General features: G+C 39.8%; 3 protein-coding genes across 5 annotated transcripts in view; 2 read left to right on the top strand and 1 right to left on the bottom strand.

Moving 5' to 3' along the window:
* The window catches only part of LOC108673858 (leucine-rich repeat extensin-like protein 3), a 2,621-nt gene extending 182 nt beyond the window's left edge, over positions 1–2,439 (bottom strand). Inside the window, exons 1-2 of the mRNA XM_018161737.1 lie at positions 2,149–2,439; positions 1–139 (exon numbers count right to left, since the gene is read on the bottom strand). The exon at positions 1–139 is cut by the window's left edge and continues 182 nt beyond it. Of these exons, the coding sequence (XP_018017226.1) occupies positions 1–139; positions 2,149–2,439 (430 nt within the window). The remainder of the gene's footprint in view (positions 140–2,148) is intronic.
* Positions 2,440–26,224: 23,785 nt separating this feature from the next.
* Positions 26,225–37,492, top strand: LOC108673867. Its single transcript, XM_018161749.2, has 10 exons — positions 26,225–26,806; positions 31,223–31,377; positions 32,971–33,215; positions 33,598–33,817; positions 33,968–34,289; positions 34,583–34,748; positions 35,191–35,354; positions 35,688–35,891; positions 36,325–36,492; positions 37,031–37,492. Exons 1-10 carry the CDS (start codon positions 26,401–26,403, stop codon positions 37,345–37,347), a joined length of 2,367 nt encoding a protein of 788 aa, XP_018017238.1. The 5' UTR covers positions 26,225–26,400; the 3' UTR covers positions 37,348–37,492.
* Positions 37,493–43,933: 6,441 nt separating this feature from the next.
* On the top strand, positions 43,934–68,558 carry LOC108673863 (dmX-like protein 2). Of its 3 annotated transcripts, XM_018161741.2 has the most exons (22): positions 43,934–44,070; positions 44,443–44,640; positions 45,218–45,374; positions 45,598–46,746; positions 47,066–47,706; positions 47,954–48,325; positions 48,766–52,211; positions 52,571–54,675; positions 55,386–55,587; positions 56,118–56,266; positions 56,865–57,085; positions 57,852–57,976; positions 58,708–58,787; positions 59,528–59,598; positions 61,173–61,265; positions 62,453–62,513; positions 63,308–63,429; positions 63,970–64,056; positions 64,375–64,519; positions 65,118–65,251; positions 65,659–65,742; positions 66,334–68,558. In XM_018161741.2, exons 1-22 carry the CDS (start codon positions 43,984–43,986, stop codon positions 66,529–66,531), a joined length of 9,927 nt encoding a protein of 3,308 aa, XP_018017230.1. In that variant the 5' UTR covers positions 43,934–43,983; the 3' UTR covers positions 66,532–68,558. The 3 variants fall into 3 exon arrangements, with proteins under 3 accessions (XP_018017230.1, XP_018017231.1, XP_047740883.1); XM_018161742.2 differs by lacking the exon at positions 61,173–61,265; XM_047884927.1 differs by lacking the exons at positions 65,118–65,251; positions 65,659–65,742; positions 66,334–68,558 and adding an exon at positions 65,011–65,103.
* The last annotated feature ends 3,531 nt before the right edge of the window (positions 68,559–72,089 follow it).

Below are 72,089 nucleotides of genomic sequence, written 5' to 3'. Positions count from 1 at the left end.
GTGTCTGTGGTCTGACATAACCGTGGTAGACTGTGCCTGTCGTCTGACACAACCGTGGTGGACTGTGTCTGTGGTCTGACACAACCGTGGTGGACTGTGTCTGTGGTCTGACACAACCGTGGTGGACTGTGTCTGTGGTCTGACACAAAGCAAACCAAAATTATATACTATATTACAAACAAACACAACCAAAAAAAGAAGGCCTCTCGAGTCAACCTCGCAATCAGGCCGCAAAGAGCTACAGGTCAAAATGGCGCTTCATAACCGTTAGCGACCTGCACCCACTGCCGGTCATTTTATGCATTACTTCGTATATGCTGAAGACAACAAGTTTTTGCGCCCACGCCCCGTCATATATATTTATTACTTAGAATACTAAGAAAAGTTTGACAATGACGTAAGTAATTTTTTACTAAAATATTTCGTCCAATAACGTTTCTTCGAACAATATTTAGAGAAATCTGCTGTGAAATTGTATTTTTCGAGCTTACAAGTCCATGACAGGGTTTAGAGAAAGCGAAGAACCTGCGAAGAAGCGTGTAGCGAAGAACCTGCGAATAATGAACATAATAACTCATTATCCAAATGAGGAATGTTTATATTATGATGAAGAACTAATGAATTTTAGGTGAACCTGTTGAATATTACGGGAGAGGGATTCACACACGCTTTGGCTAGCGTTCACTGCAATATCGTGTAACCAATGTCGTTCACCCAGGAAACATATAGAATAAAAATACATACTTTTTACAATTAAACGCATGAAAAATGTTAAAATATTACAGAAATTAGCCATTGCAGCTTCTAATTACGGAAAATGGTTAGAAAAGGCAAATAACGTAGTATAATTAATGAAATGAAATTGATGTTTTCATAACGAATTCAATTTAGCAAATCATTATAACTTTAATAATGAGAGCTCAATATATTATACACTAGACTAATCTATAAAATTACCATTAATTCACGTTTCAGAACAGACCAAAAGTTCGAATGACTAGACTACCTGCCTAACTAACCAGTTTATTGTGAATTGAAGAGGTTAGAGGGTACGGAAGGGGAGGGGTAAGAAAAAATAACTGCCAGTGCCAGGCATTCAGGCCACGGGGAGAATAGGCCACAACAGCGCTTCATAGCTGCCACGGACCTAAAGCGAGTATCTCGAATGAGAGAACGGATTAGTTTCCTGTACGTAACATATAGATATAATATAATGTATTTGTTCATAGAATATAATCGTTAATAGTGAATAAATATTATCTTAGCACCCCACATCCACGAATAAACATGATAGTTATCCCTCTTGTATATAAAATTTATTAGAAAAAGTATTTATTAGGATGGACTGACGTATAATTTAGGAATGATCCATGCTAACTAAAGGCTAAAATATGTAGATATCACTATGATAACCAAGTGATGACATCATGCGTACGGTTATAACAGTAGGTTATAAAATAGGATTATATTGCTTTTTCTTGATTAAAATCTGGATATTTAATATTGATAAAAAGTTATCGGTAAATACGAGAACACACACCCTCTAGTCCTCAATGGGAGTTTGGAACGGCACCAAGTGCATCAGAAATCGTCGGCCTCAACGAATAATAAAGTCATGGGTAAAGAATACAGCAAAGAAATCGCTCCAATAAATTATATGTTTAGGTATTATTGTAAATAAATCGCTGTCCAAGCCGGGAATCTAATTCTACATTCATTTCTGTCAGTCGATGTTTGCTGGTCCTAGCTATGCAGCGCTGTTCCCACTCGTGTTCTATGTGACCGACTGACGGATCGGCGCGCTCAAATTCCCTGCCAGGCTGCCACCTCTTACTTTCCATAACGTTAGGGATAAAATAACAACGTTTTTGGATCATTCGACATTTGTCGTAAATCCGGAGTGATGTTTATGAAATTAAATTCAACAAGAAGTATTATAAAACAATTAAAAACAATGTAGAAATTCAGTTTAAACGTACGTTCTAAAATGAAGTTTTCCTGAATTTCAGGAGCGGCTGCCACATGAGTGGGCATGCCGCAGATTATGAGACGCTGTTGCTCCGCTCCGACAACAAAGCCTGTCTTGGTTTGGGACCATCAATGTTTTTTTTCTGCTTGTCGTCGTCATGGAATTAATTGTTTAAAAACCACAATGAAAGTAGGTAGCATGGTTGATGATGATGGTGGGGCATGGTGGATGATGGTGGTGGGGCATGGTGGATGATGATGGTAGGGCTTGGTGGATGATGGTGGGGCATGGTGGATGATGGTGGTAGGGCATGGTGGATGATGGTGGTAGGGCATGGTGGATGATGGTGGGGCATGGTGGATGATGGTGGTAGGGCATGGTGGATGATGGTGGTAGGCCATGGTGGATGATGGTGGTAGGGCATGGTGGATGATGGTGGTGGGGCATGGTGGATGATGGTGATAGGGCATGGTGGATGATGGTGGGGCATGGTGGATGATGGTGGGGATGATAAAGTAATTATTTATTTGGATGTATGCGTATATTTTGATCGCTTTATGTTTTTCAATCGTTTTTAAATATGTTACAGGAATTTGTGATGAAAACTATCTATATCTTCGAAGGATAGCGCGCCCATTTATAGGCAAATAAAGTTTTCGATGTTGATGCAATTAAATTTGATCCAAAATTAAAAAAAACATGGTTCAGAACGATAGCTGTATTTGATTGCACCGTTTTAACTAGGATGATTGGACGTTATCTACTCAAGTTAAGAATGGAAGTAAGTGAAGAAGCTGTAGGAGAAAACTTCAACTTTTCATACCCATAAACTTCTTTTTCAACAACAGGAACCATCGTTGTGGCATTGATATGTTTGATTGCATGTCTTTAGGCTGCACTAAATTTCTGTTTTGTACTTGAATATTCATATTCCTTTACATTGAAATGCCTTTATTCCTGGGTCTCAGTTCCTCACTGATCTCCAGTGAAATCTCATGCACTAATAGTCAGAATTGTTGCAATTAAACGTTATAAGACTGAGTTACACACACGAGACTAAATTACAGATGTTGTGTGCTCCACACACCACCAGCAAACTTAATTTAAAGTTGAAGATGCCAAAGTATTGACAGTGCGTTCTTACTTTTACGTTGATTGTGTTAAGAAGTCAAACACAAAGAAGTATGCGCAGATTTAGCGCCTAAATTTAAGTATTTTGTCTCGAAATTGGTCGCTTCATCCATCGCACAATTATTTTTGCTGGTCGGTCAGCTCGTAAACTATAGGATTTTTTATTTCTTCAGCGCTGCTAAATCGTCTCTGTGAGTCAATCGAAACATGTTCCGAGAGGGAGGTGAGTTTTTACATTGGTTTCTAAGTCGGGAAAACTTCATAGCAACGAGTTAATTACTTATCATTCATGTAATTAACACAGAGTGTCGATTGTACTTTGTTGAACCAAGAAAATTTTGTTAGTGTGAATCAATCCTTGTCAGAAATAAAGCACGACTTTGGCAGGATGTGCAACCTAACGCGCCGCATGCCTGGTGCCGGCTGTTATGTGGCGCTGTTGTCACTGTAGCACAAGCGGCAGACTAGATCCGTCACCTGGTCGCGTCGTCGTTCTACCAACAAACTCAGAGCTACTCGTGCCCCCCCCCCTCTGATCAGGATGCGGCAGCACAATTAGCCCCCCCCCCATCTAATTATTAACATTAACGCTAAACAATTGTGAGTAGCGTCTATAAACCTACCTGCATGAAAAGCGATCGTGTGTCGATATCGACCGGTTACCGGGAGTTGCGTCAATAAACCTGCATGAACAGCGATCGATCGTGTGGCGATATCGACCAGTTATCGTGAGTTGCTTCAATAAACCTGCATGAACAGTGATCGTGTGCCGATATGAACCAGCAGTTTTGAACCAGAGATCTTGAACAGAGTATGTATGGTTCAAGGCATGGTTGAACACGTGCATAAGCATAGTATTTCTCTCACCTGAAATGCGCGATAAAACGGAACACCGCAGTCGGTATCATTATGCTTGTGCAGTAAACGGATCACCGGATAGGAGAGCAGTGGCAGTAGTATCATGGTTGCTACTGCCACATCGTTACTGTGACAGACATCATTACGAAAGAACAAGGCTTTGCTGCCGCACTGAGCAACAGCAACGCATAACACGACCGATCTTGTGCCCACCCGCTCACGTTCTTCTGGAGGAAGGGCGCTCTAGTTTGCTATTGAAACTAAACATTACAACTTTGTTATTATGTTGCTCTACAATTTCACATTGTAGGGAGCATTCACGAAGAACAATATCATTGCCAAATTTGCAATGAACTGTGAAATTACAGCACAAATAAATTCAGTAAAAAAATTTGCAGGCTCGTCATTGAGGAGAAATAGAGATTTTTCACCAGCAGAACGGATCACATAAAACACCACTGGCAACAGCACGTCATACTTGCTACCAGCCAACGACGCCAGACAAAATACAGTGTAGAATTATATCCTAGTTAAATTAGTGATTGATTCTAAACTTCATCAATAAACAATAAGTGGCTAACATTTTCTATTTATCAATGACTTCTAAATTAATTTATTCCTTGAGAAGGGAGGTTTTTGGTGAACTTGAATTTACTTGAGCCAGCCTGCCAGGCAGACCCGCCAGCCTTCTAGGCTTCTACCTTCATGTTGTCGTTCCGTTCGCTGCATGCGTGTTCTTATTAACCGAACGGCGTTCTTTCCGATCGTTCCTTAGAAAATGCGCTAATTATAATGATCTAATTTCGATATATCACATACCTCTAAAATTACTCGAGGCATGAGATCAAACCTGATTTATTGTTAGATAACTGAGGGGCAGATGTGATCATATTACGTAAATATCTCGTATAATTGAATTTACCTTCAAATCTTTTTCGATTTATTGGATAAGTAGGATGACTATATTATTCAAACTATATTATTTATTGTAATTTATGGAGGTAAAGCGTAAAGGCAACATTGCTCTCTTCCCTTCCGTATAGTCCTAAAATGCTTATTATTTATTTGTTATTATATATCTTTCAAATTATCACATTTCTCGGATAGATATATTTCATATATGACATAGAGCAAATAATTTAAAACTCATTCTCATTTTAGAATGAGTTTTAAATGATGTGTGCCACAGCGTCAATGATAAATAACATAGTTATCCCGTTATACTGAACATTCGAACGTAAAAAACCATTCGAGGAATAACTAAAAATTATTCATAATTCATCCGAACGATAATTTTGTCTCTTTCGCATATTAGTCTCAAGATGTCATTACCAATAGTCAAGTTGATTGCCATTGGATGACTCAAAATCTCATGCATATTAATTGCAGTAGATATTACAATTGAACCTAGTTAGTTAAGTTAGTATAAATCTATCGTTATAAGAACTGAGGCAAATCGTATGGCAAAACGTGCGGTCTATGATCGGTAATAATGATCCTGCCTGACGCAGTTATGCAGCGCTGTTGGCACCTGGTCGTAAGCGGCGTACTAAACCTGGCACAAGTTCCCCTCTGAAATGAACCATGTGGCACTCACCGGTCGGTTGAAAGGAATTTTCTGAATAATTTCTCCGTACTACAATAGTGAACGGTGAATCATTATGTTAAGCGTGGTTCATGATTATGAGTGATTATGGGATGAAATAGTCCGTGATATGAACAACTGTTGAGGCACGAGGTACGGTAATGAACGGGGATGATTGTTTCTAGAGATTCCGATTCTGAAACCACCACCCGGCTGCCTCGCCGATTTCGACCGGTATTTTTACATCCAGGTTCGAACCTCCAACTCAATGTTCTTCTTACCTTTTCCCACTCGGCCACCCGGCGGTCTAGTCAATATATTCTCAGCCATTATACGCGCCTTTTTAGCTTTTACGCCGCAGTCAACAATGAACAATGAAAATGAGCGTTTTCCGCTCGCCAAAATTAATGAAAATAACGTCATATAGCACAGATGCAACATAGAACCAGAAAAAATGATAGAATATGTCCAAATAACGCTGCATAACAAAATATAATATTTCCCAGCTAATGATTTCACTAAACTAGAAAAAATTTGTTTTCTATTTTCAACAGGCGAGCTCGATAATATCAAACTGAGGTGGAGGACCTTTCAAAAAATGAGGTGGTTAGTATATTTGTTGGTTAATTAATGAATATTATACTTTGAATTCAATATTCAGAACAAGAAGAATGAATGGAATATACCAACCAACAAACGAAACAAAAACCACCCGCGACCGCCGCCGACGAACGACGACGGCCGCCTCAAAAGCTGTCGGCATTTCAGATCACAAGAGGCTGTGCTCTTCAACAGCAACGCATAACTGCGCCTGACCTGCAGCGCCTCTCGCATCCTACAACATTGACTGCTCTTAGTTGTCTTAACTATTGATTGATTTCAATAGAACCTACTTTTCTAATATTGCACTGAGCTTCAAAAATAATAAAATTCGTGAGCAAATCCACTGGTTTCACAAGTGATGTGAACGGCTACTCATGAACTTTAAAAAATATATGAGTACATTCATTCCAATTTCCACATTACATGTGGGGAAATTTTCATTGCTTCCCAGCCACCAATGTCTAGATATTTATAAACCTCACCAAGCAATATTTCTTGACAGAAAGTGCAATATCTAAAGCACTAACATTAAGCACAATTAATAATTTAAAGTATCATCTACATATAAAATACCTCATAGCGCACGAGAACCTTGCAAATACTTGAGTCCCCAAAGAAATATTTTCTCTTCACTCCAATTTCTGGCTGCGTCATGATCTGATGTAATTAAATTTGTCATTAATTTATAATATCAGTGCAGCTGAAAGCACGTTCAACTCTTCTGCATCAGTGTGCATTAAATGCACACAAAGAAATAATTCCACATATTCTTTTGCATTTTGAAGTATCCTTTAATAAACGAGTAATATTAATGTTTTTTACGTATGATACGTATCTGTTTCCTTTTCGAATGAAAAGAGTATGACTTTCTCACTTTTAAACGTATGATTTTAATGTCTATGTAGGCTTGGAAATCGTACTTCATTGCATATATACGCGTCACGGGAATTTTTAAACAAATAACTCCATCATAATAGCTTATGATATTTTGGATATTATTGCTGCATATTGAATATAAGCCGGGCTCAGATGGTGCAAAGTGAAACCATTTACATTTATGAAGTATAAGCATGCAACAATCAAATTTTCTAAAAATTATATATATTTTTATTAATGGAAACAGTTTCCCTTTCGCAATTGCAGCGATATGCCAAATATTTCAATAATAGTATGTAATTAAATATATTTGGAGGCTCGCATGATTCTATAAGTAAAAAGTAGTAGCTGTAATTTAATAGAAATCCTAATTTCGGCGTTTGAATGTGGAGTTCAAAAAATTTCCTTGAGAGAATTTTTATATACGGCAATTTAAAATCAGGGTGTGACGTCGTTATCGTTAAATTAAACTTATTTCGATTTTAATTAGTATTCAGATTATTTTAGTATTTTGTCGCTATACAAATTGCCTAATACATTTATTTATAGGGAAATCATATAGATACTCTTGTCATTCCGGGGTAAATATTATCTCGGCAAGTATTTGGGCTTGGCATGCAGAACATTATTAATTCGCTGCAATATTTTTTAATTTTCCCTCCTGTGCTCATTTAGTTCGTTGTATTTTTCTGCTCTATTAATTGTATAACTTAAAATTACTTACATAAATTTTACTTCTTTTGTAATTGAATTAATATTAGACAACGAAATTATCACTTTTATTCGCGTTCAATTGAAACTGCGCTAATAGTAAGTTAGTTGCTAGTGAGGGACAAGGTCACGTATGGTTGACCTCTCCCTCAACATCCTTGTTTACTCGTATATTATACCAGTACTGGTATATTATATATACGGTAGTCTTAAAATGCCTAGCAAATTACGGATCAGGCAATAAGTCCAGCAGCTATCTCAATCAATCGTCAGCTATAGAAAGATCGGGTTCCAAAGGCCGGATCCCTTGTGAATCAAGTCACGAAAAGTTCAAGAATCGGCAACAGGCCATGGGCCTATTTCTTCAACGCCGATACTTCTATTCTATACTATATATACGGGTTACCTCAGCGTGTATTGCAATATTAATGTATAACCTAGGTACAGGTATATTATATATACGGTGTACCCCAGCGTGTATTGCAATATTAATTGATAAACCAAGTACTGGTATATTATGTACACGAGATATTCCAGCGTATAGCGCAATTCCCACCTATATAGTCGGGAAATTACTGGGACCTGAAACTTGACATGGCCTATGAAGACATCACGGAGAGGTGGTTTAATTGAAACCTAAAAGATGATCTTATGCTTCAATACAGAATAAAAATTAGTGTGAAAATAAGAATTTATATTTAATTGCTTCATGTTTGTATATCAAACAGTAGTTTCGTGTGTTAGTAGGAAAAACTAAAGTTTTTTTCAGATAATAATACTTCATCGGAAAAAAATTCACATGTTATAAAATCAGATATAAAAATTTAATGAAATCTGAAGGATTATAAACCCTGATCAATGGTGATTTCTTTATCCAGCGGACGAGAGCGCGGGTGCCCCCATTGTGCTGAAGACAGAGCGCTGGCGTCAACATACACTCAGAGCAATGAGCGAGACATTGTCTAAATTGTGATGCACTTTCATGCTTGTGTGGGTTATCATGACTCAGTTTGGCCAGGCAAATGGGCGTATCAGTGCTACATGCAGTAAGTGCGTCACTGTTTGGACAATATGATTTATACATCGCTATGAGTGTACTGTACTATAGAGCGCCCCTAAAGAAGACTGCTATTATTAGTAACTCGTAGAAGTTCGTTTACAGCTTACTCATTAGGCATGAAATATTTTTTTATTTTCTTCTGTTGATGCGCCTTGAAATTTTCTAGGAATTTTGTGCTGAAAATGAAATGATAAGGACACTAAATTAAATAAATTATATCTTGTGACATCTAACATACACTTGGTTGGGAAACTAAATTGTAGCTCTATTCGTACGTACGTACGTTTTGTACGTTGTGCAAAAGAATTATTTATTATCGACCGATTGGACCCAATAAAAAAAGGTTTATTTATTTATTATAACATTATTTTCGTATTTATTTTAGATTGTGCCTCATTTATTTGTTTTTAAATTTTTAGCTGGAGGGGGGAGGGTGGTGCCAATGGGTTGTTTGTTTGTTGTTCTGTTGCTCTCTCGCACGAGCATCAAAAAGCTTCGTTTCGCAACAGCGCTGCATAACTGCCAGCGGATGCAGCTGCCACAGCTGGGATGCAGTTGCCATGCTTGCTTTTATTTCTTCTCCTTCTTCCTATCTGTGTAATTAATTAATTTAAGCAATTAATAAAATAAATACAACCAGCACGACGCGACCTGCACGCTGCGACCTGCACGGCGCGACCTGCATGGTGCGACCTGCACGGCGCGACCTGCACGGTGCGACCTGCACGTTCGTCACATCCTCCCCAATCTTGCACTAGTCCGAGTCTCGCGTTGCTTAAACTCGATAATTCTTTGCCTTCGTTCCTATTTTACTTACGGAATTTCACCCCAAAATCTACACATGTCAATGGATTCAAGCCGATGAAAGAAAATTAAAAAAATCTGTCCTCTATATTTGTTAGTGGTGAATTTGCAGAAAATTTTGAAGCTGATTATGAAAAAAGCTTCAACAATTTATTCAGGATTTCATGGGATGAAGACATATGTTTTACGTGCTCTAATAATAGTGACATGGTCCAAGAGGTTGACAATGCCTCTCATTTCTGTCCGCTATTAGAACTTGCATAGCATCTGCACTCGTACGAGTTTCAAAAATTATCAGAAATTATTTTTAATTTTCTTCATACTAGACTCTCATTTTAACGAGCTGTTGGTCGCTTTTAGTCGAGGAAATATTACTCATTAGGTTTCAATATTAACAGAATTTATAATTCAACCTTCCCGTTCTAATAATGAAAAAAGCATGAATTCGAATTATAAAATGTTTTACTCCGGAAAATGTATAGTAGGTTTAGTACACTTCATCATTATCTACCATTAATATATATAATGTAATATGATATTATAAGACGGTAACTCAATTAAAAAATCCGGGCGGAGTGTTCCAATGTAACAAGATTCGCTTCCAAAGCGCCACATACCAAACAGCTTAAATAACAGAGAATAACAAGCCAATGATAAAATTGATTTAGCTAATGGATAACTCTCATTATTAAAATTTGTATTCACGTTATATAAGGCTCACATGTGCAAGCATCTTACAGGTCTTAATTTACTTGCTTCAGTTATAAATAGCAGAATGCCGCGCATTTTTGGACCTGCTTTTTATACTTATTTATATTTTACTACTAGTTACAAAAAAATCGACGAGCTCTATTATGATCTTCATGCGAAGGAAGTTATATTAAATTATTAAATGTTTTGCGCCGTTTGTCGTGAATCTAGGAATAATGTTCATCGAATTTGTTCATTTCATAAAGTAATATAGAACTCTGAAAAACAATGCTGCGATGCTAACGAATTAACAATTCATAGCCTGACGTTCGTTCTCAAAGGAAATTATATGTATAATTTTTGTACATTGTTTGCATCACTTGCATGTTCATGACAAAAACTTTACACAAGTGATTCAATTGATGAAAGATACGTATATTAATAACAAAAAGTGTTGATAGCCTATCGTTAAACCTTGAAAATTTGGTTAGTTTACATCAAAATATATCAGATAAAAATATTTGGGGCGAGATGAGCGACAGTGGGCCCTGCTTGGGGCAGTTTATGTAGCGCTGTTGTCAAATGAGCGGAATCGACGGACGAAACCTGGCTGAAATTGGGGCGAGATGAGCGACAGTGGACCCTCCCTTGGGGTAGTTATGCAGCGCTGTTGTCAAATGAACGGAATCGACGGACGAAACCTGGCTGAAATTGGGGCGAGATGAGCGACAGTGGACCCTCCCTTGGGGTAGTTATGCAGCGCTGTTGTCAAATGAAGGGAGCAACGGAATAAACCTGGCTCACGCTCCCCATGCATGTACCGGCGTTGCCAGGTGAATAGTGAACGGTGAACGGGATTTTATCATAGTAATTATATTCCGTGGTAATGAACGAGTATGAGCGAAGATTATCTGTGTGGATAATATTAATCTTAATGAAATTCTTGGCTAAAAGATTGTATGTAAAAATAAGAAATAAAGATAGGATTCAAATGAGACATCATAGCAGAAGATTATAATGGTGAATGAATGTTATAATAGAAGTGTCGGCACTGAAGAGCCCATGGCCTGTTGCCGATTCTTTTCCTCTCGTAGCTTGATTCCACAAGGCATCTGGCCTTGTGTCCCCGATCTTTCCATAACTGACGATTGATTGAGATAGCTGCTGAACTTATTTCACAGTCCGTAAGGTGCTATGCATTTAAAGACTGAACATATGCAGCTGCATAGCTTCGTTTCGTCTGTTCTTGATGGCGTTTATACTCGGAGCGTCAACGATGCTATCGGGAGGCTGTTCCACATGTCGGTGACTCGAAGCGTGAAGAAATGTTGTCGCGTAGTAATGTTACATACAACGCAGTTTTCAGCGCATATTCTCATTTATGGAAAAAAGCGCTATTGTGCTCGTCATGTCCGACCGCCTGTCTGTCCGTTCGTCCGTCCGTGACCACGTTTTCGTCGACGAGAAAATGCGCTCTCTGTCACTCACTGCAGTCAGTGCAGTGAGTACTGAGGTATATTTTTTTAGATTAAAGCCGTGACCCCGGTGTTGGTTCTTGTTTATGTTGTATGAAAGGCGTAAAAACTACATGGCATAAAAGTGAGAAAAGCATATGCCTACCGTACACACACTATTGCGCCTGGTGCCGTGCTGGATAAAATTGGGATTGGTGATAACTTTGTGAAGATTGTGTTACGTTCACTTGCATACTCAGGTTTGGTGACGTTTATTTTTTATACACAGACTGTGTGACGTTCATTTGTATACACAGGCTGTGTATCGTTCATTTGTATACACACTACACAGGCTGTGCGACTTTTATTTGTATACACAGGCTGTGCGACTTTTATTTGTATACACAGGCTGTGCGACATTTATTTGTTTACACAGGCTGTGAGACGTTTATTTGTTTACACAGGCTGTGCGACGTTTATTTGTTTACACAGGCTGTGAGATGTAGTCGAAAGGAAATGCATTGTAAATGAAGGCGTCCTAAGGGATTTTTGTTGTAATGATTTGATACACAGATTTGGGCTTACTAATGAAATTGCACCTAGCAATTTTTTAAATCACTGATATTTGAACTTTTCTCTTTAAATAACGTTTAATGTCAGTACCTTGTACAGGATTTGGCATTGGAAGACTTTTATTTTTTTCAATGGTTGGTTGCTTTTAGCTTTTGAACTGGTTTGCTTTTCCTTACATTCATTTTCAAAGTACATTAAAAAAAGACTTGGTTTCTGTGCACCTTTTTCATTTTAAATTGTGCCATGTACAGTTTTTTAAGTCTTTCATACAATTCATTCATTTACCATTATGATCTACTCTGTCTCACTTTTATCCGATCTTATTCATTATTATTAGATACAACGTTTTAGACAAGAATCAATTCTTCGTATCTACACAGATAATCTTAGTTCATACTCGTTCATTACCACGAACTATAATTACTATGATAATAATCCCGTTCACTATTTACGAAGAAGAAATGGTTCATGGGATCCCCGGACCCCGGGAACGACGGTGCGCAATGATGGGTGGGGAGCTATCATGGCGCATACCCCCATATCTTATTATCAATATACATAAACTAAACCATCTTACATCCCACGATGTCTACCGCACGATGCGCTTTCATTAAAAGCAAAATCAACGTTGACTCAGTATCATATACTGCGTGTATATACGACTGCGTTGGTTCATTATTTCACTATGAACAACAACCTGGAGTCTCTAACCTAACCATAGCAAAGACACAGGGCACACGGAACGATCAAAGGATTTGAGGACTGAACGACTTGCATTCAAGGAGGAAGTCAACGAATGTCTCTCTCTTCTCCGCGAACTGGAGGGAGGGAGAGAGACATGGACCCCGAGCCAGGTTTAGTCCGTCGTTTCCGCTCTTTTGGTAACAGCGCTACATAAATGCCTCAGGAGGAGGGCCCACAGGCGCTCGCTCATTTTAATAATAAATCTCGCTCCCAATTTGAGCCAGGTTTAGTCCGTCGTTTCCGCTCATTTGGCAACAGCGCTACATAAACTGCCCCAGGCAGGGTCCACAGTCGCTCATCTCGCCCCAATATATTTGTCTAACTTATTGATGTAAACTTACCTAATTTTCTTTGTTCAACGAGTTGCTATGAACACTTTTCGTTAACAATACGTATCTGTCATCAATTAATTGAATCACTGGTGTAAAGTTTTTGTCATGAACATGCAAGTGATGCAACCAATGTACATAAGAATTATACAGATAATTTCCTTTGGGAACGAACGTGAGCCTATGAATTGTTAATTCGTTAGCATCGCCGCATTGTTTTTCCGAGTTCTATATTACTTTATGAAATGAATAAATTCGATGAACGTTATTCCTAGATTCACGACAAACGGCGCAAAACTTTTCATAATTTATTATAACTTCTTCTTATGAAGATTGAATAGAACGAGTCGATTTGTTTGTAACTAGTAGTGAAATATAAATAAGTAAAAACAGGTACAGAAATGCGCGGCATTCTGCTATTTATAACTGAAGTAAGTTAAGACTTGTACGATGCTTGCACATGCAAATCTTTTATAAAATGAATACAAATATTTTAATCATGGGAGTTATCCGCTAGCAAAGTCAATTTTATCATTGGCTTGCTATTGGCATATTTTGTACGGTGCTCCTGGGAAGCGAGTCTAGTTACATGAGAATATCGCGCACGCATTTTTTAATTGAGTTACCGTCTTATAATAACACATTACATTATATATATTAATAGTAGATTATGATGAACATAAATAAACATACTATACATTTTCCGACGTAAAACATTTCAAAAATCGAATTAAGGTATTTTTGATCATTAAAAGGGAAGGTTGAATTACAAAGTCTGTTAATATTGTAACTTAATGAGTAATATTTACTCGACCAAGAGGGACATATGTAGCTCAGACAGAGTACACAGGGGAATTTCCCGACATAGTATTTGTACTCAACATATTTTGAGACTCGTACGGGTTCTTTCGGGAAATGTTTAGTCCGTCGTTTCGATGTAGGTTCTATAATAGAACTGAAATGCGAGGTATTGAGAATCTATAGGGCGCATCCTGCAGGTCGCATCGTGCAGGTCGCATCGTGCTGGTCGCATCGTGCAGGTCGCACCGTGCAGGTCGCATCGTGCAGGTCGCATCGTGCAGGCCGCGTCGTGCAGGTCATGCTTACTTTGAGATTTTATTTATTTGTATTGTGAAGTTTGTGGTGTTTAATTCATGTTTGATATTTTGGTAGCCCAATATTTATTTGTGAGTTCTAAATTTTCGAGTGCAGCGTGTTTTCGTAGCCAGTTTACCGCACGTAGCTTTTATTTCCAGTTAAAATCGATTTGCGCGATGGCAAAATTTTAACGTTGCAAAAGACGAAATAAATTCCATGGTCAACTTTTGGGAAGCTTGAAAAAATTGAATGAAATAAAGAAAATAATTAGTGTAAATCAGTTTTGTATCTTTGACGACTGACTAATTATTATAACAAGATCTTTTGGAGTCAGGTCAAGCAGAAGCTTGATCTGCTTGTCCAATACTATCAAGTTAATACCTAAAAAAATTAAATTATCAATATTCTATCCTCAATTTATTTTATTTGCATAGTGAATGGAATTTCAGCTATATATGTACGTTGCACAATATTATTTATGCCCTAATGACATGGTAAGTTACTAATATTATATTTATATAATATTATTATGTCTTAATAAATAGGAACAAAATAGCGAATACAAGCATCCGAGTTCTGAGACCGATGAGCACATTAGGTGGGTACTAAATTAGATATGATTATTAATTGTTTAAATTATTTATACAGATAAGAAGGAGAAAAAGAATTAAAAGCAAGCAGGGCAACTGCATCTCATGTTGAATTTTCTCTCCCATAAGCGCACAAACATTTAGGAATACCGAAAAATATATACTTTTTGAATACTTTGCTCCAGGCAATGGCTTGTACAAAGTTCGACTATTTTTACAAATATAATTAAACCCTTTTTTCCTCGATTCTAATTATTGAAAGATCTTCATTAGGTAATTATTTGATGATGGTACTGATATTATTACTTATGTTGTTCTGCCATTTATTATTGTTAGATAATTATCTATTTGGAATATGAATTTAGTTAAGTTTCACAGAAAAACTCGTCATTCGGCTCATTCCGTCTTTTATTTGTTTTGTTCGTTTGCTAAATATTAATTATTGATATTATGATGGAATTCTAGGTAGATATTGTGTTTTTTAGGAAATTTATAGCAACTTTTTTAGTAAATGATAGTGCATCATCTCGGCTTGCACTCCAGCCTGCTTGCTGCAGCATATATCACTCCGATAAAACGTTTATGGTACCCGCTCGAGTAAATTTCATGAAATTATTTATATATTTAGGCTAACTACAAATGATAGTGCATTATTAAATGCTAGTATAGGAATGACGACCTTGTTATTCTAGACTTTAAACCAGTGCCTCACTATGATGTCGTCAATAAATTAAGGTGCATTATTATTATTTTTTGACTGCTTGTTGTTCATGGAATGAATATTTTCATCACATGTTGTTCAAATCGTGAATGTTGTTGAAGGCTTCAAGCTTAGGTTTGCATTCGCGAAAAATTTGTGGAAGGAATAAATACAATATTGTTTTATCCGAGTGGGAATGAGAAAAGGATGAGGTAAGTTTTAAAATCACTTAATTATTCAAATCACAAATTTATCAAAAATGGAAAAGCAAGGAAAATAGTAAAAATATCACATTTTTATATGAGCAAACGTTTTCTCGTTCAAAAAGTAATAAAGTTTTTGTCTATTTTCTTTGTTTTTAAGGGGGGAAGTAATATTTTGCTGGGACATTAAAAGGAAAAAATGGAGATAGAGGAAGAGAAATATTATAGCGAGTCATTCGCTATATCTACCGTATCAGGTTGGAATAAGTTTGGAAATTTTTTGTTCATGTTGCAGACAAAACACAAAAGAATTTTCATAAAGCATTGTAATATGGGGTATAAATTGTATAAATTAAATTTAATATAATTTTTGTTCGTCCAAGTTTGTATTAATCCAAAATTCAGATTAGAATAGCATTCAAATCATAAAACCGGATTTGGGCGATTTTTTTTTAGAAATTATTCATCACAAGCTACTCAAATAACTGATTCCTTTTCATTCATAGAATAAAACCTGAAACAGCGATAAAGGTTCCATAAAATCGTTAATAAATGAATTATCGCATCTCAGGAATTAAATATCGGGAGCAACGCCGAGTTTACAGCTCGTATAACTTGTGTTAATCGCACGTTTAAACAATAGAACGTGAACCAAGTTATTAACTGTAATTGTAATACTAGGTTGACCTGCCACCAACCAAACCACACTTAGGATTGAAACTAACTCATATACACGCGAAATAGAAGCGATCACCTCACTAGATTAAAGAAGATGTTTTATAAAGCACATTCATACCCGTTATGTAATGTTAACTAACTAACATAATACACCACAAACACACTTACTTACTTCGGCGCATCGAGTCTAAACCTATTCCGGACCATCAGTAAACTTTGTAAGCTAACAGCGCCACATAACTGCCAACGACTTACTGCTTCTCTACAGTCTTCATTCAACATGAGTTTTCGGCTTCTTGAAAGGTTGACCTTGAGTACCATTACTTATCTTATGGAAAAAGACCTTTATTTATTGTTAGTCTAATTTAAGACATGTCTTTCTGCTGATTTATGCATGGAATACCGTTTTGATCTTAAAAGATAAAAAGACTGAGTAACATCCATAAGTGTGCTCCTTACTAGATGGTACTTACTCTCAGTTTATATTCAAACGGGTTTCTCAGTTTTTTTCCTTGCCTAACCATCAAAACGTAAATTTACAGGTAAATTTGTTTAATTTCTAGGTCATCAGAACCAGAACCAGACGCAAGGCAGATAATCAATTGTCACTTAATAAAACTTTCTGTCATTGAGTTGAGTCACAATAATACTTGAGTCCTCCTCCCATTATAGGTTTTCTGTTAACTCTGATTCGAATCATTTTAGGTTAAACTAAATAATAAATAATTATACTGAATTTTCATGCGCATCTAGTGATGGTCCACAAAAAAATGGGATGTTAATAAGCAAAGAATATGAAAGACTAGACCATTTAATATTAAAACTAAGTCAATGGTGTAGAGTAAATTGGCACAATTAAAAATAATATGACTTGTTTGTATTTTGTGTTTTTCATGTTGTAACAGCAAGATTACAGCATGAGAAGACATGGTAACAACGAGAGAGTAATGATTGAAAAGTCTAGTGTGGAAAAAGATCTCGGAGTTTATGTCGACAAGGAGCTGAAATTTCCTAAGCTTGTTGAAACGAAAGCTAATACATCCAACGAACTTCTTGGCCTAATCAGACGCTCCTACGAGTTCCTAGATGCAGGAGCGACGAAGCAGTTGTTTGTTGCTGTCGTGCGCCCGAATCTAGAGATTGGAAACGTTGTGTGGTCACCGAGATTTGAAAAGTATGGAAATTTAATAGAGAATGTTCAAAGACGTGCAACAAGAATAATTCCAGGCTTGAAGGGCTTGAAGAAAGGTTAAAGATTATGAAGCTTATTATCGTCAGTCTTGAAAATATCCGGTCAAATGACAAGATTTTAGATCTTCTGTGAACAAGTCACGAAAAGTTCAAGATTCGGCGACAGGCCACATCAGGCCTACTCTTTAGCGCCTACTTCATTATGTTATGTTTTGTTATGTTATGTTATGTGGAACAGCCTCCCTGTTTACATCGTTGGCGCTCCGAGTATGAACTGAAGGGACTTTGGCATTAGAACATTCGATAACGTACCCCGAGCATTGCATCCGAACTACACATGGAATACTATATATAAAATACTGTTATAGAAGAATACGGCACGAAGAATTCAAGGATTTGTAATGGTTCTTTAGTCATGAACAATAAGAAGATAGAATGAAAAGTGCACATAAATTTTCAATAGAAGAAAATATAATCAAGCGGGATGAAAATATGAATTTTTGATTGGAGTTCAGGTTGGGAAGGTGAATTCGAGAAATATTACGATTATAGAAGAAAAAACTGGACGTCGGCCGTTGAAGAGCGAAATTGCATTCATTGTTAAATAAACAGAAGTTTATTATTTACTTTATTGGAGCACAGATCTAGCCATACAGGATACGCAGGATGGTAGGTTGTCCCAAATAGAACAGAATAGTTATAAAATAAGTGAACAACATTACATATTTCCTTTCAAAAACATCACTACTCAACTAACACTGAGCTCACTACTGTGCACAAAATAAGAATGCCACACTTATTAAAGTAATTTGGTCGTATTGTCCAAACTATGACACATCTTCTGAAGGTATCATTGATACGCCCTTTTACCGGGCCAGACTAGGTCGGGATGTCTCCCAACGGCAAGAAGTGCATTTTGCTATTTGGGAAATATTAATTCATTATTGTGAGTACAGGCAACATTTATTAGTTGCTGTGCGATCGACAGAAGGTCGAAAGTCAACGCAAGGCTGAAATTTTTCTTTCAGGCAGTGGCGCTACAGCGTGGCCTGGGGCTGCTACGTTCAAACGTCCAGAACAAAGGAAAACACGAGTTGCAATAGTGAATAGTTGGACCGATGATAGAAGAGCCGTTTGGGGCTCACGCTTAGGAAATGAGTAATAACCTAATTAACCGAGAGTTAACCCAAGTTTTGCCTTTCTTAATAAATTATTCTCCTACTTCATCCTCAAGGAAACCTCCCCTAACAGCTTTTAATGTGGAATTTAATTAAAATTTACCGGCTGAATACATTGCAAACGGAATAAAGTGCATTCCGTTTGTGAGAGTGAAGTTTTTTTTTAAATCAAGGAAGAGAAAAGTAAGCAATTTTCTCGCAGTATGGTAACTATGGTAATTTTTGCCATTGCTATCAGTGAGCCACATGAGCAATTACTTGAGACTATTTGGAGAATTTAAAACATTATATCGGCTGATGCTTAAACTGGAATTTTTATTTGCCTCAGATAACCAGATATAATTCTATCGTGCAATGAATATTTTAGAACACGCACAGGGCCCCCTCCTTAGATCAGGAAAAGTCTTCCATGCATACAATTGCTTACTTCATTTAAAACAAATAATTCCATAACTTTTTAAAATAATTTTCACAACCTCTAAAAGTAGGATCCAGTAATACGCAATGATTACCTAGACTATTTTCTCTTTCAAAGCAAGATGATCTTTACTCAATTCTGCCATCGTTAAATATGCAACACTTGAAAACGTTTGTAAATATTCCTTCAACGGGAGCATATATGTCTACACACCTTTGTGTAAGCCAGTCACAATCTCAGATCGTCAACGTAACGTTGTGACGTCATTTGTTTCTCAGAGGACCTCAAATACGTTTACGGTTGGGAAACTCGCGGTTTAAACTTAATTACTCTCACTGCCTGTTTAAATTTAGTTTGGGAATAAGCTGTATGTTGGGCTATTGACCGTAGAGGGAAATTTTTCGCGGATTTGAATACGCAGACAAGCGAGTGCAGAAAATGTTTCGTGGAACTAATAGAGCTAAAAGTAGAAGGCAACATGAAAAAACATTTTAAGCCGAGAACTAAAATCACTTAGGAAGAGGACTGCAAATGTACATGTATCAGCACCACACATTAGGCTGCACATTGTTCAATTCAAAAACGATTACGTAGTCTTGTGGTCAGTTGAGACTGTCCCGTGAGCGGTTGCTTTGATCAAGTTTTAGATTTGATTATCATTGGAATTAGCGTAAACTTACAGTTTAAAATTTGTCGAAACAAAGTCTGATTGCTATTTTGGAGACATCCGCAGGCGAATCAGCCAACTTTCGTTACGGTTCACCTACATCTGAGATCGCTGCTACGTGTAAACGTAGTCATCATCAGTCGGCACGATAACGATCAGTCAGCATCAGCACGATTTGCTGAACGATCAGTCATTCAGATTTTTTTAGTCCAGTGCAGACTGCAGACTACAATCAGCCCAGTCACTGGCTCACTGCAGTGAGCACTGACCACTGAGTAAAGTAAACACTAAGCAGATTAGCTCGGTGTAACGGTGTTGCCAGATGGGCCTTTTTCAGGCCAAATTTCGCAAATGTGGCCTTTTTTGAAATGGATTCGCCTGACAAAAATTCATTTGGCCATTTTGTCCGTTTTGGGCATTTTTTATGAAAAATGTAACGCTCGGCTTTTTTGATGATAATTTGGTCCTTCAATTTTATCCACGAGGACACCGAAATTCAGTTTTGCCCAAGACGAGTACACTCAAATTTTGACATGAAAATGTTAACACTTCGATTTAGGTGGCAACACTAGCGAGTGCCGCCTAATCTGGGCAACACTTTGGTTGAACCATGGGACTATATCCAATTGCCGACTCGTATTAATTAAGAACCATGGACGGCAGAGCTGACAGCGCGTATAATCGAGTATAGTTTTCACTTCTAAAGAGTAGTGTACATTCAGCACTATTTTTTGAGGTTACAGCACAGCTTCTCGATATATTCAGCCTTCTGGTGTGAGTCACTTCAAGATATCACTTTGAATAAATAAATTTTATTTCCTATCCAAGAAATGATAGACAATATATTTTTTTCTGCGCATTCAAAAGTTGTGATAAATTTGTAGGATTGACTTTTAATATTTAGATTAGTCTTGCAAGGACCACATCATCTCTATACCGCAGAAATTAGTTTAAATTTTTTTCATCTTCCGAGTGTAAATTTTCTACCGTCAATGTCAATATGTCAAAAACTTCGCCACATCACTTATGTCGCCTGCCACTTTACTATCTATTTCGTTAGCAAAACTGAGCAAAAACTCTCTAACGCGAACGAAAAGCTTCATGTTTGTTAGGTTGCAATTGAATCCTAAATATCATATATTATGCGGTTTTATTTACGGTCGGCGAATAACGTGCAATTCGCTGCAGGCTGGCGGCTTATGTAGCATTGACGGTAATTCAGCTCGTACACGTGATGAAATTGGTGTATTTTTTGCTGTCTGAAAGCCTTGAGAGTAAATGCATGCACTGCAAATGGTTAGAACTACCTTAAATTTAAAAATTTTCTATTAATTTCAAAATGGGCCTTTTTGGGCCTTTTTTGTGAGTTAAATTGCCCTTTTTCTCTTGGCTCCATCTAGCAACCGTCACTCAGTATCAGTTTATTAGTCAGTCGACAGCTGCCGACCGTGGAAGTAGGTGTGCGTGTGCATCTTCTATAATATAAAAGAAGACTTTGTAGGATGGATAATTTGTCGCTCTGAAGAAATTATGTGATCAAGCATGATTTATATAACTTATGCATTTCAATGTTAAATTTTGGATTTGGTCTCCAGAGCTTTCCCGCTTTTACAATTTACATAAATAACTTGCTGCAATTTGTTAAAAAAACACATGAAGCTTCACTTGTTACGTAATGGAAGTGAAATGATAAGTGCTTTTTGTTTGTGATCAACTCGCTTCATTATGGATGTCATGACAATTATCTTTTTGTTAAAAATTTTCTTTAATATCTGTTAGATTGTTCACAAATGTCGAAAGTTACAACTTACAATGTCAACAAACAGGATATTATCAAACAAATTGCCTGGTGTTCACCATCCCAATTTTTTCAATGACTCTATCTTGTGGGGAATAAAATTTCTTTAGGAATGAACCGTATTTAGTAGTGAAATGTTGTCGGAAAAGAACTGGAGGACGACTACCTAGCTTATTCAAAACTAGATTAGTATGAGCGGCAAATTTCTCAATAAATTAAAATATGCAACGGTTTCACAAGGACTCCCTTTCGCGTAAATTCAAATAGTTCAAATGTTTTTTGTTCACTTTACCGTGCTTTATTTCTCGTTTGGGCGTTATTTGTTAAATTTTAGCTCTTTTTTCGGGTTTACCGCCGGAATTTTACTTTTAATGGGGATTTTGGCTCGTTGTCCCGTGCTCAATTGCACATTTTCACGTACCTGACACATTGCACGCACATACATACGTATATACTGGCAATTTACACGTGCATATTTGCTTTGCTTTATTTCATATCGTCTGCCCTCATACTTTTTCCCATACTTACTCTCGCTCATTAAGCTCTTCTAGGCTCTCCCTACACTTCTAAAACACCCTCTCTTCTTCCTCCATACCCATTCCCAAATCCTATCTTTTTCCATACGTACCTACCTACATTCTACTTTAGCCCAGCTTTGACGTTATCTTTTACTTACTCACTCATGCACATGTACATTTCCTTTTTCAAGGTGTCCTATGCAATGGCTATTTTCAACTTTCAACCGGTCCGTTGTAACGTCACTAACGTGCAATGGGAAGTTTCAAACGCTGCAATAGGAAGTGTTAATTATTTCGAAGGGAAAGTGCAAGCGCTAAATACGATGGTAGTTTTCCCAACATTAATGTAACTTCCGGCCACTGGAAAAAATTTCGTGTGTTACCATTTCTTTAGCGGCTTCATCACTGGACTTGCGGCAAATTAGTGCCAGGATCACCCCCACCCTGGGTGCATATCCGGAACAAATTAGGGGTGGTGGAATGTGAATGCATCAACAGTTTAGTGTAAGTAGTTGTGTCGGCGTCTTTAAGGTTAGGCTGGCTAGGTGTGTCATGTCGCTTATTTTTCTGTTTTATCACTAGATGGAGCCAATTTATCTAATGTTCGTCAATTTCTGTAATTTTCGTTAGATTAGGCCAAGTCGGGTCTGTCGCTGATTCTTGTAGTGTTATTTAAATGAAGCCAAGCGTGGCCAGTCGCAGATTCGTGTAATGTTACTTTGATTAGACAAGGTTAGGAACGCCTGCGATTCTTGTAATGTTTGTTAGATTAGACAAAGTGTGGAACATCTTCGATTATTGCTATTTTGTTCGATTAAACCAGTGGTTTCCAAACTTTTTCAGACTGGCGCCCCCTTTGGCTCCCTAGTGAATTTCTAGCGCCCCCCACAGACACGTATAAAAACATACGCCTCTTTCTTGAAATTTAGTACGCTGCAATTGTAAAAGATAAAGGTTAAACACAAATGTGTATTTCACAAGTAGAACCCCGTTTAGTGAAGCAATATGTTTTTAAGCTGTTTTAACTGTTTCAGCACTAGAAACCTAGGACGTCTCGGGCGAATTTACGGCCGGACTCGTGGCCGGTCTCACGACCAATCTCCAAATTCAATCATCAAGTAATATCTCCCAAACTAATGAACGTAGCTCAATGAAACTTGGAACATGTATTCATCAGAACATAACGGTGATGGTAATACTTTAGATTAAGTGCATCCAAAACAAGGGTGTTTTTTTTAATTATATGTTTTTTTGGGTGTAGATTAAGAATATGAAATCCGTTTTTGGCAGTCGGCATCGGAAATTTTTAATGGAACCTGTTCCTAACTGGACTTAACCTGCGAGGTTTCGTTGAATGGCTAGGTTTTATCGGCCGCCGGACGGACTCCAAACATAGAAAAAAACTATTGGCTAGGTTTTTCCGGCCGCCGGACGGACTCCAAACATAGAAAAAACCTAGCCGGTCAACGAAAACCTCGCAGGTTAGGTCCAGTTAAGAACAGCATTAAAAATTTCCGATGCCGACCGCCAAAAACAGATTTCAGATCCTTAATCTACACCCCAAAAAACATATAATAAAAAACACCCTTTTTTTGGATACACTTAATCTAAAGTAATACCACGGTGATTTTTAGCTCGTGAAAATGTTGAAATTTCACCTTCAATTGTGAGTTATTTTGCGATAAAGGCCGAAATTTGCAGTGATCAAATAATTTCTTCCAAACTACGGAACAGATTTGAACGAAATTTTGAATATACATTCTTAACTACCAAACGGTTATTTTTTAGCTTCTAAAAAAATTTCGATTTACCTAAGTCTGCAAGTTTTTTTTTTATTTCACCGTCATTCTTGATTTCACACTTCCTTATATTCGGCCGCTTATGGCCGGATAATTTGTCGCTTAAATTCGCGGCGATCAAGAAATTTCTTTTAAACTACTGAACAGATTTCAGCGAAACTTTGTATATAAATAAATACCTAACCTCCCAACGGTGATGTTTAGCTCGTGACAATTTTAATATTTTGCTTTTGTTATCGAGTTATACAGATATAGGAGGAACGACCGGCATTTCTACCGGCCGGTTTAACCAAGAGCCTTAATTATACGTATAGCCGTAAAACTCGCAAACGAAGGCAAAAAATTGTAGCGAGCAAAACATCACCGTTGCTGAGGTTAGGTATTTAAACACTAAGTCTCGTTCAAATCTGTTCAGTGGTTTTGGAAGAAATTTCTTGATTACTGCGAATTTAAGCACGTATTGCTGTTTAAATCACGAATGAAGATGAAATAAAAGAAACAAGTCACAATCGAATAAATTTTCACGAGTTAAATATTACCGTTCGGTAGTACGGAGGGTAAATTCAAAATTTCGTTCGAATCTGTTCAATAGTTTGGAAAAAATTCCTTGATAACTGTGAATTTCGGCCCGTATTGCAATTCAACTATGGCAAAAACAAATGAAGGCAAAAGGAAAAAAAATTCACGAGCTAAACATTACCGTTAGGTCCTACTGAATACGTGCACCAAGTTTCATCAAGTTAAGTTCATTAGTTTGAGAGATATTCCTTGATCATTGAATTTGGAAATTGCCGTGAGACCGGCCGCGTGTCCGGCCATTAATTTGTCCGAGACTTAAACCCAGGAGAGGTCAAAAAAACAGATATGGGTGAAAAAAACCATCGCTGAGAGCCATGATGTGCTGCAAGTGTTGTGTACAAATCGTCAAACAAACGTTGGAACTTCTGACTTTGACTTCGGACTTTGACTTCGGACTTTGACTTCTACCGCCTCCCAAACGCTCTCTTCTTCCTTACCGCCCCCAAAAAACTTTCCACCGCCTCTAGGTGGGCGATATCGCCCACTTTGGGAACCACTGGATTAAACGAAGTCACGAACGTCTATGATTCTTGTTTTGTTTGTTAGATTGAGCTTAGTCTCACCGGGGATCGATTCTTGTGAAGTTCGTGACTGGCTTCGAGGAGTTTCTAAAAACATTTATTTCGAATCAGAAGTTGGGTGTATAAAGCTTAATGATTTACTGCTAAAACATATATTCGAACCGCAAAAGATTCTTCAATCCGTTATGTTGAGGTAACTGCGAATGACATTGGCTTCTTGCATCATTCACGGCTGCTACGACGAAGTAAAATTCGCGATCTTGATGACCATGAAAATGACTGTATAGTCTTTTCTGAAACAGCTATTATTAAAGTGTGTCATATACTTCAGTTCAGTATCCTCCACTGTAAGACGCCAGTATGTTCGCATGAGTATGGTGATTACAGTTGTATGGCATTGGTAATTTAATGGTGATGATCAGCCGAATGGTGATTGCAGTTGTATTGTGTTTGCAGTTGTATTGTGTTTGCAGTTGTATTGTGTTTGCAGTTGTATTGTCTTTGCAGTTGTATTGTATTTGCAGTTGTATATTGTATTTGCATTGTATTGTATTTGCAGTTGTATTGTATTTGCAGTTGTATTGTGTTTACAGTTGATCCGTTGAGCACAAGTGCTAGCGTGGAGACGGTGTATGCAGCTTTAGAACGAGCAGCGTCAATTCTGCTCGCTAGACCTTCGCTCATAACAACTTTCCTTGTCGATCTTAACGTCATTGGGATTTCTCAAGGTGAGGCGCAACAGAAAATTCTATGGCTAGATGATATTCTCTCTAAAACCTACTGTCCATTGGTTGATCAAGCGACGACTTTTTGTCGATAAAAACCTGTTACGAAGAACTGATGCAAAAACAGCAATGTGTCTGGGTCGGCTGCAAAATGCCGAATTTTTATTTATTTTATGTCGATTAATTATGAACATTACTTTCTCAGAAAGTCTCATGATGGTGACCTTTTTGGAACAAGAAACTTGAATGATTAGCACAGCCTTGTGAGCAATAAATCAAGAATGTCGGGATTAAAGTTTACTCATTCCGCTTTATAACCATTTTGAAAGCCATTTATTATAAAAACAATAATGTCTGTAGACACGAATAAACTGCAAGTGGAGCAAAAAAATCTGGCACAAAATATGAGTGACTCCAAACAGAAGTCTGTTCCGGTTGATACCGCGCAACAGGTGAATGGTCGTCGTGTGGCGGAGGCAGCTGCAGCAGCTGCATCTGAAGCGGCGGTAACAACAGCAGCGGCGGTAACAACAGCAACGGCGGAAACAACTGCAGCGGCTGGAACAACAGCAACGGCGGGAACAACAGCAGCGGCGAGAACAACAGTAGCTGCGGGAACAACTTTAGCTGTTTCCTCGGCTACTGGGCCCAGCAAAGTGAAGGACTTTGTCGTCAAGAGACTCTGGGAGCTCTGGGCTGATCTCAAGATTAAGGAGTTCGTGCCAATAAAACTGCTAAATTTCCTCATCTTTGGAGGTAAGGCGCAGCAATTTTTAGTTAAAATTAATTTTTAATGCATGTATCTGCCAGCCGAGCAAATTGCATTGATGCGAAAAATATCAATTATTTTCACTACTCTGAAGTCCTGTATATCTAATGTAAGCTCGAGAGAAGTGAATTACGATATCTGTAAAACCATTTATTCATTAGTTTTAAACATATTAATGATATCAAACCGCAATTTTTCCAAACCGCAATATCAAACCGCAAAAAAAATTGAATACCGACCAGTGATCAGTTTACTTAGGTGTTGCGTGTCGATTATGGTATGAAAAAGAAGCTTTGTTTGCATGGATTATATTAATCAGGAACGGCTTGAAAACAAGCTTTGAGAGGCTACTCCATTAATAATTTATACTGAATATAAATTTTACGAGGTAGTGTAGCGAGGGCAAAGCTGCTGAGGCTTGGAGCATCTGAAAGTGTCTTGATTGCAGGTGAAAGACGCCTGTTAGGAAGCAGTTAACTAACTAGGTCAGGCCTTGCTGAACTTTAGATGCACCCAAATTCTAATGCCTATATAGTGTATTTTCTACCAAATCTTTATGCATAGAAGCCTCGAATGTGCAGTCGTCTTTCACAAGTCTATGTTCTGCCCGTTAATTGTAAATTGTCCATTTCATCGGCAAAGTAATGCAAATATTGTTGGTATAAAGTCATTTAATTAATTGTGAGTCACATTTTAACGTATGTATATCAATAAATCGCCAAATTAGCATGTCAATAAATTAATATCACACTCCATGTTATTTAGAAACATGTGTATGCACATATTTCCATGTTATCCACCTGTTTGGAGGGTAACCATCTGTTGAACTTCCATTAAGTTTAATTTTTGAGAATATTCAGTGAGAATGGTTTTAGTAAAAATTGGTAAGCTGCATGCTTGATATGACTTAGAATATATGACCCAAAAATGTATAGAATTTAATGTATGACAGAATATATATGACCCAAGCAGGAGGAGCGTAATCTCGGGTTCGTTCGATGACAGCTATTTTATGCATCATACGTACGGTTGTATTGTTTATTCCACGTACGCTCTCAGATTGTGCGTGTTCTGTGTCATGAGTTACCCATTAAAGTTCATACAAAGCGATGGTAGCAAGCACGGTAGAGTCTACCTACACATATTTGCTGCTGCATCAACTGTACAGGATGTACATGAGGTTTAACATTAGATTGTTTCTCACGGCTGCTGACCTTGAGCTCACTCACATGTACACAGGTGTCCTTCAACAGCTGCATGGGTTCATCAATTCATCTATAATTTACGCTAGATTTAATCCCACGTAAGAGACTTCTGGTTAAGAATATTGTGTTTAACCAAACAATTTTCTATATCAATTAATACCAAAACGGTCTTTCAATCGGGTCGCCATTTTATCATATTTTGTCGTCAATCGAATTGACAACGAAATACAAAACGAAGTAAGCGATTCCCAATTTATATCACCTCACTATTTCTCGCGGCATCAAAATTCTAGTAACGCTGCTATTGTTTATTCAAAAGCTAAAAATGCGCTATGTCGTGGCGTAGTGAATGCATGATAAATTTTGGTGCCGAGGCAATTTTTAAACTAAAGATGCTCAGTGAAGTCTGGCCGGTGCAAAGAACATAGCAAAACAAATGAATTAACAAAATAATTAAAATGAATTATTTCATTATTATTAAGGTATTGATTTGAAGTAGTAGTCATTTTTCTCCCTCATCCATTAAATTATAGATGATTACTTCATACTCCTTCATTTGCTATACGTTTGGCAATTTGTAGACACGGATGTCTGAAGCGGACTATACTTTCGCAATTTACAAGATTTATTCCAGTCGAAGCATCATGGACGAAAGTTATTTTACTGAGGCATAAACCAAGCGCCGAAACTGGTTCTGCAATGAGGAAGCAGCTAGAATTGACTTCTTGCATAAGCCTGCAGGTTAGCTGACTGTTTATTAAAACAGTCGTAAAACCCTGGATGCTCCACAATTAAGTATATTAGAAAAACTTCAGTGGTGGAACTAAGCGCTGATTCTTAAAGCCAGGCAATAGTCATTGCGTTTAAATCCTACCCCATGCTCTGAATTTGCCACTGTTGTTAGTATGCATCAAAGACACCAACTTAATCAATCCTGTTGCAAAAATTACAACCTTGAGAAAAACCCGTTATTGAGACTATGCTATTAAGTCTCGTTTACTTGATTGTTCCATGTGTACCTCCGTTTGTCGCAATCGGTTTTAGCACTTATTTTTCTCGAGTATTTTTGTGATACGTCTGTGACGATCGCAGACGCATGTTAGTAACCATCAGAAGTCATGTGGGATTTCAAACTAAATCTTTGTCCTTGAAAGAGAATCCCATCACAGCTAGAGCTCGCGGCGTGTGATTGCCGGTCTCAGTTTAGCAATGTAGCCAGGATATACGAGTACCTCGAACTTGGCGTGTGATTGCGGGTCTCAGTCTATAGCGGGGGGAGGTGCAATGTAGCCAGGATACCTCGAACTTCCCTTCACCTTGCGCTCGCTTACGGCTATAACGTCTGTTATTTAAGCGATCTCTCGTACAAGCGCTGTTCTCGTGTCTATTCTTTGTTGTTCGGCGTGGTAGTGCTGTTCTTATTTTGCGCCTGCTGGGGATCAGCGTACAGCGGCATATTTTCAAACAAAAACCTGGTTTACACTTGTATTCTTCAACCTTCTGATTACACTTGTATTCTTGAAGGTTTGAAATGATGATGGAACAGGTCTGGAGAACGTTTCAATTGAATTATGGATTTACGTAGCATTTTCTTTACCTTAAAATTCTTGATCAACAAAAAAATCAGATAATGACTGTGTTCACAAATGAGGTATGTAGTGACAGTTCAAGTACTGAGACTTTCAGAAATGGTTTTTGATTGAGTGTTGAGTCGAATTGTAAAAAGCAAATATGAAAGTCATATTTTGCATGGGCAATTATTAAACGTCCGAAACATCAGACTTAAATTTTGATTAATTAAGATTGTACTACGAAATAGTACAGTTGATATTTAGGTTGAAGCACTTTTAGGAAAAATGAACCTGAAATGAATAATCTCTACATAATACAGTATAAACGCAAATCGCAGCGTAGATCTTGAAGTCTGTATGGTTCGCCTGATCAAAGCAAAAGTTCCGAACCGATAATTCATAATTTTTTGTCAGCCTCGTGCATTGCACAAAACCGGTCTTGCTCATCATCCATGCATGATTGCCTGGGCTGATTGACATCAACCGAGTCCACCTAGAACGTTGCCGGGCTGATTGATATGTACCATGTCGATCTAGAATGTTGACAGGACTGATTGACCTGCGCCGAGTCGATATAGAATGTTGCCAGAACAGGATGAAACGCACCTAGTCGATTTAGAATGTTTCCGGGCTGATTGACATGCGCACATCGAACATTCGAGATTCACCGACCTAGAATGTTGACAGGACTGATTGACATGCACCGAGTCGATCCAAAATGTTGACAGGACTGATTGACATGCACCTATTCGATCTAAAATCTTGACAGTACTAATTGACATGCACCGAATTGACCTAGAATGTTGACAGGACTGATTGACATGCACCGAGTCGATCTAAGATGTTGACAGGACTCATTGACAAGCACCGAGTTGACCTAAAATTTTGACAGTACTTTATGACATGCCCCGAGTCGACCTAGAACGTTGACAGTACTGATTGACATGCACCGAGTCGATCTAAAATGTTGACAGGACAGATTGACATGCACCGAGTCGACCTAGAATGTTGACAGGACAGATTGACATGCACCGAGTCGACCTAGAATGTTGACAGGACTGATTGACATTCACCGAGTCGACCTAGAATGTTGACATGACTGACTGGCAGGCAGCAAGTCGACCGAGAATATTGACAGGACATTGAAATGCATCGAGTATACTAGTAGACCAAGGATTGAGCGCGATGCAAGCTCTTAAATTTGAGTGTAAGTCTATGCAAAATTGACCAGGAGCAATTTGGAAAAGATCGGTTTCGATAAATGATTTTTAGAGTTACGAATGCGATGTGTTTAGCTCTTACGTTTGTTAAATATAAAAAAATAATGCTATGGAACTGTAATTCAACTTATGGCTGATTTCAAAATTTCGCGCCGGCATTTTTTTGGAGGAAACTTTAGATCCATATTCTTCAAAAATTGTAAAGCTTATGTGGCTCTTGACAGAAATAATATCTCTGTTCCCGATATTGATAGGAATAACGGCTCTAGCTGTTCCCGTTAGTGACAAGAATGATGCTCTGTTCCCGTTATTGACAGGAATGATGGCTCTGTTCCCGTTATTGACAGGAATGATGGCTCTGTTCCCGTTATTGACAGGAATGATCGCTCTGTTCTCGTTATTGACAGGAATGATGGCTCTGTTCCCGTTCCTGACGCTGCAAGCGCGGTCACTTGGAATCACGGAGGCGGAGCTGGGAATCGTGTACGCGTTCCTACCGCTCGTTGCCTTGTTTGGTCCCCCCCTTGCCGGCATGATCGCTGACAAACTTGGCAACTTCAAAGTAAGTGGACTGCAAATTAGGTAATTTCGTTGGCCACTAAACTAGATAACTACAAGACAACAGACGGGTAATCTAAATATTTTAATGTACTGGCTCTTCTTAACTGGGTAACTTCGTGGCAAGTGCTTCGTAACGTGGATAACTGGCTTGTCAAGTTGTCAAATTTAAGGTAGTTGACGAGTAAGCGAAACAAGCTTGCCGACAATAGTTCGTCAGCTGGAGAGCTTGGTGGCAAAAGGGCCGTAGACTCGGTGTTATCTTGTCAATTGATCCCTAAATTAGAAAAAAAAAATTTGAGGTAACCGATACAGCATATGTTCGCTAACTGGACAACTTGAAGTTGACTTTACGTAAACAGGGTGGCAAAAAGTAGCTCAGGAGTAAAGAAGCTTAACAACTTTCTCGGAAACTGGGTTACATGAAAAGTCACTGCTAATTTTTCTAACTTGCATGCATTATTTTAAGCTGATACATTAAGGAAAATTTGCCGTTTTGAAGGTAATTGGATAATTTTGAGGTCACTGTGAAGTTTCATAACAAAATGCATCATCTATTTCAGATGATTATGCCGGTACTTGAAACATGTAGAACAAATGTACTCCTAACGGACCATAAATTTTTCTCAAATGCTATCATCAAAGATTTGCATTTGCTCTAGTCCGCATCGGATTTCATCATTTATTTTCAGTTATTGAATCAATATCAATCGAATTTACTAAGTCTATTAGAAAATAGAGTCTTGGAAGGAATGATGGTTTCCTCACAGGCCACAGCAAGCGACCATTAATACGGAGTGCGCAAGCAGAAATGGTTTCCAAATCGATTTACCGAGTAGAGAAAAATATCACGTTACTATACTAGAGTTTTGCTCACAGTACGAGTGCACTGTAAATCTCAGCCAACTTTGGCAATTTATTTTCCGTCAGTATCAACTTCCATATTTAGTTTCTTAATTATATAATTAAATAACATATACACTTAATTACTTCAAAAACTTAATAAATGAGATGTATATTTATACAAATAAATACCCGGCGGGATCAAGTCCTTTATCTGTGCGAGTGGCGTTATGCTTATAGCATCTATTGCGGATATACGAGGCCATGGTTGTCTATGAATTAGCACGTTGCATGAAGCGAAGAACCGCAGGCAGTTTAACGGTGACGGGGAAAAAATGTCTGCATACTCGGATGCGTTGGGCTTGGCTGTCCCCAAATAAAATTTTAAATCTGCTTCCCTCTTGACTGATTCAAATTTACTTTCGGTTATATTATCGTAATGTAGTGTTGTTCATGACGGGATTCAGAGATGTATTTTAAAAGTTGGCCCGAACACACATTCTCCATTGTCAATGCTATTCTAATAACAAAGGCCTATTAACTAGATTTATCACCAGTGGACAGAGTCTTACAATGCTTGGAAAAGTCATTCAGTAGAACTTAACAACTAATCTAAGCTGCATTTGATAAAACTAAACTAAATTTGACAGTGCAGAGCGCTGCAATCATAAGTACATGGAATCTTTTTTGCTCAGCACCGATTGCTGCTTGTGACCATGAAACTCCCGTTTTAAATCTTAAATAAATTTCACAGCTATTCCTGGCGGTGATGGTATTCGCTTCGGGACTCACTTCGCTCCTGTACATGGCGGTGCCCGTAGGTAGGATACGACTTCCCATGCCCGAGGTGCTCCCGATGTCGCTGGAGTGCGAGGACGCCTCTGATGCACCCCACACACTCCACACCCTCGACCAGTTGCGGTGCGAGTACAGTCAGGTTCTCCTCCAGCCTGTCCAGGTGCTGCTAACGTCGTGCTCACCACGCTGCCTGGTCAATGGGTGAGCATCCCGTTCTTAGTGATGCTCTTTATCACATCACCTTTAATATTATTACCAAGATTTTAATATTATAGTAGAATTTGTTAGGTTGATCTAAAGCACGCCGGGAGTAATAGCTTAGAAATTTAATGATTATTTTTTGCACAAAACACATATATTTTACTACACATACTACGCATACTTTAATTTGCCATTTTATAACGTAATCAGTCGTCACTGGAACTTTTTGTTAGGTTGAATGGATGTCTAACCAACATTTCTGAAGTCAGTGAGTGCAACGCAAGTGAAAGCTACGCTGGTTTACCAACTCATGAATTTTAGCGAGTTTATTTGCTCAATGCTAAGCAAACCATTGCCCAATTACGGTGCATTCTGTCCACAGCACCGAGCCGAGTAAAGATGCAATCTCACGGCGGTTCGAAGAAGCCTTCACTTCAGAGCCGAAATCGAGTGTCTCCTTTACCGAACTTGTGGCAAATATTCCTTCAATCAGAGACTTTGACCCTGCCCATATCTACGAGACGCACCGCGCTAAGCTTGAACTATCCGGCGAAAACCAAACCTTAGTTTTGACTGAGGATATTTGTTCAAGTCTAAATGAGGTATGCATTGTTAATATTTTCTCTCATGCTCATGAATAAATTACTAGTTTTTTGCTTATTATTGGCATTTGAAAAAGTTTGAGCTACGGTCGTGCTAAGATGCACTTTACACTCGTATCCTAACGTCATGTAATAAATAAATTTTTCTAGCGCTTACGAGCCTGGCTTGCATCCGGAAGTTCAAAACCAGTAGGGAAGAGAAGCCCGGCGGCTCTTCCATCAAGGTCCTCTGACTCTTTTGCTGACTCATCATCTACGAAACCTGCTCCCTCTCCTTCTTCACTCGATGATGAAGTTTCATTAATGTCCAAGTCATTGATGGGGTCAGATCCTGAGGATTGCTATGCAGTATGCAGGGTGCTGGTCATCAGAGACAAAGTCTGCGCTAACACCGAGAGTGTTGAAGATTTGAACCCGCAACTCACCTTCTGGCTCTACGTCGTCGTCAGGCTGCTCAACTCTGTCACTCTCGGTGCGAGCAAGAAAATACACAGAATTGTGATAAATTTTTCGTTGCATTCGTAATCCAAGTAAATAAAATGTGCAATAATGAATAGTTACAGCTATGTATATGAAAGTGGCTACTAATATTGCATAATTTGGATTGCCTATAGACTTTTTGAATTTGTATTTACTCGTAAATCGCGCAACTTAAGTTGCAGGATCGTCCTTCATAAAATATCATTTTTTATCCACGTCATCCTCGAGAATCTCAGATGCCGAACAGTTTTATCGTCATTGTGTTTTTTTATGAACGACTAACAGCGACATCGATGCCTCTGTTCGAGGGGGCGGTAGTGACCATATTGAAGCAGTACGATGGCGACTTCGGCTTCCAGAAAATCTACGGCAGTCTTGGACCCCTCATCATGACGCCCGTTTCTGGGGCTCTCATTGACGCTTTCTCTACGGATGGTAGCCAGGACTACCGGTGCGGACGTTGAGAGATTTCCAGATTATTTTTAACATGCTATTTCTTCTACTGCAGTGCCAAAACAGCACATAAATTAATAGCGCGCTTAAGTAATGTGTACTTTGATGAATCATATATTATAAAATATGGCAAAATGATTGAATGTAATAATTCATATATATTTTTGAAGTTCAGACGAAGTTGTACAATATTTTTACCCGAACGAAGTTTGTATTCTGTGTAAGTTGTTGATGTAGGCTATACTGTTATGAATAGTGGAAAATTATTCGTTAGAAAAGTGGACGGCAGCTGTTTTGAAATATTTTCAGTTGCCTTCACTTTTGTCTGCTAATTTATTTTTTTTGTCTCACAAATTAATTGCTGTTAGATTACTAATTTACATCTATTATTTACAACTAATTTTTCGGGTAATTAAACTCATATTCATTGTTTATTTCAGGCCTGCATTCTACGTGTATTTTGCCGTAAAGTTGATCTGCACCGCGATTATCCTGACGATGAACTTGGAGTTCAAGAAACCTTCTGAGCGCGTCATTAAAGACTTCAAATCCATAATAACAAATCAGGAGATTTTTTGTTTCCTGGTCATGTGTTTCGTGGCAGGTTTGTTCACGACTTGAAATCGTATAATTAATGCGAAAATGAACACGAGCTTAAGAAGCCATCTCAGACTTAAAAACGCGTTTTTTATTTATTTAAGATAAAGAGACTGAAAAATGTGATTGATACGCAATTGATAATATGCAAAAAAATGCTATAAAGTGTAAAGATACTTCAATTAGAAATGTTTTTCTTGGAGCCTTGCCATGTTGTGAGATGAATTTATCTGCGGAATATGCAAAAAATACTATAAGGTATAAAGATACTTTAATTTGAAATGTTGTCCGAGAGCCTTGAGAGATGAATTTATCTGTGAAAGATGAACATTTCTGACAGGCGCGTGTTTCGGAGCCATGGACACGTTCTTGTTTTGGTTGCTGCAAGACATGGGCGCCTCCAAGAGCTTGATGGGCCTGACTGTGACAGTGGGTAACATTTGCAGTCTCCCCATCCTGCTGTTCGCGTCCCCCATCATCGAAAGTCTGGGTGCTGTCAACACCATCATTCTAGGCTTCAGCTTCTATGTTGTGAGATTTATAGGTAAGATTTCAAATCAATGTTTATTCTTACTGTATTTGATGTTGGATTTCAGTCAGGGGTGATCACCGTCACTTATTAACCCATGTAACATCTCAACTACTACTTGCTTGAGCTTTTTTCTGAATTTCTTTCTTATGATTCTATTTTCGTTGTTATCTTACGAATTATGCATTTGCATCCAATTAAAAAATCTAGGTCATCACTCGAAACTTACTATTGCACGCCTACGTTTTGGTTTTTCGTTGAATGACGTAGATAAAAGAATTGGCCGGGTACTAATCGTTGGCTTACGTCACATTACGTGTCATAATTACCGTTCACTGAATGGCGTTCACTCTGCACTTGAATTCTCTTAGGTACTATTGCGTTCGATAATTAGGCGCAGTTGCGTTTCTCCGACTGTCACTTATAGCTCTACTTACCGTACATGAAGGTTATTCGCTGATTTACAACCCATGGCTTTGCATGCCATTCGAGGCTCTGGAATGCTTCACGGTGGCTCTCCTCATCACCGCAGCCATCTCCTACACGGCCGACCTGTCCTCACCTACAACTACAGCCACTTTACAGGGCCTGATGGGTGGTCTACACCATGGCGTGGGTTAGTAACAGCTTTTTTACTATACAGCTTAGGCACATGTCACAGTGCGACGAAGTACGAGAGCTTGGTTTTTGAACCATGGCGTGAAATCCGTCCATAGTCCTCAATGTACATAATCTTCAGATGCTACTGTCGAGCTTCTTGTCTCTGTAAGGTGATATCAGTCGCTTCGCTGGTGAAGCGTTCTTCAGGTGACGAAGGAATGGCCAGCGGTCGCCTTGAGATAATTGACTGCAGTCGGCCGCTGGCCACATCCCAAAAAATGGTATAAGTCGCTAAATTCATTTTAAAATGAGATATTTTTGTCACTGTCTAAAGATTGCAAATAAATGGCTGGATAAGCAACGAAAATTTCAGATTGCAATCTCATTTACGAGTGAAGTTCAGTTGAACCTACTAAATGAAGAAATCATATTGAATGCAGCTAAGCCTCTTCGAGGTCTCGCGGGTCTCAACTCTTCCCTTATATGCTAAATCAAATTGCAGTGTAAACGTTCATAATTACTTCGAATTTCATACATACTTATTATGTCAACAGGTCGAGGCGCGGGAAGCCTTGTGGGAGGCTTTCTGATTGCTGATATCGGAGTCCGAAGTACCTTTCAAGTCATGGCCGCAGTTTCATTTGTCGGAGCCGTCATATACTTCGTTATCAACAGAATTTTCTTCAGACAAGCGGCGTTAGAAAGGAAGCAAAAGAAACTGGAAGCCGTAGAAAGTAAAAATTTACCAATGATTCAACCGACTTTAGGAGCCGATATGAAAAATAAAATCTCCGATGTCGATAATAAACGAGCTGCAACGAGCAATGTAAATCAAGGTTTTGAAGGTGATGAATATGTTAGAAAGGCTTAGGTTGTTGAAGCTGTTATTTCAAATAATTTGAATTTTTTAATTAAAGTTATTTGCAATGTTGTAGTTCAATATGATTGATGGACCTATCTGACCAAAAACTAAAATTAATATATTAATGAAATAAAAAAATTATCTAATTTAGTAACAACCTATAATCTTTTTTCCTTAATTTAAGATATCATTTATTTCAATGCCACTTAATTTGTCACAACAGTAATGTCGCTGGGCTTGACGAGAGACGATATATTTTACGAATGAAACTGAACCGCAAGATCGTAACGAGAAGGAAACGGCATTGTGGTTATTTTGTGGTAAATGAAACCTTATCGTTGTTCTGTGACCAGTATAGTATGGTTTTTATCGATCAGCAGGGAATATATAGCGGCGATATTACTATGTTATGTTGAATGCTTTATCTGTGAGTAGGGACTCGTGTGTCCTTGACAGTAGAACTAAAAAAAATTGCAATGCGTTAAATAAATTCGTAAGTACAATTTTTTTCTATTCTCATAGGGAAAGCGCTGTTAGAAAATTTTAAGAAAGATTATGAAAAATCTTTCCAAAGATGCCAACACTCGACCGAACAGTTTTTTTCACATTCGAAGAAGAGGGTACTGCCCTTGTTCAGTGGGCGGCTTGATAAATGATAAGCGAGTCAGCAGTCCCTGCATAAATTTCGGTAGACCTTGCACGATCATTTTTGTTCAAGCATTCGAAGGTTGGTAATATGTAAGTGAAATCAAGTTGATTGATAGTAAAAAGAGACGCCTTTTGGATATGAGAGGAGTATATTGCCCACTTCAAGGTGTTACTTTTCCCTATATGTAGCAGACTTATTTCCCTATTATTGCTGGAAATAAGCTTGTATCATAGCAGAGTTTAAAATTCGTCGAAATAGGAGGAGTGAATAAACAGTATTGGTGTTGTTTAAGAAAAATTATTCAATAATGATAAACTGGGTATTCATTTGCAATTTCTGCAGTCACATTTTCATCTTTGACCTTTAGAGGTCCCGTGACAGCATCAGCTGGCAGATATTTTTCTGTTGCAGAGACGGAATACGGGCCACGGATGAATGTCGTAAAATTTTTGTGTCGTAGACTGTAGGTCTAAGTGTGCGATGACTGCCATCTGCGGCTAATGTGTTCCTATAAGAAAAAATCAAGCTGTCACGGTGTACGCATTGACTGACATTTCATCTCTGCTCTCTGGAAAAATTGATGAAAGTCATGAAACCATCGTAAATTACATACAAAACCAAATTTGTATGATAAAACGATAAGCTGAGTGATAGTGATACCTAAAGGATTGAGAATTCAGGATTCCAGCCTTGGCTTCCTGTCCTGGATTTAATTTTTTTGGTAGATCAATACAATTGTCTATTCGGAAGTTGGAGGACCAAGAGCTGTCATCTCTGGAGTCTGGATCCATTATATCATAATAATCATATACATGTGGCTATAAAATAATCAAATCATATAATAATGTAGTCTTGTAATTGTAAGTTCAAGTTGCAGGTAGCCGTAGCCTCACTAGCCTGTAGCTAGGTATACCTACCTTAGGCTACCTACCTAAGAGGCTAAGCCGCTAAGGTATGTCAATGTGCACAAAAAAAATTTTTACCTCTGAGGCTCTGATCTCTGAAAAAAATTGATAATTATACTGCTGAAAAGAGAAAAAGTTTGAAAAATACCAATTATACCGTAAAATGGGGTAACTTAGACCACTTTTTTTTTATAAATGATGCCATTTTTTTACTAGCTAAATCAAACTTAAATTGAAACATGCAAAATACAGGTCTATACTCTAGCTTCACTCACCATAAATTGCTGGCTCCTGCCTCTCATAGTCTTTCTGTAATTTCAAAAAAAGTGATGGTCTTTGTTACCCCAGCAGGCCCAGCTCTTGGGGTACCGGTAACTTAGACCGGGTGGTAAAATCAATTATATTTTTTTGTAAAATAACTCCAAATAACTCCAGGTTTTGGTGCATTGTAGTAGAACTCTTCTAGTTACATATGCAAATGACAAACTTGAGGAAAGTGTCATAGTTTGCAAATGGGGGGCACCGCCCCATAATGAGGGAAATGTGACTACCTAATGGCAGCCCTGATGGGGTAATATTGACTGGCTTGGAAATTAAGTTAAAATTACCATATATAAGACTCTGTAGAGTCTGAAACATAAAGAAAAAACATAAATAGGCTGTCAAACATAAAATATGTTATATATGGTAATTTTATATTAACTTCCAAGCCGGTCTATGTTACCCCGTCAGGGCTGACATTAGGTGGTCTAAGTTACCCCATTTGGGGGCGGCGCCCCCCATTTGCAAACTATGATACTTTCCTAAAATTTGTCATTTGCATATGTAACTAGAAGAGTTCTACTACAATGCATCAAAACCTGGAGTTATTTTACCAAAAAAGACCATCGATTTTTTTAAATTACATCAATACTATGAGAGGCACGAGCCAGCAATTTATGGTGAGTAAAGCTGGAGTATAGACCTGTATTTTGCATGTTTCAATTTAAGTTTAACTTATCTAGTAAAAAAATGGCATCACTTTGAAGAAAAAGTGGTCAAAGTCACCCCATTTTACAGTACCTACATATACAAATAAAAAATAAACTATTATTAAACAATAAAGAAGAGATATATGAATGATGATGATGAATGGATGATAAATAAATTGAAATACGTATAAATGATGGATGAATGATGAAACATGAAAGAACAATTTGAATAAATGATGAATGAATAAATAACGAATGAATGGAAGAATGAATAAAGAATGAATGATGGTGTTAAACAAATGATGCAGGTGCTGAGTAGGATAACCATGGGTTCATTGATGCATTCATTGTATGATAAATGAATGATAGGAAAATGATAAATAAATGTTAGGTAATGATTGATAAATGATGGACTTCCTTGACAATTTGATTTAAGTCCTGTACAATCCTGTTCATCAGTCAACAACAAATTGTACCAGCATTGCACACATTGCAGTGTCTGTTCCAAGATGATTGGATACGGTACCCAACACTTGTAGCATGAAGGGCTGTACAGGGCCAGGTTGTCCCTCCAGAAACTGTCAAACCTGCTCTTGAAGCTGCTTATGGAGGGCACTGTGACAACCAACTCTGGCAGACTATCCTGCGAGTTGATTACTTGCTGTGAAAAGAAGTTGCTATGGATGCTGAGTCGACATCTGCCCTTTGCAAGCTTAACCCCTTAACGCCGCTTGGCAAGTACACTTGCCACTTGCAAAAAATGAAATTACTACAAAACAACAAAAGTTGAGGTTTGAAATGGAGTCTCACGGTAACAAGACGAGTACCGAACGCGTTCTGAATGAGTAACAGCGGCGGCAGGCGCTTCATGCCTGCTCAGTTGGCTTTGGAATTTGATGGTGTGAGTCATGGCGCTACTACGTCATAAAAAAATGTAGGTTGTCACTTGTGTCAGCAAGTTAGAACTCACTACTATTGTGAACAGTTTTCTTAAACGAACGTCCTAATGATATACCGTATATATGCAATTTTTTTATTCTTATATAATATGACTACTATATTGTGACTTGAATATAGGTGGCAAGTGTACTTGCCACTATATAAAAAATATAAAAGTAGGATATAAAAGGGCGGATATAAAAGTAGGGAACAGCCCTTTTTTCCGGATACCAACAGAAAATTAGTATTCATTTGTTTAACTCTTATTCCAGGTTGTCTCTAGATGAAATTCATGACTTCTTCTCATTGCAAGAAGATGCAGACGACCAATTTGAAGTCAAAGTAGCAATAGAGCCCCCAGAAGAAACGCCTGAAGCTGCAACAGATCATGACAGTGATGCATCAGATGATGAAGTTATGTGCGATCCCGAGCACCTTCCGAGGAGAATTTTGCTCGCTAATGTTCTAAATAAATCTGTAAATGACGGTCAACTCGAAATTGTATCTAATCCAACCTCAACATCTACCAGCCATGGATCAAAACGTTGAAAAAGGATGATCTACACGTGGCATACAGATAAAAGCAAGATTGAAAATCTAGTACCGGATTTTAGCGATGCACCTGAGGAACAGTTAGTCAACGCCACTGAAACAAATCCATTGGAGATTTTTGAGGAACAATTTTGGACACAAGATTATATTGAATTTTTATGTGAACACAGTAGAAACTACGCTCATCGGAAAGGAATCCCTTGTAGCGATGTAAATGCCGAAAACATGAAGGTATTTTTGGCCATTCTTATTCTCTCAGGGTACAATAAGGTTCCTCACAGGAGACTGTATTGGAGTGAGTTACCTGACACTCAAAATAAATTTGTTATGAATGCAATGAGACGGGATGCCTTTGATCAAATAATGATGCTTGCACTTCAACGACAATACGAAAATGAATGACGATCGATTCTACAAGGTGCGTCCGCTTTTTGAACACTTGAACAATGCTATCAAAGATGAGAAATGTTGTGAATACTACAGCGTTGATGAAATAATGGTTCCATATTATGGAAGACATGGTGATAAGCAGTATATTAGAGGAAAACCAGTGAGATTTGGGTTCAAGCTTTGGGCAATCAGCACGTCTGATGGGATTCTGCGGCATGTTGAGCCCTATTGTGGTAGTCATTCCAGAATTTCGGATAGGGGTTTTGGTTTAGGTGGTAACGTTGTGCTAGAAATGATCGAGAAAGTGAATATGAAAGCCGCACAGCACATTGTATTTGACAATTTCTTTGGTTCAGTTTCATTAATAGAGGAACTTGCACAGAGGAAAATCGCTGCTACTTGTACTCTAAGAGAAGACCGACTATCTGGTGCCCCACTAAAAAAGAGAACAATTTTGGAAAAAGCAGAAAGAGGAACTAGTGATGAAGCATTCACAGGCTGCATCTCGGTTGTAAAGTGGAAAGACAACAAAGTGGTAAGCGTTGCCTCTAACAAACTTCGCACAGATCCTGCCAAGAAAGCAAAAAGGTGGAATCGAGTGGCCAGGAAACATATTTACGTTGACCTACCACACTCAATCTACGTTTATAACCAGCACATGGGTGGTGTGGACCTATTTGATCAACAAGTAGCGGCATACCGGTGCAGAATAAGATCAAAGAAATGGTGGTGGCCTCTTTTCGCTTGGACTGTGAATGCACAGGTGGTAAATGGATGGAGAATTTCTAGGAAAAATGGCAAGAAAATCAGCTTATTAGATTTTGCTCAGCAACTGGTGATATCAACTCTGACTAAATATGGGAAACCTAAGGTAAAACCAGGTCCAGTTTCAATGCCTGTTGTGAATACAGTGCGGTACGGCAGTCATCATCATTGGACCTACAAAGGCAAAAGTCCGTACAATAGATGCCGTGAATGTGGCGCCCGTACCATTTATTTTTGCAGTGTGTGCAACATTCCTGTACACCCAGAGTGCATGGAAACCTTTCACACGAAAAAATGAACTTTGAGTGGGCCATACATGCATAGATTCCATTGGCAAATCCATCCATGTACTTTAGATACCTACCCACTCTGGTTATCTCTTCTCTTGGACATATGATTTTTTTATAGCCTGATGGCAAGTATACCTGCCAGTCTGTATTTCGAGTAATAATAAAAAAAGTTAAATTTTTTTGTCACAATACTTTAGAAGGTACCTAAATAAATAAGTTAAATTGAAAAAAAGGGTTTTAATAATCTGCAGGGAATTGTCGGCGTTAATGGGTTAAGAGAGTCACCTCTAGTATCCCTGTTGCTGGATAACTGGGTTTTAACACCCTCAAGATGGTTTGCGGGTGGGTTTTAACACCCTGTACAGTGTACAGTCTGTGCATGTACTTGTACATATCAATAAGGTCACCAGTCACCACACAGGCGCCTATGTTCAAGGAAAGGGAGATGCAATGCTTCAAGCCTCTTGGAGTATGACAAGTCTCTGATTGAAGAGAGAAGCTTGGTTGCCCATCTCTGAACATCTTCAATGTCAGCACATAGTCTTGTGAAATGGCTGCCAGGCAGAATGTTCATGTTCAACTATTGCTGATTGGCTGCGGATATGAAGCTTGCAGTGGACAAGGTTGTTGTCAATGGCATGGAAGTTTTTTTTTTTTGGAGGGGGGTTTAAAAGTGTTAGGTATAAAACAGAAAAATAGCTTTTGTTTATGAAAAATGGATATGGTTATATCATCAATAAAGGAAAAACAAGCACAAATCACAGAAAATGTAATTCTTTCTACATCTAGATCATCTACATATTAAGAGGAGAACTTTGGGAAGAGTACACTCAGCATGATTCAAGATTTTGCCCAGATTGCCCCATTTCCAGGGCTAATTTTGTCAACTTTTTTTTTGCTTCTGGCACCTTATTTTTGGAGATTCCATACAATAGCGCTTGCAAAGACCTTTATTAAAAACAAGCACAAATTCATTTATGAAATGTTTCATGGTAAGAAGTTATCAAGGAAAAACAACAAAAATTGTCCCTTATTATCCTGTTTGATGGTATTAGTGAAATAAAGTAATGGCCATCTTCTTAAATCATGTTATGCTTCAAATAAAAGTGACTAAATTTAACTTTCAGATGTTTGTAAAAGCAGGTTTTAAAAGAGCTGACTGAGCAGAGGGAGGTTTCTTCAAGATGCATTGCCACCAGGTGCTGACTGGGGCATGTAATATTGGTGACAGGACTTTTGCAGTTGGGCGAGTGGAAGGAGTACCTTTTACAGTAAGTTGATTTGAAGGTCTGCTCATTTTATGATGGTATTGACATAAATTTCAAATTTTCAATGTTGCAGAATTAAATTACATCATTCCAATTTGGTTTCATATTATGACCCTAACCTACAATTTCTTGCCAATAAGCTACAATTTTAAGAGGTATGTAAAATTCTTCAAATATTTGAAAATCAACTTTCTCAAATTCAAACTTCTTGCTAGAGTCTTTTTTTGAGCTAAATCTGACCACTTGATCTTGTGGCTTCAGTTATTTTATTCATAATCTTGTGTTCAGTTCAGACTTGATGTTTCATCAATTTCTTTGTACTGACATGAAAAATGTATTAATATCTTTTGAATGACTTAATTTTTTATTTCACAGGCATACGCTGCTGGATGCAATGTGGTCATTCTTGCTTCTAATTTTGAGCGAGTTCAAGTCATCCCAGGTCTTTGCCACAACAATATCCAGATATCATGCATTGACTGCTCCACTGACACAGGAAAAATTGCTGCTGCATATGGCAAGAGCGTCTGCATATTTGAACCATCCCCCATTGCTCCATGTAACTCAAGACATGTAAGTGCTTTATGCTGGACTAACTTCTCATTGTCAACACTTTATTTCTTTTTACTCTTATTTGTCATATCTCTGAGAAGGAAATCTAGAGATTTGCAATGTACAATGTAATGCCAGAGATGTTATTTCAGTTGAGATTACAATAATTGTCAAGTAATTGAGATTGTGCCCAAGATCACCATAAAATTAGAAATCAGTCAGAATTTATTTCCATTTACCTTGGATTTGCAATGCCTATTTACCGTATCTGGTGTGGGATTAGCTCAGGGATCAACATTTTGATGCCAGTTGCACCAAATTGTGTTTAATATTTCGTGATCACAAATTTGTTTCTTTTTTATTGCGTGTGACTTGCCATTTAACTGTGGAGCTGGTGTAACTTGTGAAATTTTCTGTAGGTATGTGATTATGGTCTTATTCTAGCAAAAGAATATTTCAAGTATGAACAATGAAGAATATCCTGTAAATAAAGAAAGATTTGGTTACTGTTGCTTAACAGTAGAACCAAAAATTTGTGAAGTCGATAAGATTATTGGGGTATTGAGTTTTTATATGTACTGGAGTGTGATTTGAGCAGCACTTGGACTACGCGTGGGTTCAGACGGGTGTTGTGGAGGCCGAAAGCAGCATCAACAATGTCTCATGGAACCTGGAGGGCACTCGTCTCCTCTCAGCTGGTGACAGCTTACAAATGTGGAGCCCTAGGGGAGCTCGGCAGCACCCTGATGAAACTGGTGTGTCTTTATAGTTGCTGATCTTAGAATCTCGTTCAATTTTGATTTCTTTTCATATTTTAACTACTAATTAATCTGTTGATCAAGGTTTGAGGCTTTTTGCCTAATATAGATTATCTAATGGATTATGACTGAAAAATCAAATCAAATAATCCTCAAATAAATAGTTCATAAATTTATGTTTTCATGTTGGAAATAACATTGATGTACGGGCATGTTACAGCCATGCCCGTGATGTTTGATCTTGGCGGCGAGCAAAGTGATCTAGATGAGAGTGGAGATGACAGCAACATCGGCTGCTGGGATTGCATCTGGAAAATAACAACATCACAACCTACTCAGCTTATGTCTTTTTCTCCGGACGGTTGTCTGTTCGCTACCTGCGGTTCCAACGACCGCCTTATCAAGCTCTGGTATGACGACTCACACATACTTGGCCAGTCTCGGTCATCTCACGACGGGAGCCCTGATACCGCGATCAGCTATAGCTACGTGTACTTGCCTCATCCAGCAGCGGTGACTGGGTTCACGTGGCGTACCACCAGCAAGTACATGCCCAAGGGTAGTGTGAGCAACATGGTTGTTTCTTCGTGCAAGGACAACATCTGTCGTGTGTGGGTTGAGACAGTCTTGCCAGATGACGGGCTGATACCCATGCACCAGCTAGACCCAGTGGCTGCCCAGAATCCACGTTTCCGCACTCATCGCCACAAGCACAAGTTTGTTTCCCGCCTTAAGCACATCAAGGCTTGTTTTGGGTTGCGGCGCCAAACCAGGTTTCCTATAGGCATCAGTGCTTCTGGTTTCAATAGCTCAAAACTCACTTCTGGGCAGTCAATGAGCCCAACTAAAACTGGATGTGACCCAATAGTACCCACTATGCCATCGACTTATTCTGTCCACGACTTCCCATCTTATGGCTACCATGCCATGGGGGTGACTCCAGGTTTTCATTTCCATCTCGCGGCATCCATCAACGCCGCTACGGATATCCCGCTAGTGCCCAGCCTGTCCTCATCTCAGCCTGGTGGAGGAACCGATGACTCTGAGCATAACTTCGTGCTTCACTGGCTCAACAACAAGGAGATGCACTTCACTCAGGAGGCTGAAAATCTTCTACTTGAAGTTAGCAAGAAGGCTCTTGAAAAAGACATTCCCATTCATGCTATGGATGCCGACCGTCACTCAGACACGAAGGACGGTGAAACAACGTCGTCCACTAAGAGCAATCATCGCCCCTCCAATACCGGTGTCCGCGGTCGGAGTGTCGAGGAAGACGAGACAGCGCGCCCTCCCGCCACCAACCACAACCTTATGAGCGCTGCCACCTCGAGCACGAGCATCGCCACTGACGTCACCGCTTCTAACTCCGGTTATTATTGCTCACAATATACCTATCTCTTTTGTGTTTTAATACGCTGAGATGAATGCGTAGTCCCGTGCAGTATGTTATCAACTGTGACAACTTTCTATTCTGGCTAATAATATTGTTCTATTTCATCAAATAAAATTTGGAACATTTTAATTCAAATTGACCACAGTTATGCTTCCTGATTTATCTAAATTAGGCCTGGGCATATTATTTTTCCTAAATTCATGTAACGAGTACGTGTTTTATGTAATATGATGGAACATTATTTAATTTTTATTATATTGCTGATACTGACCTGTTGTTCTGTATGCTGTGGTAGCTCTTGGTGATGCCCTGGATCGGCGCATAGAAGCGCTGTTGCGCAATTGGCTACAGAGCTCCGACATGCTCTTCTCCGTTCATCCCGTGGATGGCTCACTACTGCTCTGGATTTTGGATTTCCTCGACGATTACCACGGGTCTTTCCGCCAGACTCAGGTGTCCTTCTGCGCTCGCATCCCGAATGCTCTGCCTCTGGGTGATGCTATGACCATGTCGCCTCATCTGGCGCTCTACTCGACGCCTTCCGTGTCGTTCGTTCAACAGCTCATTAAGCTTGAAGCTGCCCACGAGCTTGAGTGCCGTAATTACAAAGCTGGTATTAAATATAGCGGCTCAAGACACGCTACCAACTCTTTGCTCTCCGCTACAAAAGATGATGCTGAGTCACAGTTGCCCGTTGTTAGCATGACCACAAAACATGCCAACGGCTCATTGAATCTCTGGCATCTCACGGTTGAGGGGGGTAGCAAGTTCACTCACGTGCTCAATATTCTGCATCAGAGACGTGTGTGTGGCCACAGGTTCCAGCTGAATGCCGTCAAGTGCCATCCTGAACTGCCACTGCTGCTTACCACTTCTCATCACAATGTGCAAAAGAAGCAAACTGATCCGCACGCCGCTCCTACGATTTGTGTGCAAGTAAGTAAATTAATAAGATTTTATGTAAATTTAATTGTCATTATTAGCATTTCCCTGCAGTAATATGATGACATACGGTGACATAGTCTATGATATCACATGGCGTCAATCTTAATTCTGAAGTACGAGCTGAGGGGTAAAAATTTGAATTACTGTTGTTTCACGCAGACAAACTGGACGGTAAGTTGAGTTTCTGTAATAATTTTGTCATAAAAATGTACTGTGAAGTAACGTATGTACGCGACAGGACAGCAACACGGGTCCGTGGTGCAGCGAGTTGCTCGTGTGGCGCGTAGACGGCGTAGGGCCGTTATGTCGCAGCGGCGGCCTCTCTGAACTGGCTCGTCTCAACTCCCCTCACCCAACGGCGTTCTCCACTGCCGCTTGGATTCCTGCACTCATGCCTAGCTCGAGCCTGGGCAACCTCTGCAACTCCCCCTCAGCCTGCTTCGTGGCGAGCGATGGGCAGAGGCTGCGTGTGTACCAGACAGTGCTTGATGGCCGGGCGCTGCTCGCTGAGATGTGTGTTGCTGAACGCAGGAACCGTCGCGGGATGGAGGACAGCTTGCTCAGCATCAGCACTGATGACAGCTCACTCAGGGAGCATCCAGGTCATACGGTGAGTTACGTGTGTGGAATGCGTTCATTCTGCACGTGTTGATGTAAATGGAAAATGTTATCTATATGGTCTTGAAATTTCCCACTTATCGCCATGACCTATTATTTTACCTGGTCAAACCATGAGTTTAATGTGATGAGTGAACTCGCTTGTTTACCGAGAAAAGATTTATGATATTTACTTATGGTGAAATGTTTGAGAGACAGCGTTGCTAAATCTTTTAATATTTATTTGCTGTTCTTTCATGAGATTAGTCTGGAAAAATAAATTGTAGAATATTTGTCGAAGTTGGAATAAAAAGGGCAATATCCTAAATATATAATGAGTAATTGATTTGAGGTTGAAATAATAATTAACTGCTAAAAGAAGTGAGAGATCTCATGAAATTACTCATCAGGTTTGTCTAATATTAGTTCTACTTATCGTGTGCTATGTTACAGAACTTGGGCGAGGTGTTCACGATCGTGTCTGAGCAGTCGTCCGCTCGGCCCGGCTGCGTGCTGCAGCTATCTTCTCTGGATGAATCCGAGCCTGCAGATCCTGCAGGAAACACGACTCTTCTTCTGCACGTGTACCACCAAGGACTGGTTCTGGGACAACAAGCTGCTTCTTTGAGCAAAGACAAGAGCAGCAGCAGAGCCTCCATGGCCGAAGAACCATTCTACGTGACGCAGGTGCTAGAGACGTCGCGTGGAACAGAGGTGCAGATGTGGCGCTTGGTGTTGGTGACGCAACAGCCTGTGCACGACTTAACGTCTTCGCCTGATGGTACTGATGAAAACGACGATGTCTTCTCTCAGTCCAGGCAGGCTGAAGAACCCAAGTCGGAGGAGTTACCTTCTTCTCATCCTCATCTAACTGACGCTTCACCTGTCATCAGCAAAACCAGCAAAGTGTGCTGCCAAATTTTGCCGCTGCCCGCTGGTGTAACAGTGGTGCATGCAGCTCCTTCTGCTGGTCATCTGAGTTCTGCTTGCATTTATCCAGCCTGCCAGGCTCCGTTTTTGCTTGCAACAGCTTGTTCTGACAATAAACTCAGATTCTGGTGTTGCAACGTCACAGGCAGCGGGGAGGCAGGCACAGTCGAGTGGGTGGAGTGGACAATGATGAGCCGGTCTGGGGAGAGCGCCATTGATCTGCCTGGAGTGCCTCTGCATGTGAGCTGCGCGTACAGCGGCCGTGTAGCTGTAGCGTTCTTGCCTTTCGATCGCGACTCTGTTGTTACATCTGTTCCTTTCAACAATGCCAATGCTTCGAAATTCTCATGCAAAATTGCAGTGTATGAGTGTGAAAGCAACGGAGGTTCTGAGTGGGTCATGTGCGAGCCTGTCACTGTGGAGGACGTCGTGGCCATGGATGCGTGGCAGCTGGAGGAACAGCTTCTAGACCAAGCACATGTAACCAAGATAGCGCACTGCCGAAACACAACAACTAATCTTGTCTCTGCTCTGTCTTCTGACAACATTCAATCTGTAGGTCCGTTTAAAGGTTCACCAACCTCGCCCAAAGCTTTAGCCACCTCTATGCACATGCCAGTGGGTCCGACAACGTCCTTAGGTCCTCTGGATGGGGCCTCTACTGACGCCTTGCGGTTGGTATCGAACATGCTTCACGTGCCGTCCATGAGCACACTGCACTCCCTTCGCTCGCAGAAATACAGCAAACGCGGCGTAGAGGTGAAGCAGAGGGAGCCAGTGCAGGTGGACTGGGTGTCCAAGGAAGACGGTTCCTTCCTTCTCACTGTGGTCATCGGTAGTAAAATAATCGTACTGACAGACGTGAACGAGGAAATGGCCGCCGCCACGATGAAAACTGACACGATAACGGGCGTGGGTTGTACTGCTTCGCCCCGAGCTCCTGTGCTGAAGAAGTCTCTGTCTGTTCACCAGATAACTCTGCCCACTAAGCAGAAATATATGGAGCTCACGCGCGCGCATCTGCAAACTGCAGATAATCTTGCTCCTTTACCTATGAGCGTTGGGTGGACACGAGAAGGCTTACTGGTCGTGGGTATGGACAATGAGATGCACTGCTACACTCAGTGGACCAATCCCAGTAGCAATGGTAACAGTTTGTTGACTTCTCTTCAACCTAAAGCTGCTCTGCCAGCCCACTTGCAGCCTGCCTGTTCTCTTCTTTTCGACGAGAAAAAACGCGCAGGAGACGTACAATTCATCAGTCCTGAGCCATACACTGTTGGTATCATGGAGGCCAGTCAATTGATGTTCAATGTCCTGCCACTCTACCATCCTCGTCAATTACACGAACTTCTCAACAGCGGCAAGATCCGCCGAGTTAAAGCTATATTGGCTCACTTGCTTCGCTACCTTACGCAACTTAACGATGATCTCGGCGCCTTAGGTGGCTCCTGCTCTGTGGTTCCTAGTGATGCCAAGGCTTCGTGGTCTCGTTCGCGCACGCTGTCTGTGAACGCCCCGCACAGCAGCGGCAGCAGAGAGGGTCGTAGTTCAATTAGCCTGCGACCTGAAGATATCAACAACCTCAAGGAAGTGAAGACCGTTCCTCCAATGCCATTGTGGCAATTGCTAGAGGCAGACAAGGAAAGCACTGCTGTTGCTCTGCAGGAGAATCAGGAAGAGGCCTACGCCGAGCTATTCGGTGGGGCTCTTCCCACTGTCGATGACGATGATCTCAAGCTAGATGACGACGAAACCGACCGAGGTCTTCGCCGTACTTCTGTCTCCCATGAAAACCGTGGTCTCACGTATTTCGGTCCTCGGCAGACTCAATATTTGGCAGCGATGCTCACTCACACTCAGCTTCCTGGTCTTTCCTCGCTCGACCAAATGCACTTGCTAGCGCTATCTGACACCGTGGCTTCATGCAACGTTGACTTCGCCGACAAATTCGACATAAGTAAAGCCAAGGAAGCCATGGCCAAGGAAACATACTCTCGCGCAACCACTGATGAGCCCTCAATGGAGTCTCTTGATGATTGTGGGTTACGTTTTCTCTTGGCCTTACGTCACCACACTTACCTCTTACGTTGCCTCCCTGGCCAGCGATCTGCTCTACAGCGTTCCGGAATTGCTTGCCATAACATCGTCTGGGCGTTTCACTCAGAAAGTCAAGAGGAACTTCTGCAGTTTTTGCCTTCATGTCGTCAAAACAATCCAAAATGGAGTGAACTACGAGAGCTTGGAGTAGGCTGGTGGGTGCGCAACAACACGGTTCTACAGAAACTAATTTTGATGGTTGCAAAAAGTGCTTTCCAGCAACGCAAGGATCCTCTCGACGCTGCCATATATTATCTTGCGATGAAGAAGAAGTCTCTTGTCTGGGGTCTTTTCAGGTCCATTGACGACAAACGCATGACGGAGTTCTTTGCCAGTGACTTTACTCAGGAACGGTGGCGTCTTGCTGCCCTCAAGAACGCCTACGCACTTATGGGCAAGCAGAGGTTCGAACATGCAGCTGCGTTCTTCTTGCTCGCAGGAGCCTTGAAGGACGCAATTGAAGTGGTAGTGGCGCAGCTGCAAGACGAGCAGCTTGCTATGGTCATCATCAGGCTGTATGAGGGAGAACTTGAAGCCATGCCGCCTGCTCTTGAAAAGATGCTCTACACCCGCGTGCTGGGATGCGATGAAGATGGCACTAATGAACAAGTGACTCATCTCCACCCTGATCCCTTCTTGCGCTCCATGGCTTACTGGCTTATGAGGAACTACACGGCATCTCTACAAACGCTCCTCAACACTGACCCAACCTTGGCAATCTGTCATGACAGCTATGACGAGAGTAAAGCCAAGGCTTCTACCAGGCTCAGCAGTAACATCTCCACTGCTGATCCCACTGTTTTCAACTTCTATATATACTTGCGCACGCACCCTCTTCTCATTCGTCAATGTATTGCCAACACCGCCAAGTAAGTATGGATCAAAACGATACCGTGGAATTGACTAGGTATCAATTGAGGTATTTTTCTAGGTTAATAGGTTATAAATATTTTACTTCGTTACGAGCCCCAGAGGCTCTCATGTAAGAAAATATTTTGTACACTGTAATTTAAAACAAATTAAAGAGAATTCGGAATGGAAAGAGGTCATAATTATGTCTGTTATACTAGATATAAGATGTGTTCTAACAAAGTAAATAAAAATGATCAATTCTTGAGAAATATTTGATGCAAAATGTCGTGCTCCTAAATTTTATTTCTCTTCTCTAAATTTATTTCTTCTATTTATTTCTCCTGGTCTTACATCAATTGTTGTATTGTTTGTTCAGAGACACGGGAGGGGGTATGATGGCGAGCTGTCTGACCGTTGGTGCCGACCACCTCGACAAGAAGAGTTCTTACGAGAGCAGCATAACACTGCAAGAGCGCTGTCTCTACTTCACTACTGCGTACGCGCACCTGCAAGCTGGCTGCCCCGTCGTGGCTCTTGAGGTTCTGTCCAAGTTGCCGGCCACGGTGCAGCAGAGTGCCCCAGATGGCGGCGACACCACAAGCCTCCATGTGTCTGAGACGGCTTCCCAAAATCGGCCTTCGCTGGGCATGATCAACACAGGTACCCTCGATGGAGGGCTCGAGACCGCTGGTGCGTTCGATTGGAGCAGCGGCGGTGGAGGCTTTAAAGACACAAGCGATGAACTGCAACTCGACTTCTCCTTGGATGTTGACGATGACGAGGTGGAAAACGAGCCTTCTGCACCAAAACAGGAGATGGACCCAGGGTTTAAAGTCAACGAAACGAGAGAAAGCACGTCAGTTAGTTCGATCCCACCTCGTAAGACTTTTGATGTGATGGCTCAGCAACTCAAGTTCATCGCGTGCCTGAAGATCATGATGAGCGAGCTGGGAACTTTAGGGAGTTCTTTCTTCAGTTCTACGAGTTCCAACGATGGCATCACCGGTGATTTCGGAGGTCAGCTTCGTCACGACCTTCACCTGTGGCTAGAACACGAGGTCGCTGCGCTCAAGGAGCTCAGCGGTTACTCTCCTGTTCTGCCTGAAAGTGACATCCTCGTGAGCAGCTTTACGGCTCCCTCTGATCCCAATGCGACATTAGGACTTTCAGGAGAAGATCAGGCATCGACCAGCCTCCATGATATCCTGCAACGAGAAAAATTGCAATTTGAAAATAAGCTCGCACGAGCTGCTCGTAGGAAACGGTGGCTCGCTGCTAATCAACAGTTACTGCACACTCTGCTCGCATACTGCTCGCTACATGGCTGCAGTGGTGGTGGCCTCACGATGGTTCGGCTAGAGCTGCTGTTGCTGCTGCAGGAGTTACAACAAGACTCGGCTGGACGAAATATGCTGTTGTCACCACTGCCATGCCCTACAACTCTCCCTCTACTCTCAGCTGTTGTTGCTAGCAATAAAACCGTCGTTGCAGATCCTGTGAAGCAACTTCAGAACCTTGGAGAAGACCTGCTCGCAAATGTAGCGAGCGTTCGCGCGATAGGCAAGCACGTAGGCATGCCTCAGATGTTGGGAAAAGTCGCCGTTTGGAGGGATCTTGCAATTGCTTTGTCATCGTCGCTTCATCAAGCGCTCTCTGATTCTGAGCCCAGTCGTAGTTGGATTGCTCGGCCAGGCGAGAGCGGCAGTGCTGACGAACCTTTGGAGGTCACTACTCAGCCTGGAAAATGGCCTGGTGTCACTTCCCTCCTATGTTTGATGACTAGGGAGAAAGACGAAGAAACTCCCAAGCTGAGTCTACTTTTGTGCGAGGCTCTCGTCGGAGTGTATATTTGCCTGTTGGCTTATGGTCTGGTGACGTGCGATGCTGCGATTCTGTACAGACTTGTCTCTCGGAAATTCTCCAACAGGGAATGGGCTCAAATTTTTGGCGGTGGAGCTAAACGTCCCGTCAAGATGAGTGCCGCCATACCGCCAAGTGTGTTGGCAGGCGGTGGTGTTGAGGCGGTGAGTCCTTCTTCTTCTCCTGCCGGTAGTGACCAGTTCCTTACGTCGACGCTCTCAAGCCTGCAAAAGACTCGACTTAAGTTCAATATGAAGCTACTGGGACAACTTGGTTTCCAGGAAGTTCGCTCACAAACTCAAGATGGAGAATCGAAACCCGCTTTTAGGGAACAGTTCGTCAGTCCCAGCACTTCAATTGTGTCCTTCCTGATGACCAAACCGGTGCTTCCTTCTGAAGACGAGAACATCGACTATGATTCAGCGGGCAGTGATGAAGAGGAACTTTATGAGGAAGAAGAGGAAGAAGACGATGTATTCAAGGAACCCAAGATATTAGCTGAGAACAAAGAGCATAGCGACCATCGGTCGTATTCTTGGTGTCTTCTGCGTCTCGCCTGCGTGAAGCGAGCTGAAGCCATTATCAAGAATTTCTTCTCTGTTCCACAAATTGATTTTCCGGGTAGGTGGATAATGAAATATAATTCTTCTATTTTACTCCACTATAACTCGTAAAATCTAGTCAATTGTACAATATTTAATTTGATACAACTTCACTGTGGCTAAATTCATTCTTTATTTATTTTTTCGATCGATCGGCACACAACGATGTCAGATTACACGATGTCGCATTATTCAAGTACTTCGGCAAATCTACTAACAAGCTCAACAAAAGCTGTATTAAATGACTAACCATTGTGAGTTGACTATATTTAAATATTTATTTTACACGTCACACGTGTCTCATTGCAAGTGCGCTATTTTGCGGATGTGCAGTTGCGTGACTTTCATAGATTTATTTATTTTCAAGTAGCCATTTTGTCAGTGAAATTTTTTGTTTCCTTTCCACTCTCCGACTGCGATGTTGACTCAAGTACTTGAGCATTGCATGATCTCTACTAAACCGCCTATACGGAGCAAATTTTGTTTCGAATAATTAATAAACTTGTCTTGTGATTCACACTCCTCCTATGGAAAGCTATCCTGTTGCTGCATGCACTCATGCCTTTCTTGCACTCATGCCTTTCTTTCACTCATGACTCGCTTTCACTCATGCCTCACATTCACTCATGCCTCGCATTCACTCAATATCTCACATTCACTCATGCCTCACATTCACTCATGCCTCACATTCACTAATGCCTCACATTCATTTTCCACCATGCTGCACAGAGCTGGCAGTGCAGTCTCCTCTTCTGCACGGTGTGCTGTACACGCTGCACTCCTGGACCAAGGATCTGACCGCTGAGCTGGAGGAGCTACAAGGACCTCCTCCTGAGTACATCCCGGGCTGTTTTGCCCAGAGCGTCCAGCCTGGTGCCCCCGCCATCAGTAAATATCGCGGCCTCAGGGAGACCCATAACACGCCCTTCGCGTGAGTAATACATTCAGTTACGACGAGGACATTTGTCACCAATGTTCTGTCAAGTAAATGACTATTATTATAATTTTAGTTTAACACGAGGACATTTGTCATCAATGTTCTGTCAACTAAATTAATATTATTATAATTTCAGTTCCGACGAGGGCATTTCTCACCAATGTTCTGTCAAGTAAATGACTATTATTATAATTCCTTCCGTTTATTCGACATTCGGCTAATCTATTCTGAGTAACGCGCTGTCCTGACATTAATTGCTGCCTGTTATCCCTGAATCATTGTTGCATTACCTAGTACCTACTCAAGTTCTTCTGGATGCTCACAGTTGCGAAAGTTTTTCCCAAACGTCTTAGATGACATATTTTAGCATCAAAAATTTGAGTCTTAGAAGCTCGATGAGTCTAAAATATAATTGAAGACGTTGCATCATAACCTCAATAGCAGAACTCCCTTGAGCCTTTCTCCATCTTGATTGCCACCTATTTTAGGTTTAGAATACCCAGTAAAGTTTGTTGGTGGCGCAGGCGTGGCCAGAAGGGCGTGTCGGTGGTGGTGCGTCTGTGGCAGTTCCTGGTGAGGCAGGATGACGTCATCGAGGTCTTCGTGCGCTACATCTTCGCCAGGAAGCGGCCGGTCCCTGAACCCGTGCCCCAGCACTCCTATGCCGCCTCAGGTCAGTCTCGCTTCTCTTCTTTTTAGCGCATTTTCTCAGTTATGGAAAAAATATAACTCAGTACTCACCGCAGTGAGTGACAGAGAGCGCATTTTCTCGTCGACGAAAACATGAAGTCACGGGCGGACAGATGGACAGACGGACATGGCGAGCACAATAGTGAATTTTTTTCATAAATGAGAAAATGCGCTGAAAAGGCGCTATTGTGCTCGTCATGTCCGTCTGTCCGTCTGTTTGTCCGTCCATGACTTCACGTTTCCGTCGACGAGAAAATGCGCTCTCTGTCACTCACTGCAGTGAGTACTGAGTTATATATTTTTTTTAAGTTATTTAGTTTTTTTCTCTTTAATTTTAATCGGGTTGTATGTTCTGCAACTATTGCTTTAGAAAATTCCCACTTATCTAGTTTTATTTCCTATCACTGAGATGAAAGTAATCCGTCGACCGATAATTATAAGCATGAAAATATCGTTCCTGCCGAGGTTTGAAAATATATTAATCCGCCGTGAATCAATTATTTTGGTTCACCACGCCCCAATTGTTAGTAGCGATCGCTTGTTGGTTGTTTAAACGAGTTGACGTAGGTTTATTGTCACAGAGGAAGCGCTGAGTGACTCCGGCGATGGAGCCGGTGGCGGCACAGATGAGGGATCAGAGGCTGGTGGCGGCGGCGGCGGCAGCGGTGGTGGAGGAGGAGCTGCAGGTGTAGGAGATCATTCCGAGGTGGAAGTGCCCACTCCTGCAAGTCTGCCAGCATTAGACCCTGTACGCATCATCCACAAAGAACAAGACAACATCGCTGCGTTCTGCATCAATCGGGTGAGCAATAATCGTCTTGCCGTGACGAATCAAACATTTTAATCCAATTAAATCGGCAATTGAATAGCATACGGAGTGACATGTCTCGCCTTTTCTGTAATAGATAATCTAATTATCTTGTATTTGCTGGGATATTCCTCAGCGCTGGTTAACGCTACCGCCGTGTATTACATATTTTAATTGATTAATTTTGAATAGTCAGGACAAAATTGCATGTTACTTGTAGTTGTTGACGAAAATAAAACTGGATGATATTTTTATTACAGCTTGTATTAGGAAGATCATTGACAAGGTTTTTGATACACGAACGAGTTATGTATACTATCGCAACCAAATCATTGATTTCATGGTGAATAAAAAATATTTAAAGGGTTCAGAAAATGAATACAAATAATACTAAACGGCCGTGTATTGTGACGCTGAATTCTAAATAGTTTGTATTTAATTGAGCGGAATCATGGGGCACTCTTTTGTTCTCAATCTTAGGTTGGCTGCAAACAAAATTTGTGTTGTACATGATTGAGCTAGAACTGTGTTACCGTCATGAGTTGGGGTAGTTTTTGTGCAAACGTGGGTATTAGTTCCCAAGTACATTATGTATTGCTTTTGCGCATTACATGTGTTGTTTTTCTGTAGCATGTCTCTGTGATCGTACAGCTCATGAGCTTGTGCCACTGTGGCATGTCTCTGTGATGGTACAGCTCATGAGTTGGTGTTGCTGTGGCATGTCTCTGTGATGCCAAAGCTCACGACATTTATGTCGCAGGTCAACAGCGGGCTGATGAGTATTGCGACAGTGAAGGAGGTGCAGGAGCTGGACATCTCGCTGCTGCTGCAACATCCTAACTGGCTCTGCAACACTACCGAGCTCGACCTCCTCGCTCCTACTAAGTCAGACCTTCGTTCCTTTTGTAAAATTTAAATACTCTATTTTTATTAAACTCGACATTTTACTTTACTTCGATCCTAATGTTGAAAGTTTTTTCGATGTTAGGGAAGGGTTGAACAAACACGCAGGCTAAGTCATAACGTCATTTTTTTCAATAAATTTTGTCCATTTATCAATATTATACTCGTGTCTATATTAATTTCAAGAAATTTTGTCATTTCTTTTACAATTTGAAGATATGAAGATATAAGAATCCTTAGGTGTACAGATAGTATTTAACTTTTGATGTATGTTTGAATACTATTAATCAGGAAGTAAGGCTGTGAAATAAATCATAAACTTCTCTGAATTTTCATCTTTGTTACTCGTGCCATGAGTGTGAAAGCTGTCGCCTGGGCCCATAATGGCAGCAAGAGATTTTTTAGAGACCAGTTAATTTACAATTTTTTTATATAGGTACTTCAAGATTATATTCAGTATCTAATGTATAATGATGCTGGCTATCTATGATATTTTGCTGGTCTACTTTTAGGACAAAAAAATATATATACTATATAACTCAGTACTCACTGCAGTGTGTGACTGAGAGCGCATTTTCTCGTCGACGCAAATATGAAGTCACGGACAGACTGACGGACGGATGGACGGACATGACGAGCACAATGGCGCTTTTTTCCATAACTGAGAAAATGCGCTAAAAATAAAGTCACCAAAAATCTGATATTTTCCGCAGGGAGGGCGAGACTGTGAACGCCTCCAACTACCTGGTGGTGCAATGCCCTGCTGATAAAGACATCCTTGACGGCACCAAAGGTTTGCTTTTGTACTGGCTAGGATTGTCTGGCTCGCTGTGCATTTTTAATATACTGCATTTATTTTTGCTATTTTTAAGGGACTTTATTGCCTAAAAATTTTGATGAATTACCCTTTGTGTGCCCGACTTGTTGTCATCAAGGGAACTAATGACTACGTAGCGTCTAGAAGGCTGAAACGTAAACTTGTTTTTAAATTAAAGTTTTTTATATTTTAATTACATGGTCCTTCTGTTTACTCATGCGCTTCGTCTGTCGGGGATTAAATCAAGTTGTAGGTATTTATTTCTGCATGTTCCTGAGTCTCGCATACTCGCTCATGCGGCTAATTCGGACTTGTTTTGCTTTTGTGTTCATTTTTGATTTGTGATGCAATCATTTGCCTACTGGCCGATTCAGAGTTTGTTCTCGTTTAAAACAGTACTATAATTAAGCTGGTTGATCATTGTTAAACTTGGGGTTTTCTGTCAATTTCCTGCTTTTGGTTTTTTTCAATTTCTTGAATTAGTTTTACCTACACATTAGTTAATGTGATGTCAAAAATATCTTCACTGAACTCCGCTTAAATTTTTTGTCACTTCATTTTTTAATGTTTTACTGTTTCAAAATTATTTTCAGCGTCATTCACTGTGTTTTCAGGAAGATTTAATAATCAAATTAAGAGATAATCGCTTGAAATTAACCATGATATCAGCAAATTATTTCGTCGAGATGTTATTGTTTGATAAGACTTCTGTTCAGATGGTGGAGCTACAGCAATGGTCGGGTCGTCTTCCAGCCTCAACGCTCAGACCGGCCGTGGCGCCTCCGTCGTGAGTGCCAGAGACATACTAGAACTTGATGCATTACGGGCACTTGATTCATTACGGGCACTTGATTCGTTACAGATGATTTACGGATAGAGATGGTGTTTACAGACGAGTCGGAATGACCGAGACTAATTTTGGAGTACAAATGCTCATGTGTCTACCAGCGATAAAAGATTTACGGATGATTTACATGTCAATCAGCCAGATAGACGGATGATTTACATGGCAATCAGCGAGATTTACGGATGATTTACTTGTCAATCAGCAAGATCTACGGATGATTTGCTTGTCAATCAGCAAGATCTACGGATGATTTACATGTCAATCAGCAAGATTTACGGATGATTTACATGTCAATCTTCATTGATCCGTATTGATCCTCGTGCAGTTGCATGTTGAATATTATGTTGATAACTTATATGGGTCCGTGGTCGTGTAACTGAGCTGGGTAGCCTTGCTATCCATGAATGTTCCTCATGCATACATGGAATGTTTCTCATACATTACGTCAGGCTATAAATTGCTGAATCTAACCTGTATAAATAATTTATTATAGAATATCTTACCCTATTAAGAATCATCTTCTTTCCGTAGAAAATTAGGTTTTATCCAAGTTGGTTTCTAGTCCTGTTAAGTATTTATCTTCTCTTGAAGGGACTAAAGATTTTCTCTAACTACTGCTTGTGTCAGCAATTAACTGACGGTTGAGTATGAGTTGTTGTGGTACGAGTTTTGGTGTGAAATAACGTCGATAAAATCTGTATTGGATTAATGTCATCATGTGTACACCCTGATCCTTATTAACACTTTTGTTAATGTATTATCCTAATATTATCCTATATTAACACCTTGATCCTTATTAACACTTTTGCATGTATCTCTTCATATTCCAAATCGATGAATTGCTACCGTTATCGCAATCCTGCTCCACCTACTCTAATTTAAAATATTTAACATGTTTTACACTGGATTCCTAAACACTCAACGTGAATTAATAACCATAAAGAGACATGATTTTTCAGCGGGAAACATACTCTCTGTACAACCTGACTCGTCTTGTGTAGACAACGTGCGATAACACCTCGTTTGACTCGTCCTCGTGTTATGTGACATACGATTAACCTTCTTTTGACGCTTCAAAAGTTATTTTTCATGTTCTTTCATTTCACTAATATCTGCATGTTCTTTGCGATGATGTGATTTTTATTGATTTTTAAAATATGAATCCGTATTTCGATTAGCTTTAATTTTCTGCCTGAAATATTTGTAATGCTACCTCACTTGCGCGCCGGCCTCACCATGTACATTACAAAGCACATCTTGCTTTCGTTCCTAAAGTTTTTGTAATAGTTCTGAGACAACTATCCTCCTTTCTTGTCAAGTGGAGTTTTTTATTTCTTTTTTTCAGTGTGATATATTCACTTTTTATTTTTTGCACTGTCCTGTTATCACTACTTCTACCATCATTAAATCTCCCTGTATATACTCGCTTCCTCTTCATCAATAGCATCCTTCTCTATTACTCATACCCATTACAATCACTCGGCTTTTCTTCCCATTTCAATGCTGCTCTCAAGTTTCGGGAATTAAAAGGAGTCCATTTCACTGGCTCGAACAATCCTCGGTTCTGTCAGCTCGTCATAGAGCGCAGCCGACACCACCTCAGGCCGGTGAGATCGCCAAACATTTTACTTGCTTTCCGAACTCCCATACGCGGCACTCATGTACTACGTTAATGATCACAAAACCCACGTATACTGCGGATTATGCTTACGTGGATACTGTAAGTGGCCAACGCTGCTCGTCTGCACTGAAGAACTGGCATGCCAATGAATAAATGGCGTCGTCACTTTCTTAACTGTTTTGGAGCCTTTCGCAGTATCTATGAGCGCATTGCCTCTATATTCTATGTGAATCTTCATATTTATTACCCCTCTACCGCCTGACATGAGTAACCGAAGCAATATTGTCACAATACTTCCCAAAAACGATACGTTATTGTGAGCGCAAAATGACTTGCACTTATGGTTGCCGCGACGTACAGTACTACAACTTTAAAATGTTCTCTGTTGCATACAAACGTCCTCAGATTGCTACACTTAATGGTTTACGTATAATTCAAGTTGAAAGTTATGATCCCGGAGAGTGACATATACGGCGGTTGAGGGTTAAATTACTTGCGGGGCAGGCGCGATGCATCAGTTCAAAATACTTGTCTGATTTTTTTTGTTTTGAACGCAAATTCTTAAAAATGTAGAAATTAGTTATAAACAAGATATGTTAAAATTTACCTTTTAATTTACTGTATTTGCTTCTAATTTGGTCGTGAAGGCTATATTGAAGAAGCTCACTCATGTTCACATTTATACTATGCACTCGAGTGACCAGGGGCTCTCGTATTTTCTTCTTTAAGCGTAATTGGTGCTCCGATAATAAATTTATGTCAAGAATTGTTCTTTGCTAGCATCGCAACATTATTGTGGATAGTAAACAATTCATAACCCACTTAATCTAACCTATTACTATCAAAATAGTCACAAGTTCGTAACTAAGTTGGCTAATCACAATGAAGCCAAAATCACAAATCATAGAGGTGAATTCAGTCGCTAAATACCGGTATGCTTGGATCGTTTTGTCTACTTAAGCGAGTTTCGATAATTCAGTCCCGGATTTTATCTCGCTGCTGCGATGGTGCAGCAGGCTAGAGTTCCAAAAAATTTTTATCCATAATTTTTCATCGTACTTCTGGTACCTACTCCCCCTTTTGAGCTTGGTAGGATTTAGCCAAGTTCTTAAAAAGATTTGAACCGTAATAATAGTGTTGAAAACTTGAGTTTACACATATACTCATTTGCAGATCCGCAGCCACAAGACGGAAGGCGCGCGCCGCATGACCGCGCATCCCGTTCTGCCAGTCTGTGAGTCCTGGGCTTACTTCTCTTCATTTGTACTTTTACTCCAAGTTATCTAAGTTAACTTGGTAATTAACGTTACTTAGTTAATGATGATGTTTGCAAACGAGTCGAACGATAAGAGTTTAGTTGGAGGAACAATGAGGTTTACAAGTGAGTTGAAAGATAAAAGTGTAGTTGGAGGAATTCCGTGAATTGTACAATAGCCAGAATATTTTTAAAGAATTAGTTTAGTGATAAAATACTGAAATTAATTGTAATTGAAACGGGATGATAATCTTATGAATAAATGTATAGTTTGATAGTGTGTCAGGTCAGATTTTGAGTAAAAATACAGCATTTTTGCTTGATAGCTCTTACCTATTCAAAGGAATAATTTTTAGAAGTTAAACGGTTTGCATTGATCGAAAATGATGAAAATTCTTGAATTAAAATTATTCTATAACAATGTTCTATTTTATTAAGTTAGGGATTAATTTTTCGCTGCTGAAATTAATCGGGTACTTGCGTGAGATATGAAGTTATTCTGGGACTAATTTACCATATGGCCCAGTGGTTAAAGTTCAGAGTACCAAGATTGGCGCAGGGAGGCGCGGGTTTGATCCCAGCTCTGGGCGCCAGTTTCTGGTCAGAAACGGCAAGAAGGCCGGGCGGTTAGGCACAGCAGAATTGTAGCAGTGAGTTGCGAGTTCAAGCCCGCAACAAGCTGTGGATGTTCTGTGATGTTGAGAATCGGCGACAGGCCTACGGCCTACTAAACGCTGAAACCGCTATTATTATTATGACCTGTGTACGTGCAGATCTGGTGGGTTGTCAGGACGGGTCGGTGACAGTGCGGGAGTGGCAGCACACAGGAGTGGTGGCCCGGCCCCGCCCTGGGGGCACCTTCGCTAAGGTCACCAGGCTGCACTTCAACCAACAGGTTTGTGCTATCATTATTTTGTACTGATTAGCTGCACTATTATTATTTTGTACTGAATAGCTGCACTATAATTATCTTGTACTGTTTAGCTGCACTATTATTATTTTGTACTGATTAGCACTGTTAAAATAAGTTTCGATCTTTTGATCACTTCGTCTGCTGTCTATAAAACAAGAGATCGCAGGGCGTATAACATTATTTTGCACTAGTCACGAACCTACTTGTATAAGATCGTAATATTATTCGTTATGCTTCTCGAGGACTGTCTTTACGTAGTGATGTACAGTGTACACTGTCATGGGAGCCAATAATTCTAACGCTCAGTCGCTTTTACTCGGATGTGCGAACTGGAAATTAGATATCGGGTTATTTTTTCTGTGTAATTAGAGTTTTCTTGTTTCTATTTTTACTGCTTAGAAATTCGTATTGTGCGTTGTTCCAAGCAACACCAAAATTACATATTTTTTTACTTGCTGCCACCCAAGCAAGTGAACAACAACAAGCCAAATTGAATAGAATATTAATTGTTCAAATTTGCAGGGAAACAAGTTTGGTGTGATGGACTCGGATGGCAACCTCTCCTTGTATCACCTGGGTCTGGGAACTCAAGTGACCAAGCCCTTCTACGTGAGTTTGTTATAAGAACTCGTGTCGCAGTTGCACGCATTCTGAGCCTTAGACCACAGCTGCAGGGCCCAGAATGGCCCTTATTTTGCATTGTTTTTAACAATGCAAAATAGTCGCAGTTACTAATTTGTTTATATAAATATTGATGTAAGGACGTTCGTAAACGTCACCGTATTCTTAAATTTGGGTCATGTATGCTAAACCAGTTATATGACTGCGAGTTTAATGCACAACTGTGGGTAAATATGGGTAAAGTAACACGGGTAAATTCGAACTAAATATTTCCAATAATACAAACGAGACGACGCTTGTGCTCAGAGTCACCAGTGCCACAACAAGCACGGCAGCGACTTTGCGTTTGTGGGCTCCTCGAGTTTGCTGGCGACGAGCGGCCAGTCGTCCGACCACCGCAACGTCGCGCTCTGGGACACTCTCATGCCGCCGCGCAAGGCCAATGTCGTTTGTGAGTCTTAATTCATTTAGACTTTATTCATCAACTAGTATTGTGTTTGATAACGATACGTTTATTTTATTTCAAAGTTTTAACTTGAATTAACTGCAAGGGGAGACTTTCCCCGAACTCACAGTTTTAATTACATGAATGGTTGATTCACAGACTAAGATCGTAAAACTGGATACGAATGTAAGTATGGAATATCAGAACAAATTAGTAAACTTAAAAGAGTAGTGGTATCTTTTAGTTATTTTTTTCTTGACGTTAAGTATAGTTTAGGTCGTACGATACAAATTGCTTTGGCAACTTTTAACATTTCACTTGACTAAAAATTACATTACTTCTGTTTGTGGTAAAAATCATCCTTCTCGTGCTACAATGCAAAATGTACTGGGATCACACATTTATCGGAAAGTGGTTCTATGAAGTATTAAATAGTTCACGATTAAATAACTGTTATTTGCTTTCTCTGATTACTGACTTGTTGCTGCTGGCGATAGCGTGGCTGTGTCTTTATAAAAAGTCCTTCTGTGCGGTAATAAATAGTTCACTATAAACTAACAGTTATTTGCCATCTCTGATAACTGACTGTTGTTGCTGACGATAGCGTGGCTGTGTCACGAGAGCGGCACGGCAGCGATGCTCTACGCTCCCCAGAACCAGATCTTGCTCAGTGCCGGCAAGAAGGGCACGGTGTGTATCTTCGATGTTCGACAGAGGACGCTCAGGCACAGGTTCCAGGTTGGTTCTTTGCCTAGAACCTAGAAGGAAAATTCATGCACTATATATTTTATTTGCTGACCTCACTCCTTCAGTTTAGGAGAAGATTTTGTCTGACATGTATTGGGACGACACGCGTGTACGTTTTCTCAGCAATGTTCTGTGCGCACTCTTTCTCCAATTTCAAATGAATTAAAATTACATAGTATTTGGCTTAATCTGAAACTCCATTTTTGTATTTTTACCCCATAGACGTCACAAAAAAATGCAATCAAGCTTCTATCTAGCATTTCATATACCTCATTACTTCCTCACTTAGCCACTTCCCCGTAGTTTCTGTTATTTCCAGCGCATCACAATAAGTGCTGCTGAGTCACCAAGAGCTAAAATATCCCTAATTTAATGATAATATCACTCGATTATCTCAGGCCCACGAGAGCGCCATCAAGTGCTTGGCTCTTGACCCCAGCGAAGAGTTCTTCGTGTCGGGTGCTGCAGATGGCGACATCAAGGTAAGTCGTGGGGCTACAGAAACAGAATTTTCTTATCAGCTAAGTTTACTTGCTGTTAGCAGCTAAGTTTACTTGCTGTTAGCAGCTAAGTTTACTTGCTGTTAGCAGCTAAGTTTACTTGCTGTTAGCAGCTAAGTTTACTTGCTGTTAGCAGCTAAGTTTTACTTGCTGTTGCAGATAAGTTTACTTGCTGTTTGCAGATAAGTTTTTTTGTTGTTTGTAGATAAGTTTACTTGCTGTTGCAGATAAGTTTACTTGCTATTTGAAGCTAAGTTTACTTGCTGTCCCTAAGATTTCTTGCTACCAACTTTTACTCTTCACAATGTCGTAGTTCCTATGCAGCAAAAGTCTCGTACTTAGGCATTGAAGGTTTATGTATAGTTTGTCATTAGATGTGCATTGTATGAAAACTGTCCAATTGAATTATCTTTCTCTACTTGCAAGCAGAGTGTAATAAAATCGAAATCGATCGGGAGAATAGAGTAGTGAAATATATCCCCATAAAAATGAATAATTATTTTTTTTAACCGACTCTATTTTTGAGCATCAGAAAACTATGGACGGACTTCATCAAACTGAATTTACCCGCAGGTGTGGGGCCTCACTGTGCACAACTTGATCTATAACCTGCCTGGCGAACACTCACGCACGTCCCTCTTCAAGAACCTGAGTCAAGGCGTGACTCAGCTGCACCTTGACGCTCACAACAGGCTCTTCTCTTGCGGTGGCGACGGCTCTATTAAACTCCGGACATTTCCTGAGCGAGACCTTAATCTGAACCTGCTTTAATTCTCGTTGTAACTCTGAACAAAACATAGTTTGATCATTTTAGGCATGATGGTTAGTTTGAGTAGACATGGATGTTGTTATAACAATTGCATTGATATTGTTTACGAGGCTTCTACCACTGGACTTTAAACTGCTGATTCCTCCCGAAAATTGTGATTCGCGCAGGTCACGTGGTGTCCCTGCAAATAATATTCACATTCTTGTCACTCGACATTGCGTTGCTGTTAAGGCCCTTTTCCACTACGGGACTGATTCTGAAGGATTAAGACTAGCCTGAGACCAATAAGCCTCAGGGCTGGGCCTCAAAACTGGCGTGCGCATATGCTGGGATCGAGACTTAATTCCATCTGGGCTACCGCTCTACCGCGCGCGACATTTCATTGCGTATATTGGAGCGACAGCAACGCACAACCTGCTGGGACGGAAGTCACAGCGACACTCTCGCAAAGAGCGGCTCACTCTGTAGTCAAAGATTGTACAGCGCTTCATTCGCCGATGAGCCCGTCTCGATGGGCCGGACTGCCTCAGTCTAGCCTGGAAAAGACAGTTTTTCAGGTGTCAGTCTAGCAGAGTCTCATAGTGGAAAAGGGCCTTTAGATTTGGTCAGCGCAGGATTGGTCCATTTCTGAGCCGACGGACGACAATTGAGTGTGTTTCAATTGTTCATCGGTTCATTCTTTGATCTGTGCTTTTTTCTTCGCATGAACCATCAATAGTCAAGTATGTATGTATTTATTTGTTTTGTTGTCAGATGGTTTATCGTTGTTTATTCATAATGAAATGTTGTTTTTAGTTATTTTCTGCGTGTCTATATTTTCTTTTGAAAAATATAGATAAAGTTTTCCTTGCTTGCGCGGCACATATTTGCGGCAAAGCTCTTCCTCGTTCACGGTTCTACCGGAGTGGCTTGCTTCTCTTGTTGCTGAAGCATAATGAGATAGAGATAAATCTCGTATAATTTTATTCAACTCTTGAATTTATATTGCTAGATATCTAGTCATTAATGTTGGATAATTATCACTTATATTAATGCTCACCGACTTTAACTTAACTCGTTGAAAAAATAACAGATATCTAATCAAAACGTGCGCTCAGACTACGGCAGAATGGAAGTCTTGAAGTACGGTATTGTTCTTGATGTGAACTGCCACTCTAAGTTGCTATTTTACTTGCTTGTCTTCTACGAGGTTTTATTGCAGCCTGTCCAGCGATTTGATGAAATTGATATAGTCATCTCGGTTATTCTGTAACCAGTAGAGCGCGATATAAATTTTTATTTATTGAAGAAAGTGTAAATGATTTCTTGCTCCTGTGAAAATTGCAACTTTACGAGTTCCATGTGCCCTCAACTTTCTCTAGTTAGTTTTTCATAGTTTAAAATTAAATGAACTTATGGTCAGTAGATAGTTGGTGTGAAAGTGTTATGTCATTCACAGCCGTTGTTTACGTACTGTTTCCGTGGTAGTGAGGCGTTATCGAGATTCTTGAAAGCTGTTCGAATGATATTTTTGACCGTCTACATTCCATTTTCTGATTCTCGTACACATATACAATCTCCACAGTTTGTTGATTAGTAATCCTGTAAGAATAAAACGTGAGAATTAAGTTATCATGTCAATTTCTTTTTCATCCAAGCTTATCACGTGCTAATGGTTGAATGCATCGTATCTTTATTCATTTATCAACCGGCTCACATCGCACCGTGTTTCCTTCTTCCAAAACAACATCTCTGCACAAGCTTACCAGTTTCACTAATAAAAGTATTATTGCAGATATGAATAATCCGGTGCCAGTTGCTATCGTTTTATTCTGTGACGTGTGGACTGAATGAGCTGAGTTTCTGGTCATGCAGTTGTCTGAAGATTAATTATTTCTTCATAGATGTCTGTAGTTGTGTAGAGTTGATAGCCATCTCTGATGAGCATTTAGTGAGTGTTGTTAAACTGTTCTTGTTTGCTTTACTCGTAATCCCTTTAAAATATTAATTCATCCCACAAATAATTCAGGAAATATACGTTACAAACCAATCACATTTCATTTTCCTTTTATCTCATTTACCACATTAATTGGCAGCATACTGATAACGACATGCTACCTTACCGGCAAATTTACATTGAGCCGTTGATGTAGGCCTTATGCATGTGACATTTCCGAACCTGATAGCATGTACACACCTGCCATTCAGCCTATTTTCATGTAATTTCTGTGGTCAGATACTCTGAAGTTGAATAATAAATTCCTATAAAGGAATTCAGGCGAATCACCGTATACATTCAGTGAACAAACTGAGGGAATAGCCTAAGTTCTTCGAGATGGAAATCCGGTCCATTCCAAAAACATTCTGATTGCTCTTCTTTACATGAAAAAACTCTAGTCTCATTATCATGTCAACTCGGCAAATCGTTCTGATTGCTACTAATCCTCATCCAAAGTTTTAACTATTCTTGAAACTAATAAGACGTTTCTCGAAGTTTACATTTCCTTTCGCTAGTTAGACTCATGATGAAAAAATGTGTCCCCTCTTCTTATTATTGCCTTCTACCTCATTTTGGATCGCGATTCAATCCAACCCCGCTCTTCTCCGCGTAATTCATGCATAATTAAGTCGACTTCAGTAATGAGAAGGAATATTAGGCTGCGACCGTTGGACCATAACATAATTATTACGAGCAGCGACATCCCAGCGAGCAAAACTTCACCTTATCAAATGAGGCATGAATTGCAGACCGTCAACGGCCCGATGTCTTTACATGCACTCCAGGATTAACTTGGTTCGGCAGAAGCTGTGGAGGAAAACTCGAGTAGGTTTAGAGAGACAATATAGTCGCTGAGAGCGCTGCCAAGTGGCGACGGGAACAAGAAGAGTTAGGTTCACTCCCTAGTCGGCTTGGCTTCCACATTTAATTACATTAAAATTCCTAGACATTTGAATGACTCGTCTTTCTCTAGCCAACGAGAGCCTGTTAAATGCAACCTTCTTTCAAAAGACTGCCAGTCTCCGGGACATAATTTCTCGGGAAAACTTTTCTTAACACGTTTAAATATATTCTACATTTAGAGGAAGGTTTGAATTTACTCCTGCAGTTGAGAACGGGACCTCAATTCGACTGCCCGCTGTTAATGGTGTTAATTAAATAAATTAGTGGGTGAGGTGCTGGATGAGGGATGGAATGGAGCGAGGGAAGAAGAACAAATAAAACAGGAAACTGAGACGGTAGGATATAAAAGGATCAGATTATTTGATTGTTATCAGATTGTTATAAAAAACTTTAATAAGAGCTCCTATATGTTAGTAAAATATGAGCGCCGCGACATAATTTCACTTTTTAAAATTTACATTAAAATATATCTGCTACTTGCCGCTGCCGTCAGTTGTTTAATTATAAATATTATGCGTTATATTATGGTCATTACTTCTCTTGATAAATACGACGACCATAAAATGTAGTAATTTAGTTGTCATGGGTATGGTGACCGCTACTGGTTAAGAGATTAGGAAAAACAACGGTCATTTTAAAAAAACTTTACTGCCGAAAATCACGCAGAGCTTCTTTTCTATCTGTAAGAACGGAATACAGGCTCACATTCGTCGTAGTCGATAATTCTGGCAACGATCAATCTTCCACCCTTTTCTCGGATACGCTCCTTTCCTATCCGCAATTTCTGATCTCGATTCGAAAGCTTTCTAAACCATTATTATAATTCTACTTCTCGTTGGTACTTAATTCACTACCCATTTATATTAGGAAAAAACCTATTAATTAAATAATAAAATGAAATTTAGTCTGAGATCTCTACGGTGTGCTTTCTGAAGACCGCAGTGTACAATCCGTCTCAACCCGTGATTGAGGATTTTTGCGACAGAAATTAATCAATGGAGGATCACTACCATCACGACAGCTAGGTTGAGTTCACATATCTGTAGCCTCATTGCCAGCCACATACGGTGGGTGTTCCACCTTCAGCGGTAACACCACAACGACTCAGTGATGCATATCCGACTAGCCGATGTCAAGATAACATTTTTCGTTAAATAATAACTACTTCAGGTATGCAAGAAGAAAAATTTTGGTATTTTAGGGTTTTCGTTCATATTCCTGGATGCTGAGGATGTAGTAAGCTTGGCAGCCTACTCGAATAAGTAGAAGGCCTTCGGTGATAGTCAATTTCAGTTCGGCAAATATATGTTACGATATTTGCCTTGTGGGCTGCGTAGCAATCATAAACTGCGGAGACCTGTGGAGGGCTTAGGCATAAATGGTGCCATCTATTTTCTGGCTTCTGAAACCCGTGCTGCATCGCTATAATTAGCTGAAGATTTTGTCTTTATGGATCAATCTTAATGGATTTGCATTACAGTAAAAAATTACGAAATGTGCCAAAATATTCACATAATTGTTCAGTATTGCCAAAAACGTGTTTAAAAGTTACACTTGCAGTTCTGGCTTTTGCAGCAAAACGTAATAGCAACGATCGATTGTAACTAGAAAATGCCGATAAAATTAAGGTAAACGAATTATTTACCATGCCACTGCTCGATCAATTTAAATTCCATAGCAACGCACTGAATTTTCGAAACTTTAAGGTTCTCAACAAACATACGTACATCAACACTAAAGACCACTTTGAAACACTAAAACACGCACGCTCCTACCCGAAAAAATAAATTGATAATTATATGAAGTGATATACGAATATGAAGTGATGATTATCACCACTTCATTTAATCGCTTCATATAATCGAATATGATTATATGAAGTGATATACGAATATGAACAGCAATTGTTTACGTTATATTGCTTACTGATTCGAATAAAAAAAAGTTCATAGCGAAAACGTCGATTAACCATTAGATTCTTTTTTTGAACATCATAATATTCATATTTTGATTATTAAAAATATTTACCTTTGAAGCGCTTTTCTCAGAAGCGTAAAATGACTATTTTGGGACTTTTTTCGCTATGAAAACTCGGCAATGTTATGAAAATACAGCCCCAGTGGCCAAATATTTTGTGCATGAGCGAGCCTCTTCTGCTGCATTCGTCAATTACTCAAAGGACGCTACTCGCATAGCTTTCATGCAGCGCGCGTTTTCCGCAAAGTTTATAGGATTGTGGTTTATATTCTACAAAATTTAGATCCACATCGTGAGAATGGACAATTCTTAAAGGTTAAAATTTAAGACAATGATATCAAAAGACGATCATTTGAAACCTAAACCCCACGAAGATGATTTGAAGAATCGTACATGCTACTTGCACGTTTTGAGATGCACGCACTCCGAAAGAGTCCAGAAAATAGGTTCGCGTTTCGATGCTGTTGGTATTTGCTTTCAATTGGTTCTCAGAGGTGCCAACTGCGCCCGCATCTTCCTCCGCTTCAAATATGTTCGATGGTGGCTATCGTTTTGACTCTTTAATTCCGTCGAACACTATTTTTGCAAACCTCTGTGGCCAGCACGTAATTTCATTCTGCTTGATTAACTCACATAACTTTTAAGATTACAACTATACTGTTAAAAATTGGAGTTGAAAAAATTGTGATTTTTCATAAGTTC

The sequence above is a fragment of the Hyalella azteca genome, unplaced genomic scaffold (genome assembly GCF_000764305.2).
Source record: "Hyalella azteca isolate HAZT.00-mixed unplaced genomic scaffold, Hazt_2.0.2 contig16486, whole genome shotgun sequence".
Classification (NCBI taxonomy): domain Eukaryota; kingdom Metazoa; phylum Arthropoda; class Malacostraca; order Amphipoda; family Hyalellidae; genus Hyalella; species Hyalella azteca.
Note: the sequence above shows the minus strand (reverse complement) of the source record. Positions and strands in the feature narration are given on the sequence as shown.

Excerpts from the sequence above, each read along its gene's own strand:
- LOC108673867 (XM_018161749.2), top strand. The coding sequence starts at position 26,401 with ATGTCTGTAGACACGAATAAACTGCAAGTGGAGCAAAAAAATCTGGCA. Across the intron at positions 33,818-33,967 it reads TTTGTTCAAGTCTAAATGAG|CGCTTACGAGCCTGGCTTGC; the intron begins GTATGCATTGTT and ends AAATTTTTCTAG. Across the intron at positions 35,892-36,324 it reads CTATGTTGTGAGATTTATAG|GTTATTCGCTGATTTACAAC; the intron begins GTAAGATTTCAA and ends CCGTACATGAAG.
- LOC108673863 (XM_018161741.2), top strand. The coding sequence starts at position 43,984 with ATGCATTGCCACCAGGTGCTGACTGGGGCATGTAATATTGGTGACAGG. Across the intron at positions 62,514-63,307 it reads GCATCCCGTTCTGCCAGTCT|ATCTGGTGGGTTGTCAGGAC; the intron begins GTGAGTCCTGGG and ends GTGTACGTGCAG. Across the intron at positions 64,520-65,117 it reads GCGCAAGGCCAATGTCGTTT|CGTGGCTGTGTCACGAGAGC; the intron begins GTGAGTCTTAAT and ends TGCTGACGATAG.